Source organism: Malus sylvestris, chromosome 10 (assembly GCF_916048215.2).
Source record: "Malus sylvestris chromosome 10, drMalSylv7.2, whole genome shotgun sequence".
In the NCBI taxonomy this organism is placed as follows: domain Eukaryota; kingdom Viridiplantae; phylum Streptophyta; class Magnoliopsida; order Rosales; family Rosaceae; genus Malus; species Malus sylvestris.
The window spans coordinates 33719735-33791823 of record NC_062269.1 but is presented as its reverse complement, the minus strand read 5'-3'; the positions used below and the strand labels follow the sequence as shown (position 1 = coordinate 33791823).

The 72089-nt window shown below is 37.9% G+C and overlaps 1 protein-coding gene, 1 long non-coding RNA gene and 2 pseudogenes across 4 annotated transcripts; 1 reads left to right on the top strand and 3 right to left on the bottom strand.

Annotated features, from left to right (window-relative positions):
* Positions 1 to 10001: 10001 nt before the first annotated feature.
* On the top strand, positions 10002 to 16450 carry LOC126586979 (uncharacterized). Of its 2 annotated transcripts, XM_050251943.1 has the most exons (22): positions 10002 to 10433; positions 10681 to 10880; positions 11568 to 11647; positions 11757 to 11843; positions 11967 to 12017; positions 12106 to 12223; positions 12334 to 12390; positions 12538 to 12602; positions 12783 to 12866; positions 12955 to 13005; positions 13304 to 13366; positions 13478 to 13524; positions 13668 to 13737; positions 13832 to 13894; positions 14004 to 14093; positions 14217 to 14255; positions 14366 to 14593; positions 14685 to 14770; positions 14915 to 14963; positions 15080 to 15160; positions 15262 to 15355; positions 15895 to 16450. In XM_050251943.1, exons 2-22 carry the CDS (start codon positions 10763 to 10765, stop codon positions 16083 to 16085), a joined length of 1812 nt encoding a protein of 603 aa, XP_050107900.1. In that variant the 5' UTR covers positions 10002 to 10433; positions 10681 to 10762; the 3' UTR covers positions 16086 to 16450. The 2 variants fall into 2 exon arrangements, with proteins under 2 accessions (XP_050107900.1, XP_050107901.1); XM_050251944.1 differs by lacking the exon at positions 10681 to 10880.
* A 3769-nt stretch (positions 16451 to 20219) lies between these two features.
* On the bottom strand, positions 20220 to 25847 carry LOC126586553 (ABC transporter D family member 2, chloroplastic-like; annotated as a pseudogene).
* Positions 25848 to 43902: 18055 nt separating this feature from the next.
* On the bottom strand, positions 43903 to 54517 carry LOC126584492 (ABC transporter D family member 2, chloroplastic-like; annotated as a pseudogene).
* A 1992-nt stretch (positions 54518 to 56509) lies between these two features.
* LOC126586554 (uncharacterized) lies at positions 56510 to 61776 on the bottom strand. Of its 2 annotated transcripts, XR_007610840.1 has the most exons (4): positions 61688 to 61776; positions 61478 to 61586; positions 56664 to 56772; positions 56510 to 56540 (listed from the first exon to the last, which is right to left on the bottom strand). It is a non-coding gene; the product is annotated as an uncharacterized LOC126586554 (long non-coding RNA). The 2 variants fall into 2 exon arrangements; XR_007610841.1 differs by lacking the exon at positions 56510 to 56540 and having other exon boundaries at positions 56629 to 56772.
* Positions 61777 to 72089: the final 10313 nt, after the last annotated feature.

Genomic DNA, 72089 nt, shown 5'->3' with positions numbered 1-72089 from the left:
AGGTGAATATGTTGCACCCTTTTCTGAATTTTGTACTCAGCATGTGATTATTCACCAAACTACTGCTCCTTATTCACCTCAACAAAATGGAGTTGCTGAACGCAAAAATCGTACATTGAAAGAAATGATGAACACTATGTTGATAAGTTCTGGGGCAGCTCAGAATTTGTGGGGAGAAGCATTGCTTTCTGCAAACCACAAGCTCAACAAATTACTTCATAAGAAGTTAGATAAAACACCTTATGAATTATGGAAAGGCAAAAAGCTTTCTTATAAATTTCTCAAAGTTTGGGGGTGTTTAGCTAAGGCAATGGTCCCTGATCCTAAGAAGATTAAAATAGGACCTAAAACCATTGATTGTGTTTTCATTGGTTATGCCATAAATAGTGGTGCATATCGATTTCTTGTACATAAATCGGATAATCCCGAAGTACATGTTAATACAATATTTGAATCAAGGAATGCTACATTCTTTGAAAACGTATTTCCATGGCAAATTGCACAAGAACAAAGTTCTTTGAAAAGAATTTATGATGACTTTAGTAGCAGTCATAAAGAAAGTAATGATAATTCTGTAGAACGAGAACATGTACAAGATATTGAACCAAGACGTAGTAAGAGGGCTAAGACATCAACGTCTTTTGGACCTAATTTTCTTACTTACTTATTAGAAAATGAGCCTCAAACGTATAAGGAAGCTGTATCCTCTCCAGAAGCTCCATTTTGGAAAGAGGCTATTAATGCTGAAATTGAATCCATCATGCAAAATCATACATGGGAATTGGTGGATCTTCCTCCTGGAAACAAACCTTTAGGTTATAAATGGATTTTCAAAAAGAAGATGAAAGCAGATGGATCTATTGACAAGTACAAGGCAAGACTTGTCGCCAAAGGTTATAAGCAAAAAGAAGGCTTAGACTATTTTGATACATATTCGCCAATCACGAGGATAACATCCATCTGCATGTTGATTGCTATTGCAGCAATTCATAATCTTGAGATTCATCAAATGGATGTCAAGACTGCTTTTCTAAATGGTGATTTGGACGAGGAAATTTATATGGAACAACCTGAAGGTTTCATAGTGCATGGCCAAGTGAGAAAGGTATGTAGACTTGTTAAATCACTTTATGGTTTAAAACAAGCACCTAAGCAATGGCACCATAAGTTTGACACTACAATGTTGTCAAATGGATTTAAAATAAATGAGTGTGACAAATGTGTTTACACTAAAAGCACACAAGAGGGATATGTCATTGTGTGTCTATATGTCGATGATATGCTAATTATTGGTAGTAATCATGAGATTATTAAATCTACCAAAAGAATGTTGGCTAATAAGTTTGATATGAAAGATATGGGAGTTGCAGATGTTATACTAGGAATCAAGATTTCTAGAACGTCTGAAGGACTAACTTTATCTCAATCACATTATATTGAGAAAATACTTACAAAATTTAATAATTATGTAAATAGTCCTACAAAAACACCATATGATGTTAATTTGCATTTATCAAAGAATATTGGTCAATGTATATCTCAAAGCGAATATGCACAAATAATTGGTAGTCTAATGTACATTACAAATTGTACACGTCCAGACATTGCATATTCAGTTAACAGATTGAGTAGATACACGAGTAATCCTGGAAAGGATCATTGGAAGGCAATTGCAAGGGTTCTTGGTTATTTGAAAATTACGCAGAACTATGGATTGCACTTCACAAGATATCCAGCAGTACTTGAAGGCTATTGTGATGCTAACTAGATATCCGATACACAAGACTCGAAGTCCACGAGTGGATATGTGTTTACTCTGGGAGGCGGAGCCATCTCATGGAAATCCTTTAAACAAACGTGTATAGCTAGATCCACTATGGAATCTGAGTTCATTGCATTAGACAAAGCAGGAGAAGAAGCTGAATGGCTTTGTAATTTCTTAGAGGATATTCCCAATTGGCTGAAACCGGTGCCCGCCATATGTATACATTGTGATAGCCAATCAGCGATTGGAAAGGCACAAAATCACATGTATAACGGTAAGTCTCCACACATACGTCGTAGACATAATACCGTTAGGCAACTTCTCTCAAGTGGTATAATTATCATTGATTACATAAGGTCAAAAGAAAATATAGCGGATCCGTTTACTAAAGGTTTGACTAGAGAGCAAGTTTATAAATCATCGAGGGGAATGAGTTTAAAGCCTATGTCTTAAGAATCGCCATAATGGCAACCCAACCTAGCTGACTGGAGATCCCAAGATCTAGGTTCAAAGGGACAACCGAATTGTGGATGATTCAATGGGAGCACTGCAGAGATAATCTCCTACCCATGTCCTATGATGAAACAGTGCTATCTGCATCGTGTTTAGGATAAGCTTTGCTTTTAATGATTCCTATACTTGGATATAACAAGTGGGGTATTGTGCAGGATACTCTTAATGGGCTATCACCTACATGAGTGTGAAAAGTGGCCGTTTCTATGAGAATTACGAGGCTGAATTCTCTAAAGCACTCAGGATTACCGGGAATTGTTCAAGGCCAAAAATGAACACAACCGTAGAACTATATGTGTTCGGAGGAATACCGTGTGAATATTATTGTCTTGATTTACATCAATGGCTGAGCAGTTCAAGACATCGCGTTCACTGATTAGCTAGTAAATCCGATAATATTTCACTAAGGAAGGTTCAAAGCCAAAAGCTACCTCTCCCCATACGATATTTGTCCAATTAAACTCTCTCAAGTGTCTGCATCTTCATTTGCATTATTTTTTAGTAATTTTCATTCATGTGGGGATTGTTAGAAATTTAATAATATAAATATTAGTATTATTAATATTTAAAATATTAAATATTAAAGTGAATGAAAATTAAAATTGTCATGGATGGGTTTGACCGGCAGTTTTCAAGGGTTTTGTATGTTTGAAAAGTCACAACAATTGTCCTTTTTTTTTTTGAAACAGATGCAACTTTGAAAAAGGTTGCATCTTTGTCAGACACAGCCTTTGTGTTGCAAATGCAGTGTTGAACAAAGGGATGCATCCTTTGTGCCTTGGAAGCAGACGGAACCGTTGGTTTTGGAAAAGCAGAAACGTCCTTTGCCTTTTGGAAGCAGACACAACCTTTGAAAATGGGGCATTTCGAAGCCTATAAATAGACCACCAAGTCAAGCATTTTAGACATACTTTTGCATTCAGAAATCATATAAAAATTAGAGTAGTTTAGTTTTCAACAAAGAGAGAGTTTTAAACACTTTTGGTTCGCTGTTCTTTGTGGATTGGAGTGCTATTTCCGCAAAGAGAAAGATCGTTGTATCCTGGGAGACATTTGCCAACGCAAACCTTGAGGCACCACTGAGGGGCAATCTTGTCTTAAGGCTATAGAATCAAATTCTAGCCTCGATCTCTTAAGGTTCTTCTATTCCTTGTTCTTCTTGCATTTGTAGAGATTTTATTGTGTATTATTTAATAATTTATAATAAAATATATAGCAAATTTTCTATAACTTTTACCAACAATAAATGGTTATGACAAATCAAATTACAACTTCATCCTTCTTCTTCTAATATTACTTTCTTCTATCGTCCATGTTTTCTACCCTCCACAGATCTACAAATCATAATAATTATTGACATACGTCGGCATAAGCTTCGGAAAATGTCTATAATAGAATCAGCAGTGCCCATTAGGTGTTCAAAGAACTGTCCCAGTGAAGGTTTTTTTAGTCGATCATTTATTCCATTATTTAAAATTCTCTGCAATTATGGGTCAAAATTTCCCAGAGACAATAATTGAACCTCCTAGTGTTCCTTCCCTTTGAACAGAAGGGAACTCTCATATGTTCGACTAATTATATAAGTTGCTGAAATATAGCTAGGGCTAACAAGATAGGCTAAATAGTAATATCATTTCTAGACAAAACGTATGTTATATCATGTATTTAATAAGGTTATTTGGGATTGTTTTTTTCTAGAAAGTAATTCTGTTAGAAGTGTTTTAATTATAAATACATTTGAAATTCTTATTAAAAATTCAAGTGCTTCCAGCTAGAAATGCAGCCAAAATCACTTCTAAGTATTTATGTCATCAAACACAGTCAGAAGCTTTTTTTGGTTGTCATAAAGCGTTTTTAGCCTTTTTAGAAGCAAAATGTAGTTTTAATTTTTGTTGTTTTGATACTTTGTATATGTATATCGCCTACAAATCTTATATTTATGGAACAAGAACCACATGTATTACATACATATACGTCCCTTAATCTTGCCTACCTGTGGACAAGGTAAGAAAATCTTTGTTTCGGTTCTGTTGAATCCAAGCACGCATGCCATCCCTCATTGACATCGATATAGAAGGCTTCTTGGTTTCAACTTTATATTCAACCCTTTTACTTCAATTAAAAAATAGATTTCCTTATATTACGATTAAACTCGCTTTCGTTGATTAGTGATTGTGTTGATTCTCCACACGTTATATATATATATATATATATATATGCAAGTGTATCTTAAATCGTGGCTGGCATATATTTATCCATATGACTCTTGGACACGCCATGGGGTTAAGGACATAACCCTTTAGAAATTTAAGATTATTATCCAATGCATGCATCATGCAGCATACATCTCTATCTATGTTAAGTCTTCGCACAGATTTTGAAGCTAAAACCCATCTATATGAGTCTTGAACACCCCTTATGGTGGGTCTGTAGGATGAACTTGATGCGTGGTTAGTATGCCTTAGAACGGGTTGATTGTTTGTTTTTTCATACTTCGTTAGAGTTCGAATATTTTTAAGTTAAACCACAAGTTTAGGTGCGATTGGCAAATTGCCATATTCAGTTAGCAGATTCCCTGATGCCTTTTTGGCGGAGGTTCGAAACCAGCTGAGAGCAGGTTGTGGCCATAACCATTGTTCCCAATTAGGAGCCTAAATTTTAGGCTAAAGAGTTGGGAGAAAAAAGTCTAAAAGTTTGAGCTACTAATTAACAAATTTCAACATTGAGTTGGATAAGAGTGAAGAATTTAATACATTAATTCAAAGACATAGACAAAAGGGTTGTCACTTAAGACAGAAACTCAGGTAAGAAACAATTTTCAAAGCATGTGATCTTCCTTTGCTTCTCTTTTGAAAATAATCTTCGCGGTTGTTATCTTTCCATTTCTAGAATGGTTTTACTTTTTGAAATTGTAATTTTTCTTCTGGTATATTAACTAAACCCTTTGATTAGGAGAGATTTTTCAGTGTGACATTGTGACCGTTACACGAGGTGGTACACCATGTGTTCGTATATAAATAGTGGGTTATGTGTGTTAAAAGTTTAATAACTTAAAAATTAAAATTTTTCACCACTTGCATAAAAATACGTGGTGTACTATCCGTATTCCTGTCGCAACTAAAGATTTCTCCTTGATTAGGTGGAGCCCTCTTGATAGTGCTGTGAAGAAAGCTCAATTTTGATGGGTCGGTTATTGTTGCTAATGAAGCTGCTTGTGCTTATGTCATCGTGATGATGTGGGGATTCCTTTAGTAGTTGTTGCTAGGAGAATTGAGAAATCTAACATTCTTGTGGCTGAGGGACAAGCTCTGGTGGATGGTCTTAAGATTGCGTTAGACAAGGGATTTTTGCGATAGGAGGTGGAGGGGGATTCGAAGATCCTTATCATTAATGGTGGATCTTCTCTCTGACATCCCTTTCCAATCTATAATGTCCAAAAGTTGGCTTGTCGATTTCGAAGTGTATCGTTCTCTCATATGTTATGTGCGGCTAATTTTTGTTGCGGATGCTTTAACTTAAATGGGGCATCATCTTCTAATTCGGTGGTGTGGCATCGCTCGTCTAAAAAAAACTAACCCCTCAAATTACATAGTTTCTTCAAGTGGATTTACAAACTTTAAGAAAGCAAAAACGCACAAACTAGTGAATATATACATAACTATGCAAAATTGTTTGCCACAATTTCTTTTAAAATCAAACTTTCCAATTAAAAGCAATGCCAAAAGGAAAAATTTCCAGCCTTCTAACTTATTATAAGCTTTGATCAAACTGAGTGCTTGCCTTTGTCACACAAATATGGAAACCTTAATTAGACGAGTAATGATATTCATATTATGTTTTTATACTACATTTCTATACTACATTAGGTGGCATATAATGTGGACAGCCACATTATTTGAAAAATTTGCAAAACTCAAGAAAATGAAGAAGAAAGATTCCTCGTATACCACAATCATTATTTAATTAACTAATTTTTCTTAATTATTAATTTATTAAATAATGAACTAAATTTAAAAATCTGATTAATTCAAATGATGTGGCTGTTCACATCAAATGCCACCTAAAGTAGTATGAAAATATGGTATAAAAACATGATATGAATAATATTATTCTAATTAGACTTCAATATGGGCTTCCTAGGGCCCCCACAATTCATATCAAATCCGTTTTCATATATGTATTATAAAAAACCCAATTTACGTCACAATGAGTGCTAATTTTTTTTATAAACAAACGATATTATTTATACTAATGGAGTGGAGAGTAGGCTAAGCCTTACAACGGACTAGCAATAATGTTGTTTAAATTCACTTTTGACAAGAATTGAATTAAAGATCTCCTACTTATAAAGAAAGAGAAATACCAATAAACTATAACACTGAATGACGAGTGCTACTTCTTAGTATTAAAGGTATTTGACAAGATACGTCAAAGAAAGTCGGATAAAATTTGACTAGATAACACTCGAGCATCATTCGTCGCAACCTCCAACCTAACATAACTACCAAGGGTCTAAATTTTTCTAACGAAAAAGTTAAAAATTAGGGACCGTCTGAAAGCATGCTTTGGATTAATAGGAAAAGCCAAATCTCAAAGGAATATTAAAAATAAAAAGTGATTAGGAGGATTAAGATAAAGACCTAAGATGTAACCTAAGTAAGGGATAACGTAGATTAATTAAGCAAAAGAGCATATTCAACAAGGAGTAGGGACTCGTTCTGCACACGGGGATGGCCTATACGGCGATAAAATTTTTAGTGTGTTGAGAACATGTTTGTATATAAGTGTTATAAAACAACTGGTTAAAGTTTTTTTTTTTTTTAACTTCCAACTAATTGTAATATTGCATTTGATGTATCGTACCGTGTTTCTGGAACATTGAAAAATCTCTCATATTCATTGCTAATTGATATAGGGGCATATCAGCATGTAGTATGATTATCTCTCCTCATATTCTCATCCACTTCTCACCCCTCCTCTCACACATTATTTTTTGTCTTATTGTTTTTATAAAAAAATTAATATAAGATATTAACATAATTTAACCGTAACCGTTCAAATAGAAAAGAAAGAAATGAGAGAGAATCCTCCTCCTATCAGCATATGCAACTGTCAGTGACTCAGTGAACCCTAGATACATGGTCAGTGCCACGTGTATGGTTTTGTGTTAATTAGTATTAAAATCCCTAATTTGTCTGGTGTGAATGAATGGCCAAAATGGTAAAAAGAAAGAAACAAAATAAAAAGATGTGGTACTCTTTGGCTCTTTTTATCTTATCTTTAATCTCTTGATTTGATTCCCCTCAAAGCCCTAAATCTTTATAGTGACCACCAATTATAGTGTACCTCCTGAAACCCTAAAAAGTTTAATTGCTAGATATTTGTAATTTTATTTAAAAATGATAAAGTGAAAATTTAAAATCTTAATTTTCTTGTTACCAACCATATGATAATGAATTTTTCAAGTAGATGATGATTTACAACAGTGACATAAAATAATCATATTTATATACCTTAGAGCGAATTTAACCCCGACTGTTTTTTCTTCCCTTATTAACTATTTCACCTACTAGCACTATTGCTATACTAAAAAAAACATATGACAATGCAACTATAACTAATAAAAATAAATAAAATTTGGGGCCACAAAATTTCAAGAGTTCAACTCTTCATTTTGAGCATGATTACTTAAATTGGCGAGCTATTGTGGGAGTATTGCAAATTGATAATGTGTTGTCATGTGTTATGAATTTCCCACGTAACAATGCGTTATTAACTTGAAATATTACTATAATGACATATCAAGTGCAGGTAAGGCAATCTCCAACCGAATGGTTTAGAGGGTCAGATGGCAGAAAATAGCCTGAAAATCGTCTTTAACTGAGGACCAGGGCAAAGGGCTCGTGGGCCCCACTGGACAAAAAAGGGCCAAATGGCCAATCGGCTGGCCCAAACTAGCCAGCCAGCCGACCCCTGGCGGGGCCAAAATTTGAATTCCAATGGTAACTAGCTGATGTCAGTTAGCCGTTATTTTTTGATTTGATTTTATTTTATTTTTTACAATTTTTTAAAAATAATAAATTATGTTTGACCCTCAGTTGGAGATGTTTTTTTTGTGACAGGGCTAAAACGAGCCCTATGGCTCTCGGTTGGAGATTGTAAGAAATATGACAATGCATTGTTCATTAAAATATTAATTTCTTGGAGGACCATAGGGCTAAAACGAGCCATCTGGCCCTCCTTCGGTTGTTGGAGATGGCCTAAGTTGCTCCACCAAAATGTTCTAATTCATGGATAACCCATCAATAATTCACTTGTTTTAAACATCATGCTTTCACAATATGTTCGAAATTTCAAGCTTTCTCATAACTATTACTCCAAAAATTATTTAGGAAAATAATATTTTAGTCATCAAATTGGTCTGATTGGCATTGAACTGATTTCAATTTTTTATTTTAGTGATTAATAAATATAATTATTATTATTTCGTTCCATTTTTTAATATTTTATGTCTTAATAAATGTGGAAGAATTAAAAATGAGAATAATTCAATTCCCCTACATGGTTACAAAATATTTATTTTTTATACGACAATATATTTTTATTAATGTGAATATAAGATTTAGGCTAAATCACAACAATGAACTAGTAAAATAATTTAATATCAAATTTGTCATTCACATAAAGTTGAACGTTATACCTCCTACTTGCAAATAGAGATTAGAGACAATTACCACAAGGGTCCTCTTAGGGTTGGAGCTGGTTTGGGATTGCGGTGCTTTAAAAAAAAAACAACTTATTAAAAAATCTGAAACATCAAATGTGTTTAGTAAAACAAAAAAAAAAGTGATTTTTTCAAAAAAGGCTGTCAATGACAGTAGAAAAGCAGAAGTAGGGTCTATGATGCTTCTGAAAAAATTAATTTTCGTGCCCATTTAAAGAAAATTTCAAACGACAAGTATGCTCCCACATATTTTACAAAATTACAATATTTGCTCTTATATTATTCTCTTTGACAATTATTACATTACATTAAATATCATATATTTTTTGTTAAAAGCATTTTTACAAAAAAACAATGTTTACCAAATACGCATCAACTCTATTTTACAACTATTTATTTTCACGGCATAGTAGAATAAGTTTTTTTTAAAATTTTTTTAAAGCACAATAATACCAAATTGACCTTTGGTTTGGAATTGTGATGCTTTAAAAAAATAGCTTATTAAAAAATCTGAAACATTAAATGTTTAGTAAAACAAAACAAGAAACTGTTGTCAATAACAGTAGAAAATCATATAAAAACAGAAGGAGGGTCTACCATGTTTTTTTTTTTCTTTTCAAAGTATAGTAATCAGCGCCATTTAATAAATGTTCAAATGGTAATTATACCTTCACAAATTTTACAAAATTACAATCGTTGCCTCTACATTATTCTCGTGGTCTATTATTATTCATATTAATTGCCATATCTTTTTTGGTTATTTAATATGTTCACAATAATTTATATAAAAGTTTATTAAACATTCATAAACTATTTTTCTTTTGTAAAATATAAAAAAAAGAGTTTACCAAACAGTTAACAACTTTATTTTATAATTATTTATTCTCACAATAAAACATAAATAGTTTTCTTAGAAGCACAAGAATACCAAATTAGCACTTTGAAAACCCTAAAATGTTTAACTGCTAGGTTTATTTTATTTTATTTAGAAGAGAGAAAATGAAAAATCTAAGAAACGGGGTGAGTTGGGTTTTTGCCCAAGTCAGAAGCCAAGGTCTTTTTGCTTCTTAAGCGCTTGGTTTCCGCCACCCGCCGCCTGGTGAAACAAGAACAAAGGAGAGGCCTTGGGGGTCTATCTTGTATTCCAAAGTCCTCCCTTTCTCGTTTATACTAACGATAACCATACCAATCTCTCCTCTGTTTCCATTTTTTTCCACGGAAAAAAAGTGCACAAAAGAAGAATTAGAAAAGAAAAAGTTGCATTGCTTTTGCGGTTTTCTCTGGTTTTGGCTTTGGTTTCATACGCGGCGTAGATTTTTGGCGATACCCAGTTGAGTATTTATCTGATAGTTTGTGAACCCACATCAAATCCCAGAGAGCAAAGCGTAGGAGAGGACAGAGCCCTTTGTAAACACCGCCATTGTTAACAAGGTTTGATTTCTCTCTCTCTTTTTTCATCCCTCCTTATCTATCTAGCCTGTACCCTTAATAGCTATGCAGATTAGCCTCTCATTGGTTGAAAATTTTAATTATTATTCTTTGGTTTTATCAGACAACTGGGTCTTGCTGGCTATAACCGATAAGCCTATAAGTAGTGCCAGTCTTACTTGTTCTTGCTACTACATTTATTCTGCGTTTTATGGGTTTGTCTTAGCCTTAGAGAGTTGGGTTTTCTCAGATTTTGATAGCAGCAGTGAGCAGAGAGTGGTTCCTTTTTTGTGTGTGGAAAAAGATACAATTTTTTGACAGAAATAGACAAAATGAAGTACGTATTGGTGACGGGTGGTGTTGTTAGTGGACTCGGAAAAGGGGTCACAGCCAGTAGTATCGGATTGATCCTCCAAGCCTGCGGCCTTCGTGTTACATCCATCAAAATTGGTACTTTTCTCTTTATAGTGTTTTCTCAGCTGGTTTTGGTTTAAATAAGCAGCCTTTCGTGTTGTTTTATCCTTTGGATGTGTGTATAAAACAATTTTGCAAGGTTCTTTTTTATTGTACTAGGACAAATGTCGTTTCGATCGATTCCGACATTGTTACAGTACAAGTTTCTTCCACTAGCATAAGGGCATGTTTGGGATTGCTTCTGGAAGGGATAAAAAAGCTTTCTGTCAGCCAGAAGGCATACATTTTTTGAAGATGCTTAATATATCATAGAACTGCTTTCTGCAAAAGCACCTGCCAGATGCTTTTTAGGAGGCACTTCCTAGTGATTTTCCAGGCAGCACTTCTGATCTTTAATAAAATTTCAACGTGTTTATATGCTAGAAGTGCTTTCTGAAGAAGCAATCCCGAACAGACCCTAATTTCTTGAATATAGTTATGTGATGCTATTTTGGAGGTCAATTTCTCTGACAGAGAAATTATATTAGTCAATCACGATATACTTCACCTCAGTCTCAGCCCTATATCGAAGTGTTCGTGCTTATGATGTATCAAACTTACGGGATATTCTACCACATATCCTTATACAATTTACTTGTATTTTTATTTTACATGGAAATATAAGTTTTAGTGTTTCTTCATACATCAGTATTTGCTTATGTTGAGTTTTATCTATGTATACAGATCCTTACTTAAACACGGATGCAGGGACAATGTCTCCTTTTGAGCATGGGGAGGTGTTTGTCTTAGATGATGGTGGCGAGGTAGATTAGATTTAATATTTCATGCTTTTGTTTAACTTTTGTGGGTTTTGGTGGTTTCTGTTGTTAAGGTAGAATCTTTGGTCATGACCTGTTTGTTTTGTTTTTGAAGGTGGACCTTGACCTCGGAAACTATGAGCGGTTTCTTGATCTGACTTTGACCCGCGATAACAACATCACGACTGGAAAAATTTATCAGGTTATTTTACTTGCTGCTTTCTTTTTGTGGAGCCATGTTTGATGTTTTGATATAACTAAAGAATCATATAAAGCCATGCCAAACCACTTTCTTCATTTATTATTTTCTTGGTTGTTTTCACAGTCTGTTATTGACAGAGAGCGAAAGGGAGATTATCTTGGAAAAACTGTCCAGGTAATATGAACACTCTTTGTTTTTTACCTTTCCAGTATTTGAATTTATTTTCCTGTTGTACCTGACTTTAGTTCTCCCTTCACACTAGGTTGTTCCACACATTACAGATGCCATCCAAGAGTGGATTGAGCGTGTGGCAATGGTACCTGTGGATGGGAAAGAAAGTCCAGCTGATGTTTGTGTCATTGAATTGGGTGGAACTATAGGTACTTTAAAATCTGTTAGTTGTTTAGGTTGATGTATCTTCTTATTGCTAAATGGTTAAAATACACTCTGATTGAAATAGATTAATTAACATTTCGCTCCCATATTGCAGGGGATATTGAATCAATGCCTTTTATTGAGGCCCTTGGCCAGTTTTCATATCGTGTAGGTAAGACCACGAACTTGATGAGCATAGTTTTTTGTATTACACACACACACACACACACACACACACACACGGATACAGATATGTAACCTAAAATTGTTATCTCTTTGATTTAACTGGTTTTCTTTCTGCAAATGTTTCTTGTATTAGGACTTGAAAATTTCTGCTTGATTCATGTCAGTCTTGTGCCAGTTCTCAATGTTGTTGGTGAACAGGTAATCGAAACAGTGTCTATTGTGCTGTATTATAAACATTGTGCAGGTCAATAGTAGTTGTCAGTTCCACTAATATGGAACCTGCCAAAGCATAGTCTATGACTCATGCATATTTTTGACAAAATTTTGCAGTCAAATACCTGCTCTAGTTAACTTTTTGTTTAAATATTGAATTTGTAGAAAACAAAGCCTACACAGCACAGCGTTCGGGTACTCCGAGGACAGGGTTTGACACCTAATATTCTAGCTTGTAGGAGTACAAAGGTCTTGTCTTCTGCTTTCCACCGCTGATCTCTTTCTCTAGTAGTTTGTGGTTGCAGAATCTCAAGTTTGTTTTCTTTGTCTTTGACAGCCACTTGAGGATAACGTTAAAGCAAAACTCGCTCAATTTTGCCACGTGCCGGTACCATAATGATATAATATGAATGCGAATGTTCTTCCTTTGACTTTAACTGTTATTTACTGCCACTTGGTACTACGGTCTAGTGGTATTCCTGGTCACTTGTAAGTGAGAGGTCTTAGGTTCGATTCTCGCCAAAGGAGAATTTGAACCACATTATTGCTAGCCCATTGTGAGGCTTTAGCCTACCCCCTCGTCCCCCTTAGTGTAGATAATATCGTTTGTTCAATCAAAATTGTTATATACTAATTAGTCTTCTCAAAAAATTGTTATATACTAATTAGGAAACAACCTTATGCAGGCTGAAAATATTGTCACTCTTTATGATGTTCCAAACATTTGGCACATCCCTTTGCTTTTAAGAGTAAGTGTAATGCTCTTGAAACCAAATTTGGCTATACTTATTTACAGCAAGAATTTTTTTGTTTTTGTTTTTCTGTGTTCTTATTTTCTGTTCTTCTGTTGTCACAAATAGGATCAGAATGCACACGAAGCAATCTTGAAAGGATTCAACCTTCTTGGGTTTGTCTTGCAAACTAATTATTTGTTTTTAATATAATATCTTGCTCTCTTATTTTGCTGCATGGATGCTCCCCATTCCATGGTCTTCCAGTAACAATTTTGTGCTACTTCAAACTACCTTTTAACCTTCCCTTAATTAACAGTGTTGCTAGAGAGCCAAATTTGAGGGAATGGACAGCCAGGACAGAAATTTCTGCCAATTTACATGATCCTGTGAGTTTTCAAGACTTCCTCAATTTTGGATTTTGATTTCTTTTATGTATGTAATTACCAGTATCTTGATCTTAACTGTTTATGTGCATTACAGGTCAGAATTGCTATGGTTGGAAAATACACAGGTCTTTCAGATGCTTACCTCTCTGTTTTAAAGGTAAATCATTTTGTAATCTCATTTTTATTTTATTTCAGACCTCTTAGAATATTAATTGCATAGTATAAAATTATGAGATCAGATTCTAATATTTAGCTTCTTGTTCCAGGCTCTTTTACATGCTTCTGTTGCTTGCCGCCGCAAACTTGTTGTAGATTGGGTTGCAGCAGGTGACCTTGAAGATGTTACTGCTGCAGAGGTTAGCACTAATTTTAACTTACCATATTGCCATAAATTTAGTATAGTGAAACATTTCCCAACGAATAGCATTTTTGTCCGCTCCCTTCTTAATATTATTAATTTACTAATTTAATGCTTGCAGGCCCCTGCTGCTTATAAGGCTGCGTGGGATCTATTGAAGGTGATCCTTCTATAATTTTTTGCGTTGGGTGGTCCTTTTTCATAATGTTATAAGGCTGTATATTCAGGCAGTAGTTCCTTCATTGATCCTCTAAATGCTCTTTGTTACAGGGTGCTGATGGTGTTCTAGTTCCAGGAGGGTTTGGAGATAGAGGAGTGCAAGGGAAAATTCTTGCGGCCAAGTATGCTCGCGAAAACAAAGTGCCATACCTTGGCATATGCCTGGGAATGCAAATTGCTGTCATTGAGTTTGCACGATCTGTTCTTGGCATCGCTGATGCTAACAGCACAGAATTTGATTCTGAAACTACAAGCCCTTGTGTCATATTTATGCCAGAGGTATGTGATTTTATACCAGTTCAGAAGGTGATATAACTTTTATACTTGAATTGGCTTTAGGTTTTCTAAAACTGTCTTTTTCAACTGGAAGGGTTCAAAAACTCATATGGGAGGAACTATGCGTCTGGGGTCTAGGAGGACTTACTTCAAGGTTACTGACTGCAAATCTGCAAAACTGTGAGCACTTCGAATTGATTTAAGCTAACATCTCATATATACAGTACATATGTGTAATGTATGTGTTTCTATAAACTTCATGGATCCCCATTATGCATTCTCAAGTCATGCTAACATAGCAATATGGTTTGGGTTCATGTTTAGGTATGGTAATGTGGCGTTTGTTGATGAACGACATCGACATAGATATGAGGTAAGTTTAGTTCATAGTCAGCACATGTAATTTACATGCATTCTACAGACCCCACGTACAATGATAAAGAAAAGGAATTGTCTTCTTTTTCATGAAACAGACTCTGTTATGTGTAGGTCAATCCTGATATGATATCGCAACTTGAAAATGCTGGTTTATCGTTTGTTGGCAGAGATGAAACTGGTCGGCGCATGGAGGTAAGCATATGTTGATAGCTGTATATGAATCCAAGTGGCTGAACAATTTAGTTTATTCCATTTCTTGTAATTATGAACATATAATTATTTAATACCTGCAGATTGTTGAGCTGCCTACCCATCCATACTTTGTTGGTGTTCAGTTTCATCCTGAATATAAGTCAAGGCCTGGGAAACCTTCTGCTCTGTTCTTAGGTATTGTTTTGTTCTTTGTTCCCCTCCCCCTGCTTTTCTCTGAACTATTTTTTGGTCAGGCCGCATTACGTTCATGAAACAAGTAATCTATCGATAAAAGTTGCAAGAATGAGAAATTTCGTCTGTCAAGTGTTGGGTACTCTGTTATGTAATTAACTATTCTGGATGATTTAGTAAGACATGCATAGGTCATTTTGAGAGGCTAGGTGGCATTTTGATTACATCTTTGTGGAAGTCTCTGGATGCTTAATTTAGGGTACGTTGGTCCTGGTGACCGCTCTGTTGCTAAGCTGGCCATCAGTGACGGCAATGCCTCAAGAAGGCAAGACAGTTGTGCTTTACATCAACCATCAGCACATGGGGGATGCACTGGGGATGAAGATTAGAGTTCACTTTATCTTTTTTTGTACGACAGTGGTTCATTGTCAGAGAGCCACAATGGTTGTAGCATTGACTATTGTCTGTTTTCAGTGACCAGGAAGCTTGATTTTAAGTTGCGTCTAGTTGGCTAACGGGATTAATTTCTTGTTCTGTCACAGGACTAATAGCAGCAGCATGCATGCATCCAAATACAATCCCACAGATCAATGGCCATGTGCCAAAGCCGGTTGCAAATGGGACGAGTAATGGACGTGTGACGGTTAAAGCCCACCAAAATGGACACGCCTTCAAGCCATCCAATGGCTCCCTAAATGGTGTGTATAGCAACGGTAATGGCATCCACTTTTGAGAGAAAAGTCGGTGATGGCCTCGTGGTATTGGTTTCTCCGGAACTGCTTTTGGTAGGTGTCGGTTATGTGTACAGACGCTGAGTATGGCTAGATGGCGTAGCGCTAGAGGGCTTGTCTTCGGGATGAAGCTGGATTTTGAGTTTTTGAATGACACAGCTGGTAACTCCAAAGAAGATTTGGCTTGAAGTTTGATGTTGCTCCATTGAACTGTTTTTTTTTTTTTTTTCTTTTCTTTCAATATATGTGAGGACTATTGACAGTGTTGGCCTTGGCAAAAGAGTTTACAGGCAACATTTTCAGTTTTCAATATATGTTTTTAAAGAATTAACATGTTTTGTTTAATCTGAATAATTATTAAGACCAAGGAGCTGTGTTCCCCTGTGATAGTTTCTTATGTTCCTTTTTGTTTGAGATCAATTGGATAGTGTGGGGATTTGTGGTTAGAAAAGTAATTTTTAGACTAGTCTATTGACAATCTTGTCACTAGGATTGTGTTACACGTTTTCTCGTCTAATTGTGTCAAAAGTTTGGCTAATGACTTGTTACTTGTTCCATATTTCCAAGCTAGGACCATCTCAAGGTAGGATGGGCACTTGGAACCGAAATCGAAACATAGACCAAACCAGATTGGGTTGAAGATTTTTGTTTTTGTGGTTTTGAAACAGCTTTGGTATTGAACATTTGGAATACAATTGTACCGCAAATAAAAAAATATTTAATTTGAAGGATGATGCACCTTCGATTGACCACAATTTCTATGAAAGTGTTAAATTGGGCAAGTTAATCATTTCAAGTAAAAGAACTTTCTTTGTTTTTTTTTTGGATGCGTTTTGTTGCATTTGCAGGCTTTTTTAAAAGTTTATAACAATTGAAGTAATTTATGCTTTTTTGTTTTGTATTGTGTACAGTTGGCCAATTCAAATTCAAGCATTGCCTCTTTTACTCTTAATCCACAACCACAACAAGAAGCTCCAAGGTAATCTCAAGCTTTTAGTTCACAAGGTTCAATGACTTATCATCCATCGGTTTCATTTTGACAAGGTCTAAGGCCTTCCCAAGTATCGTCTTCTCAAGTCTGTTTACAAACTCAAAGGCCTTATAAACCTTCTAAGAGTAAGTGTTGGAAAAGAAAGGGAAGTGATTGAACGATGCAAAGTAGTAACTTGAAAGTTGAAACAACTGTAATTTACGAAGAGATTGAACTCAAGTGCAAAGGAGGTGAACGCATCGCCCTAGCCTACTGGCCGAACCATACGCAACCCAACCATACTTTTATTACAACGATTTACGATTGAGAAAAAGACAAGAAGCATATTCCCCAAGCTACTTTCATTGTATATCGCGTCTTGCAAAGGTGACCACAATGGATCCAATTGTATCACCTCTCTAACAGAGTTGACGAACTGCTAATATAATTAGGCCCCACCTAGCATTTTATTTGCATAAACAAATGTGTAGTCATGAAGGGACTAGATCTTGACATTTTTTCCACACAAAAAAATTGTGTTATGTTTATGATTTTCAAAGTTTTTCGGTAGACTCAGGATCCAAAACCAACGTTTTTACGTTAACTTCGTTCATCTGGTTTGATTTGAGATTGGTGACTCTTATGGAGTTCAGGCAGTCTATCTATTGCTTGTAAGCTTTGAGGACTCTGATATGCGGATGAGTGGAAAGAGAGAAGAAGAAAGTTAAAGGGGCTTGAGGTTTAAGGAAAATGATAATGAGGATGACACCATACCAGACCCAAATGACGGTGGTCGGTTTCTCACCACATAACAGAGTTATTTTTCTACGATAAGAGAGTATTTCAGATTGAGACTTTTAGACCCTTCTCGACTAAAATCTTGCCTCGCCATGTGCACAAGTATCAAATGGCTCGATAAGTTTTTTTTCTTACTTTTCGCTTTTCAAGGGAAGAAGTGGAAGGGAGATGGAGAGGAAGGGACCGAAAGAATAGATAAGCAACAAAACTAGGAATCAATTTCTCTTCTCTTTTAATTAAAAAAAAAAAGTAATTAAGCTAAAAGTTAATAAAAATTTTACTATTTAGCTATATATCAATGATATAGTTTTGTTTTGGACTTAATCAATGATATATTTTATTAATTACGCATAAATCAATGATGAATGCCATATGAGCTTAAGTCATTAAAAATAGTTTGAACTTGACTAATCTATTATTCTCTCTTTCTCTTTCTCTTTTTATGAATGTCATATAAGCTTTTAATTATTATAAATAGTTAGAACATGAATATTCTATCATTCGCTCTCTCGTGCCCTTCTTTTACATGGAGGAGTGTACTCAACTCAAGGAAACGGACACTACATTGCAGTGTCTGAATCCAGATGTGAAAACATAATCCAAATGTCCGAATATAAAGAAGCACAACAACCACAAATGCAATGGAAGGAGTCAATGAACTGGAATTTGAGGTGAGATGGAAAATACCAGAGTTTAGGACACTTAAGGTGAATTGTGATGCAGTTTGGAATCCACAATCACATAAAGGTGGAGTGGGATGGGTTATAAAGGACTTTGCCTGCCTACTGCACTCTGCAGGAGGGTTGGGAGACTTGTACTTCCATTCCGCTGAAATGGCTGAAGATACTGCATTGAAGGGAGCGCTATAGGAATGTGAAAGGAAGATATCCAATCTATTGAGATTGAAACTGATGCAAAGCCGATCGTGCTGATGATCAATAAGGAAACTGGAACAGATGCACCTTTGTAGGGTGTCATTCACGACCTCTGGAATCTCGCTCAAACATTCCAAAATGCAACGTTCAAGTGTGCCCACGCTGCTCATGTTGTTGCCTCTTATGTCTCTAAGTATGGAGATGTCCATTTATGGGATTGTATTGCCCCAGATTTTATTTTCAATGTAAACATTTCAATTAGAATCTACTAAATTCTATCTTTGAGACAAAAAAAAAAAAAAAAAAAAAAAAAACAGAACAAGGAAACGAACACTATATTAGAGTGTCTAAATCCAAATCTAAAAAACTGAGCCAGGAAACGGACACTGCATTACAGTGTCTGAATCCAAATGGAAAAGTCAAGAGTCGCGTGTGGTGTGAAGGGTAGGAGACTTGTGAGTGATGGAAAAAACAGAACTAGGAAATGGACACTACAACGCAGTGTCTGAATCCAAAAGTAAGAAACAGAATCAAGAAAACAGACATTGCATTGCAGTTTTTGAATCCAAATGTAAAAAAGAACATGTAGGAGGTGTGTGAGCGATGAAAAAAAAAAAACGAAATTAGGAAACGAACACTGCAACGCACTTTCTAAATCCGAATGTAAAAAATAGAATTTGGAAACAGATACTACAACGCAGTGTCTGATTCGTATTGACTTATTCCTAAATAAAAAATAATAATGAGAAATGGGGTGTCAATTGGAGTGGGTGCCAACTGTTGTAGCAGATTTTGTAAGTTTTGTTTATTTTAAAGGCATTTAAGTATCATAATATATGATTGATCTATTTTAAAGGCATATATGTACATACATACATACATACTAGCCTTTATGCATGTGCTCACATACATGCAGAAGACATTTTTTAAATTACAGTGTGCTACGTGCGACTTACACGTTTTAAATAAATAATATTAGACAATACTAGAAGAAACCCCTCATAAATCAATCAAAGCAGCTGATTCCACATAATAAAATTGGTCTTTCAATTTCGATCTACATTCTAGTGAATTTATATTAAGAATAGAGAAAATAATATTTAATAAACAACTGATTGAATCGCATTATTATTAGTCCATTGTGAGGTACAAATGAAAAAAAATAAAAAAAACACTGCACAAGAAAAAGTTAAATATTAAAAACATTGTTATCACTGTACAGTAAATAGTTAAATATTAAAAACAATGTTTATATGACGAAAATACCCCTGCCATATTTGATGCATTATTTTGGGTTGTTTTAAAGTTTTTTGTTTGAAGGGCATTTTTGTCCACTTATTTTTGGTGAAGCCTGTGACTCCAAAAACCACTGTTCAGTAGGTTACGCCTCACAGTGGGCTGGTTCAAATTTGCTTGTAGCGAGAATCGAACCTAAAACCTTTGACTTACAAGTGAAGAGAAATGCATTAGATCGTAGTACTAAGTAGCTGATATATTGTTAATATTGTAACTTTTTATTGATTTTATACAAAATCACCCTGAAGGAAATTCAAAAGAGCATAAAATTTAGTACATTACCATCAAAATAACTTCATACATCTTCTGCAGTTTCTGAAAGCAAAAAGCTTCCAGATTTGACAGCAAACAAGTGACATAATGTAAGAAAAGGCAACTAAAATTATAGGTTTCATAAGTTGCATGATGCTTCTCGATCGATGGAATCAATGCTCCAATTGTGTTCGGCGCTGCTGGGATCCACGGTGGATATCAGTAAGTTCTTCTTGTGGAAGTCGTACAGAGTTCGCCGGTGGCCAACGCTTATATATGTTATGCCCGCCTTTTCAACCTGCTGATATAAATGAGCCTGCCAACAGAAAGCATAACCGGGAGATTGTCATTAGAACTTGGAATTATATTCTGTTATCTCGTAGTGATTCAACAACTACACTTCTAGGCCTCATGGGAAAGAAATGAAGCAGGTGGACAATGTATGCATATGATATCGAATGAGTGGTACAACACCAATACTTGAAAAAGACTTGGAACAAGTTCATTAGCCTATGCGTATCAACTTTTACAGACTAGATTATTCGTTTGAGGTGTTCGTGTGCATAGTGCGAAATTTGACTAAATGTTGCATGCATGCATCCATTCCATGACAGTAAACGGGTAATAACGTTTTACTATAAAGGACTTGGAGATAAACAAATGAATCTTGAAAGTCTTAGGAAAGAGCGTGGTAATACCTCGTTGGCTTCATCTAAAGCACTGGTAGATTCATCCAGTAGAACCAATTTTGGTTTGGAGAGCAGTAAGCGTGCAAAAGCAAGGCGTTGCTGCTCTCCAAGGGAGAGAACACTAGACCAATCATTTGAAGTATCCAAACTGCTGAATCGGGATAATAAATTGCCAAGTCGGACATCCTCCAAAACCTGTATCAGGTCCTCCGTTGTGGGCTTTCTAGGCTTTTCACTCGTATGTTCTGATTTTGGTGCCTGCTTCAAGAAAGGAAGTGACCCTGCAAGAATTACAAAACAATTGTCACTGCTGATTATAGCTTCCTCAGCAGTCAGCGCAATACCATGTGGCAAAAGGAGTTGAAGTACATACCAGTTGGTTTAGTACCGTCCGCTGTGGAAATCGCATCCTCAGCCCATGTAGGATAAAGCAACTGTTGGCGAAGTGTTCCCAATACCATATATGGTTTTTGAGGAAGGAGAAATATGCCTTCATAATTCCTATTTGAGGGCCTTCCAAGTTCCCCATATTTATCACTACCAGTATCTACGTCAAGAATTACTACACCAGAAGAGATGGACGGTTGATTATCTTCTCCGTCCTTCACATGGAATATGATTTTTCCTTTTCCAGTACTCCAAAGACCACACATAGCTCTTAACAAAGATGTTTTACCGCTCCCACTTGGTCCTGTTACCTGTTCAAATGATCATATACGGGAAAAGTTCTTCAGCTCCCAGTCACAGTCAAGATATACTTAGTAAACTAATGATAAATTCAATATAACAATGGAGTTACTAACCAATAAATGCTCATTCTTGTTGATTACCAACGATAGATTCCTAACCAATGCAGTACCACTTGGAGTCTCCACAGTCAAATGTTCTATATCCACTAACTTTTCTTGCCTTTCTATGGGAATGGATCCATTTGACTCCGGTTCCGGTAAACTTTTGACGTTACTATATATCAGACTTATCCCTTCTGAGAGGTCAGAATGGCGTTCCGACTTGCTCCTATCCAATAGATCGTCAAATTCACCTGTATATTTCAGATATCACTAGGCAAATAAGTATTCAAAGTTAACACACATCTACGCCATTAAAGATCTCCTTGAACGGAGCCATAAGAGAAAGCATTGCCATATTGAACATCATAGATGGGTCAGAAAAAATGACAAGGACACATTATTATGAATCTGTAGACGATAGAATAAATCTAATTAACTTGAAGAGTTAACCTCATAACTTCAAGTATAAAAGATTTGTTTTTAAAAGAAGAAATTAGGTTCTCATCCTTTTTTTTGTTACTCCATTGATTAAAATCCTATTCATTTTCAATTTTTGATCAAGGTGCTTGGGTATTAATGACATCATTAATGATTTTAATAATAAAATATTTTTTTATTTCTAAATATATTCATTTAATGTTAAAAATGTTACAATTAGTATATTTATATTTATGACTAAATTTTTTATCATATATTTTTAGTTTTAGTTTGTACCCATTTTTAATTTGTAATTTTTTTTTTAATTTGTACCAATTTTCTTTTCAATTTTAATTTGTACCCATATATTAATTTCTTTTTGTGCCCATATTTTTTAAAGTTTATTTGTATTTGTACCCATATATTTTTTTATTTGTACTTTTTAGTTTGCTAAATATACCCATGCTAATTATATGTACCCATTCATGTACAACTTTTTAATCTTATAATGTACTCATTCTTAAATATACCAATTTGTTATATGTAAAATGTACCTTTTTTTTTTATATAAAATCTATTCAATTTTTTTCTAATCCATTTTTAAACTTATATGGGTACATTCTTTTTTCTTTGATTTTAAAATGTATCCATGTCAAGTTTAATTGAAGATATTTACTAATGTTATTAAGCCTAATATCTTTTATATTTTAATATTTTTAATCCCACAAATTATGGATTTTTATTTAAAATCTCATTTATATAAACAACTAAAATTTCTAATTTTTAATTTAAAAAATATAGTAACGTACATAAAAATAAATTATCACATTAATTTCAGAGACCTCGATCAAAAATTAAAAATCAACGAAGTTTCAATAAAAGAATATTCATAGTAAAAGACCGCATCCAAAGTCTCCCTTTTTAAAAAGTGGTAAGTGCAACTTAAAGCTATGGTGAAGAATAGAAAAGTTGAGTTGAAATTTTGTTCGCATTCTAGTAGTTTTTGCATCCCTAGTCATAACAAATATTATTGAAGATGGCTTCAAACGACCTCAACAAGTACAAAAAGTTATACGATGTGGGCAAATGATGTCGGTAACTATCTGACTGAATCTAGGAAGGCAATAACCATGAATAGAAATTAAAATATCGATAAGAAAACGTGCCATTATTTTGTCGATCCATGTCTTTCTAGTGAGACTCTAATCCATATTCATTCAATCTTAAGACCCCGTTATATCACGCAACAGATCCTCGTTATAGCAAATATATAAATAAAGATACAGAGACAATACCAAGTCGATTAATTACAGCTGCAAATGCACTGATAGCCTGAATTTCGTAGACAATAAGGGAGAAGTCATCAAGAATATGATTGAAAGCAGATGTGGACTGATTAATGACACCAAACCCAATTTTGCCTGAGAAATACATAGGGGCAACAACAGCAGCGGGAAGAATCTGAACAAGATAGATGTACCAACTGGTGAAAAAGTCGACATTTCTTGAACATATCAACAATTTCTGCAAGGTTGGAATATGAGTAAAACACAATCAGTTGGATGTGCATGGCATAACAATCTACATACAGTAATTCTGAATCAGTAAAAATATTAAATGCAAACAGAACATCATGCTCTAGATCAAACCTCGAGGGCATCTGCGTACCAAAGGTAACTTTAAAAAAAAACAGCAAGTCATAACTGCATGCAGAGAAGTGAAAACAGAAGAAGATAAAATTATTCATACACTCATATTTTTGAAAGCACTTGTGAAGCGTTGTAGCAAAAGTTGCATTTCATTTGCTTCACCACTATAGAAAGCAATGGATTCAGCATTTTCTCTGACGCGCACAAGTCCATAACGAAAATCAGCTTCCTTTTTCTCTTGCATGAAGTTTAAAGAAACCAAATTCTGAAAACACGGGTACAACGTGTTCGTTAAACTGAGTTTCAATCGCATACAACATGGGAAATACTTATTGGTCAAACATAGGTAGAGTTACCTTTCCAAGATAGATACTTATGGCTGTTCCACCAATTGAATATACAAATAGAACAGCAAACAGTGGAGGATAGATACTGAATAAGATGTTACTGAACGAGATGAGATCTATCACAGCATCGAAAATTGTTACAGTAAAGGATAGGGCAGTCCCAGTGAACGAATTTAGATCATCAACAATGCGCTGATCTGGATTATCAATCATTGATTGGGATTGAATTTTATAAAAGGCTTGGTTGCTTAGGTAACGGTCCATGTAATGTTTTGTCATCCAAGCTCTCCACCTCAACGAAAGAGTTTGTCTTGCATAATATCGCAACACAAAAATCTGCACAAAAAGTCGTTAACACATGAAAAAAATATATCAGTAAGACCAGGTCATTGTTCCCATGTCCAACTGCGTAGGCAAACGAATCAACAACAATCATACGAATATGAACCCATTGGCGATGATCAAAATGCAAAGAAGTTGACAGTTCACTGGCATAAACCTCTGGCAATAGTTTCACCATTCATTGTTCTTTTGTAGTCTTCTTTTGGACAAAATCTTAGCAACTGCCTTTTTATATTTTCCTTTCTTGTGATTACAGGAGGATGAAGGCGAGGACCCGAAAAAAGGGGGAAAAAAATAAGCAGAGGGAAGTACTCACCGGAATTCCACCAGCAAATGCAGCTAAGTAGTAAAGCAGCTGCTTCGTGAATTGTTTTTGGTTCTTGTCTTCAAATTATCATCAAAATCCAATTACGGAAGCAAAGAGGAAACAAATTTCAGTAAAAGAATTAACTTAATTAATTACCAATAAGATTAACAAATTAGAGAGAGACCGGAAAGGGCGTTATAGAAGTCGCGGCCGAGGAAATTGAAGCCGACGCTGATGCCGGTGGTGGCGAGAGTGAGAGCGAAGACTACGGCGAGCCGGATCCTCGCTTGCACCTTGTCTTCGGAGGACCAATAGGGAGCCGCCACCTTCCATAATCTTCGGAGAAGCGGCCGCAGTTTAGGCACCTCCCTTTGCTGCAATAATGCGACCAGCTCATTAGGAAGAAGAAGAAGAAAGAGAATCAAATCAAAGAGAAAAAAGTAAAGAGAGAGAGCGGACCTTTTCTGTAGCTGGGGGAACTGGCGGCGGCAGTGCAGCGCCCGAGGCCGGTACACAGCGCCCAGGTGATGATTCGACGTCTTTGGTTCTCTCTCTCCTCCTCGTCATCCAATTGCAGCCGCTTCTAGTAGTGGTGGACATGGTGGACAATGACGGAGATCTGGAGAAGACGAGCCAATGAGCATTTGAGGTCTTGCTCCTCTTTCGACTCCGACGATTACTCTCACTCCAATGTGGCGGCAATGGCGGTAGTTGGGGGAGTTATAGGCGGAGGAGGAGGAGAATGAGACAGAGTGTGCCTGCATTGTCATTTTTTCCATTTGTCTTCTCTTTTTGTTCAATTCTCCGGTGATTGAACTGGTTTTCCCTGGGATTTTCCTTCCATCCAAACAAGTCCTTATGTGACAGTTTGGTTAGCATTGCAAATGCCAAATGAGTGTTTGCTTTTCTGAAAATATGAATGATTCTTTTCGGCAGTTTTCGTCGTAACAATGAACCAATTATTCAGCGCCACCGCTAACGGCAGACTGCAGTGCAGATTCTCTGAAAATGTGAATTATTCTTTTCGGCAGTTTTCGCCGTATCCCCTCCGTAAAATAAATTGTCCGATCAATTGATGTTAAAAAATTATTCTTTTAAATTAACAAAAACAGATAAAATATGATATAAAATAATATTAAATTGTCCGAGCAATTGATATTAAAAAATTATTATTTTATGTTAACAAAAATAGATAAAATATAATATAAAATAATATTATCTTATATTTTCTCTGTCGGTATCTAATGACCTTTTATGGACCTCACCGTATCCTCCTCCTTTTCTCCGTCAATCTCTGTTGCCCTTGTCCACTCCTCCCTCTATTTCTCTGCTCTCTATCTTGGAAGGATGTATTCAATTAATATTTTGAAAGGTTTTAGAGGTGTAGTTAAATTAGAATTTGGTAAGATTTTAGTAGACTTTAAATTTCGAATTTAGTCCATTAGTATTTTAAAAAGAGAATTTTAAAGGAGTTTGAAATCATAGGTAGTTAAGGGGTGTAGTCAATTTGGATTTCAGATGATTTTAATAGATTTTTTTTAAATGACAGATTTCAAAAGATTTTAATGTCGTTACAATTCTATATAGATTTTGACTGATTTATATAGATTTTTATTATAGATTTTTATGAATTTGTATAGATTTTATTTGTGGGTTTTGATGGATTTGCATAGTTTTTTCTTTTCATTTATCTTTAGATTGTTTTTATTTTTATTTTTAGATAACAAAAGAAAAAAACAATTTCTCCCTTCGAGCCCTCTAAAACATGGTTCTGCATCTGCTTGCTTTTCAAGCTGCCCTGTCAACCCAATTCGTACTTTTTTATTTTTTATCCATTTCTTGTCTCCCTGAAGAATGGTTGGTTTTGATTCAAATTCAATTCGGGGGCATGTACGAGTGATTCAATTGGATTTCAGGTGCAAATCAAATTCTTCTTCTTTGGTTTTGATTTTTTTTACCAATGGGTCAATATGTTCTTACATTATAGATTATGGGTTTTGAATTTTGATCTTACTTTGCCGATTGAATTGGTTACCAAACTTCTGGGTTTGATTTGAAATGGAATATTTTCATAGTTCAAGTCAATATGTAATGTAAGAACGAAATCGCGCTAAAACTAGGGCGTCACCCGTAAGTGGCGCGCTGTGTGGCCCGAGCACAGTGATAAGTGAGCAAGGGTCGCTGTATCTCCATCGGCACCCGGATGCAGTGTTAAATGAGCAAGGGGGCCATAGAAACTTCTTTTCGAACGACTCCACTCAAAGTTGTTTGGGAGCGTATGCTCCTATCAACTTTACCCGGGACACACAAAAGAAGTACTTTGATCCTATTAGACGGGGGATGGTGAAGAAGCTAGGACAGAAGGGTAGAGTTCATGAGAGCAAAATGCGTTTAGGAACGTGGAATATAGGAACCTTAACGGGAAAATCTATGGAAGTAGTGGAAGTTATGGTGAGGAGAAGGATAAATATTATTTGCCTACAAGAAACTAAGTGGGTTGGTAGTAAGGCAAAGGATCTAGAAAACTCAGGGTTTAAACTTTGGTATTCGGGCACAAATAGAATGAGAAACGGTGTTGGCATCATCGTGGACAAGACCTTGGTACAAGATGTTGTAGATGTCAAGAGGGAAGGAGATAGAATCATGGCAATCAAGATTGTAATAGGACAAGAACTTATCAATGTGATTAGTGCGTACGCACCTCAAGTAGGGTTGGATACGAGTTCGAAGGAGAAATTTTGGGAAGATCTTGGAGACTTGGTGCAAGGAATTGCTCAGACGGAGAAGTTATTTATAGGAGGAGATTTAAATGGACACGTGGGCAGGGAGACAGGCAACTATGGAGGTTTTCATGGTGGCCATGGTTTTGGGGAGAGAAACGAGGATGGGGAAGCTATCTTGGATTTTGCAATGGCATATGATCTCTTCTTAGCCAACACCTTCTTTAAGAAGAGAGAAGAACATGTGATCACCTACAAGAGTGGGTCGTCAAAAACACAAATAGATTTTCTTCTAATGAGGAAAGGGGATCGTATAACTTGTAAGGATTGCAAAGTTATACCAGGAGAGAGCGTGGCTAATCAACATCGCTTGTTGGTGATGGATGTACATATCAAAAGAGTAAGACAAAAGAACAAGACTTGGAAGTGCCCAAGGACTAGATGGTGGAATCTAAAAGAAGAAAAACAAGCCATTTTCAAAGAGAAGGTAATCACCCAATGTGTGTGGGATAGAGAGGGGGAAGCTAGCCAAATGTGGGATTCCATGGCTAGTTGTATCCGAAAAGTAGCAAAAGAGGTATTAGGAGAGTCCAAGGGCTTTGCCCCACACCAAAAGGAATCTTGGTGGTGGAATGAGGAGGTACAAACAAAGGTGAAGGCTAAGAAGGAATGTTGTAAAGCCTTATACAAGGAGAGGACCGATGAAAATGGTGAAAGGTATAGAAAAGCGAAGCAAGAGGCGAAGAAAGCTGTCAGAGAAGCTAAGTTAGCGGCTTACGACGATATGTATAAACGACTAGATACCAAAGAAGGAGAGTTGGATATCTATAAACTATCTAGAGCAAGGGAAAAGAAGACAAGGGACCTAAACCAAGTGAGGTGCATCAAGGATGAGGATGGAAATGTTCTTGCTACAGAGAACGCGGTTAAAGACAGATGGAGAGGTTATTTTCATAATCTTTTCAATGAAGGACATGAAATGAGTGCTTCTTTAGGGGAGTTGAGTAACTCAGAAGAGTGTAGAAACTACTCTTTTTATCGTCGAATCCGGAAGGAAGAAGTGGTTGTAGCTTTGAAGAAGATGAAGCATAAAAAAACAATAGGCCCAGACGATATACCAATCAAAGTGTGGAAACTTTTGGGAGAGACAGGTATAACATGGCTCACTGACCTTTTCAATAGGATTTTGAAAACGAAGAAGATGCCAAATGAGTGGCGAACGAGCACTTTGGTGCCTATCTACAAGAATAAGGGCGACGTACAAAATTGCATGAACTATAGGGGTATTAAGCTAATGAGTCATACAATGAAGCTCTGGGAGAGAGTCATTGAGCATAGATTGAGGCAAGAGACACGGGTTTCGGACAACCAATTCGGGTTCATGCCAGGGCGCTCAACCATGGAGGCAATCTATCTCTTACGAAGATTGATGGAAAGATATAGAGATGGGAAAAAAGATTTACACATGGTCTTTATAGATTTGGAAAAAGCGTATGATAGGGTCCCAAGAGACATTCTTTGGAGGATTTTAGAGAAGAAAGGAGTACGAGTAGCATATATCCAAGCTATAAAGGATATGTATGAAGGAGCAAAGACTGCCGTAAGAACTCATGAAGGACAAACCGAAAGCTTTCCCATAACTGTAGGATTACATCAAGGCTCATCCTTAAGTCCTTACCTTTTTGCGTTGGTAATGGATGAGTTAACATGACATATTCAAGATGATATTCCTTGGTGTATGCTTTTCGCAGACGATATAGTGTTGATAGATGAAACTCAGGAAGGGGTAAATGCAAAGCTTAACCTTCGGAGAGAAGTGTTGGAATCTAAAGGTCTTCGCCTAAGCCGATCAAAGACAGAATATATGGAGTGCAAGTTCAGTGCAAATGGAGGCCAAAACGAGTTAGGGGTGAGGATCGGAGATCAAGAAATACCAAAGAGCGACCGTTTTCGTTACCTAGGATCTATCTTGCAAAAGAACGGAGAATTAGATGGAGATCTCAACCATAGAATACAAGCTGGATGGATGAAGTGGAAGAGTGCATCCGGCGTGTTGTGTGACCGCCGTATGCCACTGAAGCTCAAGGGAAAATTTTATAAGACGGCAATAAGGCCGGCGATGCTGTATGGCACAGAATGTTGGGCGGTGAAACATCAACACGTACACAAAATAGGTGTAGCAGAGATGAGGATGCTTCGTTGGATGTGTGGGCACACGAGAAAGGATAAGATTAGGAATGAGGATATCCGGGGTAAAGTAGGAGTAGCCGAAATTGAAGGAAAGATGAGAGAAAATCGGTTACGGTGGTTTGGACATGTGCAAAGAAGGCCTACTGACGCTCCGATTAGAAGATGCGACTATGGGACAGAGGTTCAGTGCCGAAGGGGTAGAGGAAGACCTAGGAAAACTTTGGAAGAGACTCTAAGAAAAGACTTAGAGTACTTGGATCTAACGAAGGACATGACACAGGATCGAGCACAATGGCGTTCTAAGATTCATATAGCCGATCCCACTCAGTGACTTGGATTTTCCAAGTCTCCAACCGAGAAGTTTTCCTCACTCGGGAAATTAAGGGAACACTACCCCAACCTACATGCTCCACTCAGAAAGCTTCAACATACAAGCTTCAACAAAAGAAAATTCAAAGAACTTAGCGAAGAAGGCTTTGGTGTATTTAACACAATACGTTGAAATGAAGGAAAGCTTATTTATTGATATCCCCGATAAGCTACAAATATGTACATATACATGAGTCAAAATAAACACACAAGAGGGAGTCTTCACAAAGGTTGCTTAGGAGAAGTCTCAGCAGTCGGTAGAGCCCCAGAAAGAGAAGGCACCGGAGGGGGATCATTTGGAGCCTCAGTACTGGACAGAACCCTAGAAGGAGGAGGCATCAGAGGTTGATCATTTGGAGCTTCATTACGCGGTACAGCCCCAGAAGACGAAGGCAATAAATGCCTTTGGAACAAACCCACAAATCTCTGATGATCAAGTAAAACCTGACCATCAGTTTCCTTCATCTGGTCAAGCTTCCTCTTCATGTTTGTAGCATAGTCATGTACGAGCCGGTGTAACTGTTTATTCTCATGCTTGAGCCCTCTAATCTCCTGTTTGAGACTCATCACTTCAGCCGCCAATGATTCAACTTGGCGGGTTCGAGAAAATAGGCGTTGGGCCATATTAGACACAGAACCTGCACACTGAACACTGAGAACCAGCGAATCCTTAACAGCTAACTCATCAGACCGTTTGGAAAGTAGTCTGTTATCTTTGGGAGTGAGAAGGTTCCTGGCCACCACCGCAGCGGTCATATCATTCTTCATCACGGAATCCCCAACGGTAAGAGGACCAGTAGGGGAGACGAAGGATGGGCACCATATGTTGTCTGGAGAAGGCGGGGCTGCCTCTTCAACAAGGTTCAAGTTAAAACGACGGTCGGAGGGGCCAGACATTTTCAAAGGTGTTGAAGAGAGAAGAGGTCGGACAAATCAAGATCTTAGAAGTGCAAGAATGAAGCTTCTACTGGTGGAGATTCAAGTGTGCTTTGGAACTTAATGCCAGCCCCTATAAAAATCTGCACTCGACGGAGCTTCAGAAATCGAAGAGGCGCCTGCTCAGAAATCGAAGAGGCGTTTGCTTTCTCAAAAGCTGGGCTGCTTAGAGATCACGAGGGTTGATCTCAGAAATCGAAGAGGCGTTTGCTTTCTCAAAAGTTGGGCTGCTCAAAGACCACGAAGGCCGATCTCAGAAATCGAAGAGGCGCTCGCTTTCTCAAAAGCTGGGCTTCCCAGAGACCACGAGGGCCGATCTCAGAAATCGAAGAGGCACCTACTTTTCCAGCCTTGTCAGCACCTGTCACAAGCACATTCAGCTTTGCGGAAATTATGGGCATTCTGTCGAAGACTTCTGGGGAAGTAGAAAACACATGAATCTTACTGTTCAATCACCCACTTCCCACACGCAACAATAGCTCATGGGTACCACAGATAACTTTGCCAAAGTTCTCTGCCAAAGTTGAGCACGTGAAGCTTGCAGCTCCCACTACATCGCTCTGACCAAGAAGGGTAAAAGAATAGCAAAGAAACAGCACTAACAAAGTTTAGACACATAAATTTTGAAGGTCTAGCTACCATATTATTACCCACAAGGGTAAAGGAACAGTACCACTGCTGGATAATTGGAAAGTCCCTGTGTGTCAACCTCTGTGCTTCGTGGCAAGGTAGACTAGCAAACATGCCCAACCTTTACTCACATTCGAGAAAGCACTCCCAATAAGATTGCTTGCTCCAAAATCGAAGAGGCACCGTCCTCCGAATCTCGAGAGCCAGACTCCCAACATGTTTACTTTCTTAAAAATCGAAGAGAGGGTAAATGAACAGTACCATTGCTGGATAATTGGAAAGTCCCTGTGTGTCAACCTCTGTGCTTCGTGGCAAGGTAGACTAGCAAACATGCCCAACCTTTACTCACATTCGAGAAAACACTCCCAACAAGATTGCTTGCTCCAAAATCGAAGAGGCACCGCCTTCCGAATCTCGAGAGCCAGACTCCCAACATGATTACTTTCTCAAAAATCGAAGAGACTGCTCCCCGAATCTCGAGAGCCAGACCCCCAGCATGATTGCTTTCTCAAAAATCGATGAGGCATCGTTCTCCGAATCAATCGAAGAGGCGCTCGCTTTCTCAAAAGCTGGGCTGCTCAGAGACCACGAGGGCCGATCTCAGAAATCGAAGAGGCACCTACTTTTCTAGCCTTGTCAGCACCTGTCACACGCACACTCAGCTTTGCAGAAATTATGGGCATTCTGTCGAAGACTTCTGATGAAGTAGAAAGCACATGAATCTTACTGTTCAATCACCCACTTCCCACACGCAACAATAGCTCATGGGTACCACAGATAACTTTGCCAAAGTTCTCTGCCAAAGTTGAGCACGTGAAGCTTGTAGCTCCCACTACATCGCTCTGACCAAGAAAGGTAAAAGAATAGCAAAGAAACAGCACTAACAAAGTTTAGACACATAAATTTTGAAGGTCTAGCTACCATATTATTACCCACAAGGGTAAAGGAACAGTACCACTGCTGGATAATTGGAAAGTCCCTGTGTGTCAACCTCTGTGCTTCGTGGCAAGGTAGACTAGCAAACATGCCCAACCTTTACTCACATTCAAGAAAACACTCCCAACAAGATTGCTTGCTCCAAAATCGAAGAGGCACCGTCCTCCGAATCTCGAGAGCCAGACTCCCAACATGACTACTTTCTCAAAATCGAAGAGAGGGTAAAGGAACAGTACCATTGCTGGATAATTGGAAAGTCCCTGTGTGTCAACCTTTGTGCTTCGTGGCAAGGTAGACTAGCAAACATGCCCAACCTTTACTCACATTCGAGACAACACTCCCAACAAGATTGCTTGCTCCAAAATCGAAGAGGCACCGCCCTCCGATTCTCGAGAGCCAGACTCCCAACATGATTACTTCCTCAAAAATCGAAGAGACACTGCTCTCCGAATCTCGAGAGCCAGACCCCCAGCATGATTGCTTTCTCAAAAATCGAAGAGGCATCGTTCTCCGAATCTCGAGAGCCAGATACCACAGACCACTTTTTCAAAGTGCTCTGACAGAGTTAAAACATGTGAAACTGGCAGCTCCCACTACCGTGCTATGACCAAGCAGGGTAAAGGAATAGCATTACTACTTGTTGTTAGGGAGACTCCTATATATGTCGACCTCTATCCCCAACGGACAGGCAGACCTGCAAAAATGCTCAACCCTTCATCATATCTGAGAAGGCACTCCCAACGAAGCCTTTCGAAATATTCAGTTTTCTTTCCCCCCGATAATACCTCTGCAAACAAGCTATACTAGAGCAAGAATATCTCATATCATCAGGGTTAAAAGCAAGAGTATCCCATATCATGCTTTTTCCCTGTCTTTTCCTTTGGCCTTGTTTTTACATGCAAGACAAGGAGAAAGAGAGCAATCAGTCAGCACTTGGAATCAAGCTTCCAGCCAGGAACTGACTGCCTGGAACCCCTTACCTGATTACTTACCTGGCATTGCTCTCGAGTACTCATCTTCAACATCTTATGTTTTCAGGGAAGATTCCGCATATGCTTGAGGAACAGATAGGGCAAGTGCGAAGGATACAAGGAAGCATGTGGAGACAAGCGTAACAGCACACGTGCCGATACATCCATTACTCTGTCAAAAGCAAAAGTATCCCATATCAGCAGGGTGGAACCTACTCTAGATTTGATGGACTTGTTTTGACACTCAAATTCTTCAGTCGGCCTTATACTCTGGAGGAAACCAGAAAACCCTCCAGCTCAGTTCAAGAATAAGCCTGTGGAAAGTTACTTCTTCAAAAGCAAAAGTATCTCATATCATCTCTTCTCATTTTTCTTCTCTTTATCCTTCATGCTGCTGCAAGATGGGGAGAAGGTGAACAATCAGTCGGAGCTCTGATTGCTTACCTTGTCTGTCACCTCTTTCAGCAGACCCCCTAGCGCGGCGACTTGGGGGACTCCTACTACATGGTTTGTATCGCGCTTGACCAAGCCTGAAACTACAAGTAAGCTTCAAGTGAAACTGATACATTTCCTTGTGCATCTCCACCAGTTAAAGATACCACCCCTGGATGGAGGAAGAGTACTTCCAGAGAAGATGCCACATCTACCTATGAGACAGATAAGGCAAGTCAAGACGACACCACACTCCGATACTTAGAAGTTTCGTGATTACGAGATCATTCTCCCACAATATTTCCTAATGTCATTTGTACTAAATCATTCACTTGTACTCACTAAAGGAGAGCTTGAACCTATGTACTGTGTAAACCCTTCACAATTAATGAGAACTCTTCTATTCCGTGGACGTAACCAATCTGGGTGAACCACGTACATCTTGTGTTTGCTTTCCTATCTCTATCCATTTATATACTTATTCACACTAATGACCGGAGCAATCTAGCGAAGATTACAAAAAGCGACCGTTTTCGCTACCTAGGATCTATCTTGCAAGAGAACGGAGAATTAGATGGAGATCTCAACCATAGAATACGAACTGGATGGATGAAGTGTAAGAGTGCATCCGGCGTGTTGTGTGACCGTCGTAGGCCACTGAAGCTCAAGGGAAAATTTTATAGGATGGCAATAAGGCCAGCGATGTTGTATGGCACAGAATGTTGGGCGGTGAAGCATCAACACGTACACAAAATGGGTGTAGCGGAGATGAGGATGCTTCGTGGGATGTGTGGGCACACGAGAAAGGATAAGATTGGGAATGAGGATATCTGAGGTAAAGTAGGAGTAGCCGAAATTGTAGGAAAGATGAGAGAAAATCGGCTCCGGTGATTTGGACATGTGCAAAGAAGGCCGACTGACGCTCCGGTTCGAAGATGTGACTACGGGACAGAGGTTCAGGGCCGAAGGGGTAGAGGAAGACCTAGGAAAACTTTGGAAGAGACTCTAAGAAAAGACTTAGAGTACTTGGATCTAACGGAGGACATGACACAAAACCGAGCCCAATGGCGTTATAGGATTCATATAGCCGACCCCACTTAGTGGGAAAAGGCTTTGTTGTTGTTGTTGTTGTTTGTTCAAGTCAATCTGCAACTTTGTTGACAAACCAACCACTTCCATGGCAGATTCAATGAGTTTAACTGACCCTTTACCAAATTGAGGCATAAAAATATAAAGAAAAATAGTGGAAAGGGCAAAAGGTGTGTGAGTGAGTGTTGATTCACTGGTATACGGACTAGAGAAGTAGTTCTCCTGCTGCATACGGCTGAGGAGTGAGAGCCGAAGAGAGAGACTGGAACATAAGCTTGAAAGAAATCCTATATTCTAAATATGTCTTTTAAATCTCACTTGACTACCTATGGATTTGGATGAATTTTTAAAATTATCTTAAATCCTAATTTGACTACACCATGATTTAAAGTCTTATAAAATTATTTTCTAAAATCCTAATTTTAATTTGACTAAATTAGAATTTAAGAGGATTTTAAAGAATACATCCAAATCTATGGGTAGTTAATTACGTTTTTTAAAAAATCCACCCAATTCTAGATGTAGTGAAAATACCAAACATTTATTAGGATTTTAATGAATGATCAATTTTGATGGATTTGAGGGTGTTTGGTATAAATACTAAATGCCATCAAGAATCCAACTCTACCTCCTTTGATTTCTTTTCACGTTCATCATATAGAAGAGGAACAGTCTTCCTCTCTCAAACAAAAGAAGAACAGTCTTCCTCCATTCCTCAAGGTATTGCTTTTCTCTTCCGAATTTGTATAAGGACTCTTTATTATTTTCATGGTGCTTCAATATATAGTCGTCCCTATTAGCATGTAGACACAGTACATATTTGTACTCAGTCTTGTGGCTAATCTCCAAAAAAACCCCCACCTTTCCGTTTCATGTGTTTTGTTTTGTTCTTATAATTTAATTGATTTGTAGAGATTTCAAGTAAAATTTTGATTCAATTCCATCGATATTTTAAGGGAAGAGATAAGATTTGTGAATGCTAAAAATACACTATAAAATATCATATTTTCTCTCAAATTCCTCAATTTTTTAAAATGCTTTGAAAAATTCCTACTCAAAACACCTAGGATTTTATAAACTTCTTTAAAATCCTAATTGAATACACTTGAATTTTTAAGAATTTTAGGTTGAATAAAGCTCAAGATTCATTTCATTGTGTAATAAAAGGGTAAATCGCCAAAATGGTTTCTGAGATTTGCATAACTTATCACTTTGGTCTCTGAGATTCCAATTCGATAAAAGTTGTCACTGAGATTGTCCACCATCCATCATTTTGGTCATTCCGGTAAAAACTCCGTTAAGTGTCCCGGAGCTCTTGGCCGGGAGTTTGGGCAATTTTCAAAGCTTCGTAACTCAATCGTTTCTTAACCAAATTCGACCCATAATATATCAAAATGAATATAGGAAAGTGTAGAATAAGATTATACCTATTTTGAAGTCCAATGGTTGCTGGAGATTGCTGGAAAATAGCCTCAAAGTTGACTTGTCCGAGTGAAAACTTGAAAACTTGTCGGAAACTAGGTAAACTTTAAACGTTCATAACTTCTTCAATACTCAATGAAATCAAGTGATTCAAAATGAAAATCATACTTCTAGATGAGAAAAAGATAATGTTACCTTTTTTTTATGGCTAACTTGCCATGGTTTTGCCAAAAAACGGCTCGAAAGTGGCTGTCTTGGTCTCAAGTTAGCCACTTTCGAGCTGTTTTTCGGCCAAACCACAGTGAGTTAGCCGTCAAAAAAGGTACCATTCTCTTCGTCTCATCGAGAAGTATGATTTTTGTTTTTGAATCACTTAATTTTGTTGAGTATTGAAGAAATTATGAATGTTTAAAATTTACCCAGTTTAATGCGAGTTTTCAAGTTTTCACTCGGACCAGTCAACTTTGAGGCTATTTTCTGGCCATCTCCGGCAACCATTGGGCTTTAAAATAGGTATAATATTATTCTACACTTTTCTATCTTCATTTTGATATATTATGGGTCGAATTTTGTTAAGAAACGATTGAGTTACGAAGCTTTGAAAATTGTCCAAACTTCTTGCTAAGTTGTCCAAACTTCTTGCCAAGAGCTTCGGGACACTTAACGGAGTTTTTAATGGAATGACCAAAATGATGGATGGTGGACAATCTCATGGACAACTTTTATCGATTTGGAATCTCAGGGACCAAAGTGATGAGTTATGCAAATCTTAGGAACCATTTTGGCGATTTACCCATAATAAAATTACATTGAAGGTAGGTGTATATACACAATACACTTTGCTTATTAACAAATCTTATATTATCTAACTCATTCAACTGTACTAACCAAAGTATAACAAACTTAAACCATTCTTATTTGGTGTAGTTACATACCACCCTTAATATGAATTAAAAGAACAAAAATGTTCAAAATCTCAATTGAAAACACTCATTTTACTGTCCCTCGAATTCTCAGTTTCTACCTCCAATAATTCATCAACCCACCGGAAAGTTTCTCTCTCATCACTCTCTCTCTCTCTCTCTCTCTCTCTCTCTCTCTCTCTCTTTGTCTCCTCTCTATTTCCACAAAAAGATTAGTTCATGAAGCTTGAGTATCTTCCTGTGGAGTTGAATGCATTGCCCATGATGTAATTTTGGGCTAGCAAATATGTTACTTTTGTAGTGAGATGTTGAGAGAATGAGTGGGTAATTGGTTGATGTTGGGTTCTGGGTAGCCGTAGTTTAGCTCCATTGATATGTTGGGTTGCTGAGAAGCAGCAGCACAGACGAGCCTGAGAAGAAGAAGCTGCAATGTCTGGGTTTTGGACGTGGCATGACATCAGACCACTCGGGTGCAAGGTCGGGCAAGTCTTGCCCGATTGAGTAATCCGGCACAATTGGGCCCACGTGTAACCCAGGCCCAAACCTCAAGTAATACGTTAAAAATGAAGAAAATTAACTCGAGATTTAGGTGGTGGCTCTAGCACTTAGTGTGCTTGACTTATTGTCGAATGAACTAAAATACAGAGTCTTGTGCATTCGTAAGAGGTGTCATTTTTTGTGTTTCATAGATTAGCTTACAAAGTCTTGAACTTTATCTTTCCCTCCTTCACATATTGGATGAGTTCAATTGAAATTGTCGACAGAGGCTGAGAGTTCTCACCAGAGCAACTGTTCACGGATCAATTCGATGATGAAGCCAAACCTGATCGTAGGAGGGTACGTACGAGACTCTCACAAAAAATGGATTAGAAAACAAAAGGTGTAGCTTCAAAGGACAACGACGAGAATTTTGCAAGCCTTAGAAACAAAATTTCATTCATTGATCAATAATTACGTCACTAGAGAGCTCATAATTCATGCTATTACAATTTCTTCACGAACTTATTGGCCGAATTCACCCTCAAACCATGGATTATGACAAGCAAATCAAATTCCGATCTAACATTGGAGATTTCATTGCTTCAAGTTCAAATCTTTCCTTCATTGTAGTCTCATTTCGTATAGAATTGTTATTGCTTGCAAAATAAATTTCTCAAACCCTAACTTCAACACCTTAATCATAGAGTTGTTTGCACGTATTGTATTGAAACCGGTTTGTATGGATGGGTTGTATGTATGAGTTGTCATCCTCACTTTAGCTAAGTCATAGGCTAAAGTCACTTTCCATAGCTTGTCATTCACCTTACATCAACCTTTCCATAGCTTGTCATTCACCTTACATCAACCTTTCTTAGTTGCTTGTAAAAGCTTCTTTACTTGTAATTTGGTTTTTGCTTTTCCACTTGTTATGGCAGATTTTAGGGATTGTGTTTGTGTAGTTATCCTACAATCTATTGTAGCTTTCTTTTGGCTCTCTATAAGAGTTGCCTTCACTCTCTTGTAACATTCATAATGAAATATACAACAAATATTGAAACCAAAACTCAACATGGTATCAGAGCAGGAACCAAGGGTCTTGACTCTGTTCCTTTTTTTTTCTTCATTTGCTCATCATCGATAGAGATGGCAGAAGAAAATATGTCTAGTGCCGACAGTGCCTTATCCTCATCCCCAAACTTAACCTAAGGGGTTGAGAACAATCCAAATCAATGACTCTGCTCGGTGTTACTGAACGAGTTCAACTACCTTCTTTGGTTAAGAGCTGTGTCACTTGCTCTAGGAGGAAGATCGAAGCTAGGGTTTATCAATGGAAGCTCTGAGCCCTCAGAATCCATTTCACCAACCTACGATGCATGGCATACTACTGATCAGCTGGTCATGTCCTGGTTACTTAACTCTATGGAGCCAAAACTGAGTGAGCTTTTCAGCTACTCAGAGTCTTCCCTTCTCCTATAAGAGTCTATCAAAGACATGTATGGCAGCCAAAACAACTCAGTTCACATCGTTTAACTGAAGAAGAGTGTGGCTAGTTTAAAGCAAGGTGATCACTCATTTGTTCAACACCTTGGAAGTATGAAATCCATGTGGAATGAACTCGATATGTATCGTCCACACACAACTGATTCTGCTGTGCTACTGAAGAAGGCTAATGAAGACAAGGTTTTTCAACTCTTAGCAAGCTTGGGAGCGGAGTATGAAGACCTGCATAGTCACTTGTTAATGACTCAAAAGCTACCCTCCTTTACCACTGTGTGTCATGCAGTCCAGAGATAAGAAACTCGACGAAAAGTGATGAACGTTGAGCCCAAATCCAACTCTTAAGCTAGGGTTTTCATGACAAATCACAAAGTAACTAGTGATAGGGTGCTTGGTAAGAAAGCAGACTGGAAATGTTCTTATTGCAACATGAAGGGACATTTGAGAGAAAAATGTTGGATTCTTCATCTGGAGTTAAAGCCTAAGTTTGATAGGGAAGGCAGGATGATCAAAGATGAGAAGGGTGGAGTCATTCCAAAAGTATTTCATTCAGCTTGTTCCTCAACTGATGGGATGGCTAATTTCTAAACAAATCATGTGTCCTTGATCAACGAGTTTGCTAATTTTCTTCAAAAGAAGTAAGGAAACACTGAACCTGATGAAATGACACCTGAAAACCCTACTGCAATGATAGGGAAATTTGCTAGATTCTTGGCTGACTCGGAGAACACATCGAAAGGCAATATTCCAGGTATTATCAGTGCCATTTCCACTGCTCTTAATGCAAATGTTACACATGATTTTTGGATTATTGACTCTGGTGCCACTGATCATATAACTAATAAACCCTATAGTCTCCACGATTTTCAAAGAACTATTGATCCAATTCATGTATCTGTTGCAAATGGGAAATGAGAACCTATTCTAGGGAAAGGAAAGATTAGATTGCTAAGGGAGCATACTGATTCCACTGCTTTCTATGTACCTTCTTTTCCTTTTCAGCTCTTGTCAATAGGAAAAATCACAAAAACCTTAGACTGTCTTACCATATTTTCCCCTCACAATGTTGTGTTTCAAGACCGAGTTACTCAGAAGAAGATTGGTGAAGGATTCTTCTTGAATGAACTCTACTATCTCTCAAAGAAGTCCAATTTTGTCAAAAAGCTCAGTGTCAACTTAAGTCAAGTTCAAGAACACCAACTCTGGCATCAACGCCTTGCCCATCCCTCAGAACATGTGATGACCAAGTTGTTTCCCTTTTTTTGTAAAAACACACTGGAGTGTGAAACTTGTCAAATGTCCAAAGCCACTAGACTTCCTTTTGTTTCCTCTAATTCTAGAACTAGTAAACTTTTTGAGCTTGTTCACTCTGATATTTGGGGTCTTTCTCGTGTAGAATCCTTTTATAGGTATAGATATTATGTTACATTTATTGATGACTATTCTAGAGTAACCTGGTTGTATCTTTTAAAACTTAAAAGTGATTTGTTTGATGTTTTTAAGAACTTTCACAACCTAATCACCAATCAATTTTCATCTAAGTTATATATGTTAAGATCAGATAATGGTACCGAGTACACTTCCAATAACATGAGTAATTACTTAAGCAATCATGGCATTTTGCATCAAACTAGCTGTGTTGGTACACCATAACAAAATGGTGTGGCAGAGAGAAAGAATCAAGACTTATTGGAGAAGACTCGATCACTTATGATCTAAATGAATGTTCCTAAGAAATTTTGGTCTCAAGCTCTACTCACTACCACGTACATCATTAATAAACTGCCAACTCGAGTGTTAATTACTAAATCTCCTTTTGAAGTCATGAAGGGCAGGCCTATAAGCTTGTCTCACCTCAGAACCTTTGGTTGTACTTGTTATGTGCACATTCAAGCTCTCCATCGTGACAAACTTGACCCTCGAGCTGTCAAATGTGTGTTTATAGGATACGCCAGTTCTAAAAAGGGTTATAAAGTGTACAACCCTAACACGGGGAAACTGGTAGTCTCAAGAGATGTGCGATTTGATGTATATTCACCTTATTTCCACAAAGGGTTGGAGACTAATGCTAATATGGAAGATCTTATGGACCTATTTCCACTACCTATTCCAGCAGAAATTCATGAAGTCACTCTTGCTCATATCAGCACTGATAATTCTCAACTCATTGAGAGTGTAGCTGATGCAGTGCCAAGCTCATCTGAACCATCAGAAGCTCAACAAATCAGCAAGCTATAAGTGTACCAAGAAGAAATCCTACATGAGATAGACATCCACCAGTGAGGTTACAAGAGTATGTTACTTACACTGCAAGGCATCCTATCTCTGCAGCCATTTCTTATCACAGATTCTCATATTCTCATACTTCTTTCCTTAACAAAGTGTCCCATACTTTCGAACCAAGGAATTTTCATGAAGCCACATGCATGCCTGAGTGGCAAGATGCTATGACTAAAGAGCTTCAAGCTCTGAATGACAACCAGACATGGAGTGTAGTGGATCTTCCAAATGGCAAGAAAGTTGTGGGAAGTAAGTGGATATATAAGACCAAATTCAACTCCAATGGAAGCATTGAAGACACAAGGCATGGTTAGTAGCTCAAGGCTTTACTCAAACCTATGGCATTGACTATAAGGAGACCTTTGCTCCTATTGCCAAAATGAACACAGTGAGGGTATTGTTGTATGTGGTAGTCAATAATGCATGGCCTTTATTCCAAATGGATGTGAAGAATGCAATTCTTCATGTGGATCTTGAAGAAGAAGTGTACATGAAGTTGCCTCCTGGTCATCTAAGAGAAAATGAATCCAACAAGGGCTGCAGACTTCACAAAGCCATATATGGTCTCAAACAATCCCCTCGAGCTTGGTATTCGAAGCTTAGTTCAGTCCTTAAAGCTGCAGGGTTCAAAAGGAGTCATGCTGGCTTTTCTTTGTTTGTTCGAAGCAGTATTGCTGGCAAATTGGTTGTGCTTATATATGTTGACGACCTAATTATTACAGGTGACAATATAAGTGAAATCAAGACGCTTAAGCAGTCACTTCACCAAAAATTTGCCATTACAGACTTGGGGCCCTTGACATACTTTCTTGGAATTGAGATGGCTACCTCTTCAAAGAGATTGTTCTTGAATAAAAAAAAGTATGTTCTTGATCTTCTAGATGAAGCTAACATGATGGAATGTAAACCAGCTTGGTCACCCCTAGCTAGCAAACTTCAGTGGCATGAAAAAGGTGAACCTCTCTCGAACCCTAGTGTTTATCAGCGAATGGTTGGGAAACTTATTTATCTCACCATTAATAGGCCTGATATCTCATATTCAGTTAGCCTAGCCAGTCAGTTCATGCACTCTCCTACTCTAGTTCACTGGGAAATCGTCAAGAGAATACTTCGATATCTCAAGGGCTCAGTAGGAAGAGGGATAATTATGAAGAACAATGGATCAAATCACATTTTGGCCTACACAGATGCTGACTGGGCTGGAAATGCCCTTGATCGAAAATCCACAATAGGTATTTGCACATTTGTTGGAGGGAACCTTGTCACTTGGAAGAGCAAGAAACAAACTGTTATTGCTCGATCTAGTGCCGAAGTTGAGTATAGGACTATGGCAGCAACAGCCTGTGAACTCATATGGTTGAAAAGTCTTCTTTCCGAGCTCGGATTCACAAGCATGGCACCTATATCCTTGTATTGTGATAACCAAGCTGCCATGCACATTGCCTCCAATCCAGTATTCCATGAAAGGACCAAACATATTGAAGTTGACTGCCATTATATTCGTGCTCAAGTTCAATCCAGGGTGATAGACACCGTGTTCACACGCAGCCACGATCAACTTGCTGATTTATTCACAAAAGCACTAGACTCTGCTCAGTTTCGGCGTTTGTTGTGCAAGCTTGGATCAATCAATCCCCTTGATCCAGCTTGAGGGGGTGTATTGAAACCGATTTGTATGGATGGGTTGTATGTATGAGTTGTCATCCTCACTTTAGCTAAGTCATAGGCTAAAGTCACTTTCCATAGCTTGTCATTCAACTTACATCAACCTTTCCATAACTTGTCATTCACCTTACATCAACCTTTCTTAGTTTCTTGCAAAAGCTTCTTTACTTGTAATTTGGTTTTTGCTTTTTCACTTGTTAGGGCAGATTTTAGGGATTGTGTTTGTGTAGTATACTACAATTTATTGTAGCTTTCTTTTGGCTTTCTATAAGAGTTGCTTTCACTTTCTTGTAACATTCATAATGAAATATACAACAAATATTGAAACCAAAACTCAACATATTGATTCTTGGGTGCAAGCATCTATTGAAAATCATTTTGCAAGGGAAAATAATTTCCGCACACTTAATTCAATTCAAACACCAAAAATAAACATAGTGAAGAAAAGGGATGCACGGAAGTCACTTCACTTTTGCAAAGTGTACAACGTGCCTGACTGGAAGAGCTATAAACTGCTGCACAAACTAAAAGGCAAACGGCTTGCATGTCATGTTTGAATAGTTTATAAGTGACATAAAGTGGAAAGTTTTGTATAGCATCCGATTATATATAAACCCTAGAAAGTTTTGCAGAAACTACATATGCTACAGAGGACCGGAAAACACTTGCACCACACCACAGAAACAGAACAAACAAGTGACCTAATGTAAGAAAAGGCAGCTACAATTATAGGTTTCATGAGTTTTATACTGTTTCTCGATTGATGGATTCAATGCTCCAATTGGGTTTGGCGCTGCTGGGTTCCTCGGTGGAGATCCGTAAGTTCTTCTTGTGGAAGTCGTATAGAGTCTGCCGGTGGCCAACGCTTATATATGTTATGCCTGCCTTTTCAATCTGCTGATATAAATGAACCTGCCAACAGAAGCACAACCGGGAGATCATCATTACGACTTATATCATGTTATCTTCATAGTGATTCAACAACTATGCTTCTAGGCCTCATGGGAAAAAATTGAAGCAGGTGGACATCGAATGAGTGGTACAAAACCAACACTTCCAAAAGACTTGGAACAAGTTCATTAGCTTATGTTTATCAACGGATTATAGACTAGATTATTCGTTTCAGGTGTTTGTGTACATAGCGCGAAGTTTGACTAAATGCGTTAGGGACAATTCCCGAAGATGCTCTGGACTGAAAAGTCCAATACATGTGGGAAGGACTAGGAAGATAAACAAATGAACCTTGAAATTCTTAGGAAAGAGCGTGGTAATACCTCGTTGGCTTCATCTAAAGCACTGGTAGATTCATCCAGCAGAACTAATTGTGGTTTCGAAAGCAGTAAACGTGCAAATGCAAGGCGTTGCTGCTCTCCAAGGGAGAGAACACTAGACCAGTCATTTGAAGTATCCAAACTGCTGAATCGGGATAATAAATTGCCAAGTCGGACATCCTCCAAAACCTGTATCAGGTCCTCCGTTGTGGGCTTACTAGGCTTTTCACTCGTATGTTCTGATTTTGGTGCCTGCTTCAAGAAAGGAAGTGACCCTGCAAGAATTACAAAACAATTGTCACAGGTGATTATTGATGAAATTGGGTTTTACCATAAAACCAATTGGCAATATGGGGGTAACCCAAGACCATATAATCACATAGCAAACCTTGTCTCTAACCGATGTGAGACAACTCTCAACACGCCTCAGCACGTGTGGCTGATTTTCAAGCCTACACGTGGACAACAACTGAGTGAGACAACTCTCAACACGCCCCAGCACGTGTGGCCGCAAACCTTGCCTCTAACCGATGTGAGACAACTCTCAACACGCCCCAGCACGTGTGGTTGATTTTCAAGCCTACACGTGGACAACAATTGGGTGAGACAACTCTCAACACGCCCCAGCACGTGTGACCGATTTTCAAGCCTACACGTGGACAACAACTGGGTGACGTGGAACGCGTGTGGCCGTTTGGCTTCATACGAGAAAGACCTGCTTTAATACCATGATGAAATTGGGGTTCCACCATAAAACCAATTGGCAATATGGGGGAATAACCCAAGACCATATAAGCACATAGCAAACATTGTCCCTCATCGATGTGGGACAACTCTCAACAATTATTGCTTCCTCAGCAGTCAGCACACATACCATGTGGCAAAAGGAGTTGAAGTCCATACCAGTTGGTTTAGTACCGTCGGTTGTGGAAATCGCATCCTCAGCCCATGTAGGATAAAGCAACTGTTGGCGAAGTGTTCCCAATACCATATATGGTTTTTGAGGAAGGAAAAATATGCCTTCATAATTCCTATTTGAGGGCCTTCCAAGTTCCCCATATTTATCACCACCAGTATCTATCTCAAGAACTACCACACCAGAAGAAATGGACGGTTGATTATCTTCAACGTCCTTCACATAGAATATGATTTTTCCTTTTCCAGTACTCCAAAGACCACACATAGCTCTTAACAAAGATGTTTTACCGCTCCCACTTGGTCCTGTTACCTGTTCAAATGATCATGTACGGGAAAAGTTCTTCAGCTCCGTGTCAAGATATACTTAGTAAACTAATGATAAATTCAATAGAACAATGGAGTTACTAACCAATAAATGCTCATTCTTGTTGATTACCAACGATAAATTCCTAACCAATGCAGTACCACTTGGAGTCTCCACCGTCAAGTGTTCTATATCCACTAACTTTTGTTGCTTTTCTATGGGAATGGATCCATTTGACTCTGGTTCCGGTAAACTTTTGACGTTACTATATATCAGACTTATCCCTTCTGAGGGGTCAGAATGGCGTTCTGGGTTGCTGCTATCCAACAAATCGTCAAATTCACCTGTATGTTTTAGATATCACTAGGCAAATAAGTATTTACAGTTAAAACACACCTACGCCACTAAAGATCTCCTTACGTGGAGTCAGAAGAGAAAGCATTGCCATATTGGACATCATAAGTCAATTTATTAACAGTCAGACAGTATGACAAGGTACATATTATTATGAATCTGTAAACGATTGAATAAATCTAATCAACTTCAAGAGTTAACCTCAGAACTTCGAGTATTATGGTGAAGAGTAGAAAAGTTGAGTGGAAATTTTGGTAACATCCTAGTAGTTTTTGCATCCCTAGTCATAACAAATATTATTGAAGATGGCTTCAGATGACCTGAACAAGTACAAAAAGTTATACGATGTGGGCAAATGATGTCTGTAAGAAAACGTGTCAGTATTTTGTCAATGTCTTTCTAGTGGGAGTCTCATGCATATTCATTTAATTTTAAGACCCCGTTATATCACGCAAATTAGACAGCTTCCTTATGAAGTTCTATCTGGTCAAGTCAAAGTTATGCAACAGATCCTCGTTATAGCAGATATATAGATAAAGATACAGAGACAATACCAAGTCGATCAATTACAGCTGCAAATGCACTGATAGTCTGAAATTGGTAGACAATAAGGGATAAGTCTGCAAGAATATGACTGAAAGCAGATACTGACTGATTAATGACACCAAACGCAATTTTGCCTGAGAAATACATAGGAGCAACAACAGCAGCGGGAATAATCTGAATGAGATAGCTGTATCCACTAGTGAAAAACTCGAGATTTCTTGAACATATCAACAATTTCTGCAAGGTTGGAATATGAGTTAAAACACAATCACTTGGATGTGCATGGCATAACAATCAACACGCATAGTAATTTTAAATCAGTAAATATATTAAATGTAAACAGAACATGCTCTAGATCAATCCTCGCAGGCATCTGTGTACCAAAAGTAACTTAAAAAAAACCAGCAAGTCCTAAGCATAACTGTATAGTTCTTAGGCATAATGATGCAGCTCAGTCTCTTGAATGAGCCACCGATATCACAGTGACATCAACAGAGATTCAACAGAGATCAAGACCCAGGCACTGAAGTCTAAATATCAGAAACAACGTGATCAATTTTGAAAACTGGAACATGATGCTTATCAGATGAGATACATGTATATAACGTACTTAAGAAATCAAACGCATGCTTACAAATTAAATTATAGATGCTAAGTAACACATGTTTAGCATCTTCATCTTTCTTGCTTCTTGAATAAGGGTAATGAGAGCCCATACATGGTGATACACTGATAATAAACCTATGTTGTGAAGAAAAATTACATGTAGAAAAACAGATTTTTTTAGTGGATGTTGAAGTTGTTTATAGGGGTTATCAGTAGGCATCATCAATAATCCAATGACACCAGCGCATCTGCCATAAATCGATCCAAGTTTATTTAAAGTAGATCATGTAGTTTAAAGTGAGTACACTAGACACAACAATATTGCGTAAAATTAAATTTGTGAGAGAAAAAGGAGTCTTCATTGTAAATGAAAACAGAAGAAGATAAAATTATTCATACGCTCATATTTATGAAAGCACTTGTGAAGCGTTGTAGCAAAAGTTGCATTTCATTTGCTTCACCACTATAGAAAGCAATGGATTCAGCATTTTCTCTGACGCGCACAAGTCCATAACGAAAATCAGCTTCCTTTTTCTCTTGCATGAAGTTTAAAGAAACCAAATTCTGAAAACACGGATACAACGTTTTCATTAAACCGAGTTCCAATTGCATACAACATAGGAAATACTTTTTGGTTAAACAGAGGTAAAGTTACCTTTCCAAGAAAGATACTTATGACTGTTCCACCAATTGAATATACAAATAGAACAACAAACAGCGGAGGATAGATACTGAATAAGATGTTACTGAACGAGATGAGATCTATCACAGCACTGAAAAGTGTTACGGAGAAGTATAGGGCAATCTCTGTGAACGAATTTAGATCATCAACAATGCGTTGATCTGGATTATCAATGATTGATTGGGATTGAATTTTATAAAAGGTTTGGTTGCTTAGGTAACGATCCAGGTAATATTTTGTCATCCAAGCTCTCCACCTCAAAGAAAGAGTTTGTCTTGCATAATATCGCAACACAAAAATCTGCACAAAAAGTTGTCAACTCATGTAACAAATATATCAACATCAGTAAGACCAGGTCATTGTTCCCATGACCACATAACTGCATAGGCAAACGAATCAACAACAATCGTACGAGTATGAACCCATTGGCGATGATCAAAATGCAAAGAAGTGGAAACTTGTGAACAGAATACCCGAAAAGCTAACCTAGCAACTTTTAGGCTTTTTCCATTGTGGGTTGCAATTTACTGGCATAAACCTCTGGCATTCATTGTTCTTTTGTGGTCTTCTTTTTTGACAAAATCTTAGCAACTGCCTTTTTGTATCTTCCTTTCTTGTGATTACAGGAGGATGAAGGCGAAGACCCCAAAAAAGGGGAAAAAAACTAAGCAGAGGAAGTACTCACCGGAATTCCACCGGCAAATGCAGCTAAGTAGTAAAGCAGCTGCTTCGTGAATTGTTTTTGGTTCTTGTCTTCAAATTATCATCAAAATCCAATTACGGAAGCAAAGAGGAAACAAAATTCAGTAATATAAATTAACTTAATTGATTACCAATAAGATTAACAAATTAGAGAGTGACCGGCAATGGCGTTATAGAAGTCACGGCCGAGGAAATTGAAGCAGACGCTGATACCGGTGGTGGCGAGAGTGAGAGCGAAGACTACGGCGAGCCTTATCCTCGCTTGCACCTTGTCATCGGAGGACCAATAGGGAGCCGCCACCTTCCAGAATCTTCGGAGAAGCGGTCGCAGTTTAGGCACCTCCCTTTGCTGCAATAATGCGACCAGCTCATGAGGAAGAAGAAGAATAGTATCAAATCAAAGAGAAAAAGTAAAGAGAGAGCGGACCTTTTCTGTAGCTGGCGGAACTGTAGAGCCCGAGGCGGCTGCACAGCGCCCAGGTGATGATTCGACGTCTTTGCTCCTCTCTTTCCTCCTCATCATCCAATTGCAGCCGCTTCTACTAGTGGTGGACATGGTGGACAATGATGGAAATCTGGAGAAGAGGAGCCAATGAGCATGCGAGGCCGTTGCTCCTCTTTCGACTCCGACGCTCACTCTCACTCCAATGTGGCGGCAATGGCGGTAGTTGGGGGAGTTATAGGCGGAGGAGGATCAAAGTGAGACAGTGCCTGCATTATCATTTTTTCCATTTGTCTTCTTTCTTTTTGTTTAATTCTCCAGTGATTGAACTGATTTTCCTTGGGATTTTCCTTCCATCCAAACAAATCCAGGTGTGATAGTGTGATTAGCATTGCAAATGTCAAATGAAATGAGTATCTACCTGCAGACTGCAGTGCAGATTCTCTGAAAATAAAAATCAACCATTTCAGCAGTTTTCATCGTATGAATGAGACCAATTATACAACGCCACCGCTAACGGTAATCCGTCCTGCTGCATATCGGCATATCCGCTACGTAAAATAAATTGTCCAAGCAAGGCAACTGATATTAAAATTTTATTTTTTAAAATTACAAAAATAATTTGTTGGCTCCTTTTCTCCGCCAATCTCCTGGCTCGTTTTCTCCGTCAATCTCTGTTGACCTCTTCCACTCCTCCCTCTTTTTCTTCGTCTATCTTTCTCTCTTGAATTCTCAGTTTCTAGCTCCCATCAATTCACCAACCTGATGGCAAGTTTCTCTCTCTCCCCTCTTTCTATCCACAAAAAATTAGTTCTTGAAATTCTTGAAGCTCGAGTTTCTTTCCGTGGAGTTGAAAGCATTGCCCAGGATGTAATTATGGGCTTGCAAATATGGTATTCGTACCGTGACGTTGAGAGAATAAGTGGGTAATGTTGTGCCTTGGCCCGTTTGTCAGTGCGGAAACGAGATTCATATTATAACTTCACCAAATCACATTCAGTTGAACAGAATAAAATACAAGAAATAAAGACACCGAGAAATTTACGAGGTTCGGCAAAAATCCTGCCTACGTCCCCGCAGAGATATTGCTTTTCACTATGAGAATAACAATACAAGTAAACATGAGTTAAATCCCAATCCCAAATCCCTTGTACACCCACTCATAGAATTTTACTAAGAGCCTCACTCTCCCCAAGAGTTTCTCACTCTCACTCTATATTTTCTCTCCTTTGTATTCTCCTTCGGATGCTCTCTCAATGCATTTCTAAATGCACAAATATTGCATCTAGTTATAGACATACATTAACAACTATGCCAACAAACAAGACCAAAAAGTCTTAAGTTCACATGACATAATTATCACCTAGCCTACCTAGCATGCATCAAAGTCTATACCTAGTCTATAAAGTACAACTTTTCTCCATTTGTCATTTAATGCATATAAAATAAAACATGCACAATTGTGTGCAAGCAACCACAAAGTCTGGTCTTGCTTCCAACTTTGCTTGTGGTAGTCACCATGTCTTCTCTTGAAACAAGACATCCATGCCACAACCGAAAGCCTAACACAAAGTGGCTATTGCCATTTCCCTGTAGCACTCAGAAAGTTACACTATCAAAATTGTTGCCAACTCATAAGTATATGAGCCAAACACAACAGGTAATTGGTGGATTTTGGGTTCTGGGCAGCTGTAGTTTGGCTCCATTGATATGCTGAGTTGCTGAGAAGAAGAAGCACAGACGAGCAAGAGAAGAAGTAGCTGCAGTGTTTGGGAATTTAGAAAAATATTAAAATTTTTGATCATGAATTGAATTTGAGTTTTATCACAAATGATCTTTAAAATTAACTTATCCGAATTAAAAATCGATCAATGTAGTGTTTGAATATGATTGTTTAAAATCAATATCGTCATTTCGTTAGAATCCTATCAAAATTTCTGTTAGTATCTGATGTGAGACATATATAGATCCACAAGTCTAATTAAATACTACCACATTTAGACCCGTCACATTTATGCTTATGTGTTGCCACACTTGTACCATGTAGACAAAAAAAATTTAATTATTACTTTGAAAAAATAATTTTTTAATTAAAAAAATGTTCACCTTCTTCTTCCCCTCCACCAGAACATCTACCTCCATCTCCTCCTTTCTCCATCGCCACCACCCATTCAAACTTTAAGCAACAACCTCCACTCCTTTCCCTTAGAATCCTCAACCCAAATTATTTCCTCAAAATTGGAGTCGAGCTCGAGTGGGACAAACCTATATTCTGAGCTGGAGCTGGAGTGGGACGAACCCATGTTCTGGAGCTGGAGCTGGAGTAGAATAACCCAATTGATTTCCTTATTCGACGCCAAACTCCATTGATCACCCTAAAATCCCTAATTCTTATACCACAAACCCATATTCTCAAGACCCCAAATTTACACGTCCCGATCCCAACATACGTCGCAAATCAACACGTGGCAAAGGAAAAATAACATTCGTTGAATATGACATACCATACGGAATGAAATATTTTAACTGCAACCCAAACTAAAAAGAAGGTGGCTAAGTTCTTCACAAGATATTTACAAATATGTACAACCCAAAAAGAAGTATTATCTTTGATTTACTAAGAACAAGTTTGAAGTGCTCAAAAGAAAGTCCCAAAAGATAAGGCACAAGAGTGAATCAAGGGTAATCTAACGCTCCACGTGTTTGATAACTTCACTGCTACCCCCACTTACGGACTTCTCGGAGTCTAATCAAACCTATCACCTGTATGATCAATGCCTACACCATCGAAATGGTGCATCGGGCAAACATCAACTCGGTTAAGCTGCGAAGCTCGTGTGAGTGACAATAGTACAAAGTATGTGATACAATAATAAAACCAGCCATCAATCACAATTTATAAACCTTGAATATAAATCATGCATGAGAAATCAATACCAAACTTTTGAAAACTTCGAAGGGGTCACCCAGACATTCAACAATTCATCTGAAACAATCACAACATCTCACAACCATATTCTCATACAACACAATGAAAGGTAGGGTTAGGGCGACATAGTTTGGCCGAAACATACACCTTTGAAGCTATCTCAATCCAAACTCAATAAAACCCAAGGTGGATACGATCCCGGACCATCACTCAACGGAATCGCGAAAGACCAACAACCATAATGTATAACGGCTCAAACAAATGAGACAAGCACAAGTTACTTAATTTACAAAAGCTCAACCAAGGGAAATAAGGCACAAATACTAAATTTAGAACGAATCAATGAAGCGGGAAATAAAAAAATATCGAAGCAACAAATCCCCATCACAATGGGTTAACGGCCAACCACTAGCCTTCACATTTCGTCACATCATGCCAATCAAACAAATCAAACCATATTTCAATATACACACATCAAATCTCATTTCATAACTTGAATCAATGGCTAAGCATTAAAAATAACAATTCAATAGAAAACATATATATATAACCAAGTCATATCCACACAGGATAACAATTACGAAAACAAGGTAATCACCAATATCACATATGTTAAAGTCACTCACCTGGAGTCCGCGCTAATGCACCCTAGCACGAGAGTCAAGGCATCACGTTTTATCACTGCCTAAACAAGGTACAAGTCAACATTTAGATTTCCTTCGATAATTCACATACTTAAAAACTCTCATATGTCTCCCACAACAACATTTAATGAGGAATCGAACCGTCATTCTAAGGTAGGGTCCATGATCTTACATCACTTATTCTGTAAGATCCAATCACTAGGTTTTCACTTGCAAGTTCCTAAGGTCCTTAAACAATATCTACCATAGCATACTAAAATTGGGTATCAATTCAATGGTAAGATTGTCAATTGTTAGAATAATCAAGTGGTGGACTTTATCAATAATATACTCTACCAACAATATTTTCATAAATCAAATGTCACACATCGGGAAATTCGATTTTTTCCAAAAATTCTCAAATTTTACAAGAATGAAGATCTCAACAAGTAGAGTAAACTTTATATCTGTGGTCGAGTCCAATTTGGCCGGAAAGGCCCTCAAATTGGCTCGCACCTGTCGAAACCCTAAGGTGGGTGTTCTTCAATTCGGCTTCATTGGTATTCCAACGCCCCACCCACCATTTGGGTCTTGTTCCTAGGTCTAAGGGAAGTTGATTAAGGGTGATGGTGAATGATGATACTCTCCTGAACGACAATTTGTCAAGAAGAACCCTCGGGTTCTCCTGTGGAGTTCTACCCGAATTAGGCCTTAAAAAATCCTTGATTTTTGGTGGAGATGGAAAGAAGAAGATAGTTGAGCAAGTTGCAGGTGAAGGAGATAGGAAAATTAAATGAGAAAAGGAGGAATTGGCCTGAAATTGGCCGGTTTGAAAGTGTGCTGGTGGAGCACACGGGTTCACAAATAGGAGAGGACGATTTTTGCTTTTCTCCCTTTAATTGGTCATTTCTACCCTCCAAAAATCTGATTGTCCCCTTTTTATTATTAGACTAACTTAATCTTCAGCCCACATGTGTAAATTAAACAATTCCCACAATCTATAATTCACAACTTCAAACGTCAGCAACTATACCGTTATAATTCAGACTCGCAAACGGCTTTCACCTATGCGTTCGTGTGTTCGAGATCTATTTAAAAACACTAGTTGTAACTTCGAAATATCAACGAAAGATAAAGATTGATTAAGAAACTTCCAACTCGATAACTAATCAATTACTAAACTTAAAATTAACGGAATTAAATTAACTAATAAAGATAACGTAATCGTGAAATACGAATTTAAAATACGAGATACGTAATAAATGGTGAAATTCTGGGGATGAGATTTTACAATCGACAACTTACAAAAATTATCCGTGGGTTTCCATTTCCGAGCAACATCTCCAAGTTCATGATTCCCCTCGGTTTCTCCTCACGCAATTGATCTGGGTCTCGATTCGACGGTCCAACCCTTATGAACAATTGTCAATGAGCTACCAGATTCAAATGAATTTTGATTTTAATTAAAAGGAAGATTGACGTGCAATCCCATTTGGTGTCATATAATCATATTTGCTACTGTGGTTGTTGCAATTGATGTTTGCAATTTGCTGTTGGGAATGCATCACATGACTATGTAGTAGCCATGGAATTCCAGGAGGATGACCCGCAGCACTTACCGTCCTCTCGTCCAATTCGTCATCGTAATTCCTCTGGGATTTCTTTCTGGATTCATGGGATCGTAATCCCTCGTCGTCCCTCTCGTAATTTACCCTTCTGGGATTTTTGAGTCGCAAATTCACTCTTAATTTTCTTTTATTTTTTAATCCATGTGGGACCCACATGTGTGCTACATTAGCACATTAACATAAATTTTGACGGATATGGATGCTATTGATTTGTAGCATCCATATTTAAGGACTACATTGATTGATTTTCAACTTCAAAAATTATCTTGATTGGATGGTCAATTTCAGATACAATTTGTGATAAAAATGCATATAATTTTAACCAACAAAGAATTTTAGCCACAAGTATAAATTTTCATAACTTACCAAAACTTAACATAAAAATATTACAATGCTCTTTACTAGAGTTTATGGTTCTATCCCTTTTCCAAGTAAAAACCCTTCTCCCATTTTTCTCAATCCCTATTTCAAATTTCAATTCCTAATTTTCCTTGCTTTAAAATTGGCTAAGGAATTAAGTACATTGTTTTGTTGTGCGTTGTGGGTTTGATTCGGATGTTTTTGTTGTTAATTCTTTGATTACTTACTACTCAGAGGTGTGATGAGGGGTTTGGCGAGAGTTTTGTTTGACAGGATGCCGGAAAGAGAGATTGTGTAGTGGAATTCGATGATTGCAATTGCTTTGGAAAATTATGAACGCAAAAGTGAGTCAAACCCAATTACAAAGAGGGAAAATGGCTATCACTTGTGCTCTTTAACCTCTTCTTTTTTCTACAACTCCCAAACTCCCTCCCGCTCTCTCCCTTCTTCTTCCCGGACTAATTTCCCAATAAGAAGCTCTGCAGTTAACACCCAGAGACTCAAGTTTCCTTCACTGCAATTTCAGTCATAATCCTCTCTGCAAATACATAGTGTTTCTTTGCAAGAACCTGTTGTAGGATAAGCCCAAAACTCTAAAGCTCCAGAAATTGAAAATATTCAGAGCTCAGTTCGAAATTCCTGGTCTTTGTCGAAATGCTACATTTGGGTCAGGAGATATAGTTTAGTGTACCGGAATATAAATGATACACCATGTGTCATTATACAAGTTGTGAGATATTTATGTTAAAAAATTAACAAATCACGAAATAAACTTTTCATGGCTTATATAATAATACGTAGTGTATCACGCGTATGACTAGACATAATGAAAAATTTCTCGTGTTAGAAGCTTTACAACTGTGTGCCTGACAAATGGTGTGAACGTAGTAGAGCAAAGTAAATGGGTGTAAACTCCAGTACAAGGCATTATAGTATTTTCATGTCAAGTTTTAGTTAAAATTATAGAAAGTTATAATTGTTGGTTATAATTTTATTCATAATCTAAATTTTAGCTATTTTTCCAAATTTTCCAATGTTTGAGATTTGGACGTGGCAGATGCCATCTTGACTTCAGACCACTCAAGTTGAATTTCAGTCAATTCTTGCCCTATTGAGTAGTCTGGTACAAATGGGCCCACATGTAAACCGATTAATGGGGTTGGGGTGAGAGGATTGTTGGGGTCTTGGGCTCGACTATGACATTTCGCGAGATTTACATAGGGGTAGAGCTGAAAATTACACCAGGAAGCACCTCAAATACAAAGAGTCGTTGTTTTGTAAGAGGTGCCATTTTTCTCTGTTTTAAATATTAGCCTACGCTATTTAGTATTACAGTTTAATGGTATTTCTCTTCACTTATAAGTAAGAAGTTTTAGATTTGATTATTGTTAAAAACAAATTTGAACCACATTATTTTAGTCTATTGGGAGACATAGCCCACCCTCATATCGTTTGTTAAAAAAAAAAAGAACAAAAAAAGATTACCGTACAAGGTCTTGAAGTTTCTCTTTCCCTCCTCCACAGATTGGATGAGCTCAAATGAAAATGTCACAAACTGAAACGTACCTGGCCGAGAGTTCTCATTGGAGTAACTGATCATTCACGGATCAATTCGATGATGAAGCCAAACCTAATCTTAGGAGGGCAGTACCAGACTGTCACAAAAATGGATTAGAAAACGAAAGGTGCAGTCTTCAAAGGACAATGACGAGAGTTTTGCAAGCCTCGGAAAAATAAATTTCTTTCATTGATCGATAGTTACGTTACTGTTGAGCATTAAGTTGCATACTAAGCTTAAATCAACTTGCAGATGACAATCCTGCAGGTTGAAAGTGAAGAGAATGAAGAATTCGAAAAGATGAAGAACTGCTATTTTTAGAAATAGCCATTAGTTTTTTAAACTTGTAACGGCTAGTTTTAATTCTTGTTTTAGAAACCTTACAGCTGTTATTCTTATCTGTCTTGGGATGTACTGTGTTACCCGATCCTTCTCCAAGTGGAAGGATCGTGGCCTCCGATGGTATGTATGGCTGGAGATGAGTCCTTGCTACCTGAAAAATAGGATCTTAGCATTTGACTGATTAGAGGAATATAAGATTGTATTCTCTGTTTTTTCACATATATAGAAAAATATACAGAAACATTCTCTTACTCTCTGTGCTCTTCCTTCTTAGATTTTCTGGTTTTAAAGCTTCAATCTTTGTGTATTAATCAACCTAAAGTATAAAGCCTGATACCATTTCAACATGGTATCAGAGCACTAGGTCTGATTCCAGAGAGGGGCGTGAAACTGTGAGAGAGGTTCTTCCTGAAAAATTCCCAAAAGGGGATAAAGGTGGTTCCTTTATTGTTGGTTCACTTGTATTCACCAAGAAAATGGTGGGATCAGGTTCTTCAGGTGGAGATTTACGAACTCCACAGTTTGATGGTGCAAACTATGATTTTTGGGCAGTCAAAATGGAGACTATCCTCATAGCGCATGACCTATGGGATGTAGTAGATATTGGAGTACAACCACAGCCGATTCTCGAGGAGGAAGAAGATTCTGGAGATGAAGGTAGTGAGGCTGAGCAAGTTCCAGTGGAAGCACCTACCATCTCCAGAGAAGACAGAATAAAGAATGCCAAGGCGCTGAGTCTCATACAAGGAGCCATAACCGATGAGCTTTTCCCTCGCATCAGAAATGAGAAGACTGCAAAAGGGGCATGGGACATTCTGAGAAGAGAGTTCAGAGGAGATAAAAAGGTAAGAGCTGTAAAACTTCAAGCAGTTAGGGCTGATTTTGAGTATATGAGAATGATAGATAGTGAAAACCTAGATGACTATTTGGGTAGGTTTTTTGGAATTGTGAACAATCTGAAATCCCTTGGTGAAGATGTGACTGAACAAAGAATTGTGCAGAAATTGTTAATGAGTCTAAGTAGGCGGTATAAATCCATTGTGTCCATTATCGAGGAAACTCGAGACCTAGATGCTATTAGAGTTGAAGAAGTCATTGCATCTGTCAAAGTCTATGATAAAAGGGAAGATCTGCATGATGAAAGGGATAAATTGATAGGAACTGAGAGAGCCTTTAGTAGCCTAAGAGTTGGAAATAACCAAGCTTCGGGTACCTACAAGGGGTCACAGAGTAGACCAAATCAAAAGTGGCAGGGACAATACAAAAAGGGATCAAATTGGTCTCAAAGTGGAAACTTGAGCAACAACAATGGCTCAAACTGGAACAACAATTCTGGAGGAAATTGGAACAATAGATTCAACTCTCAGAACAAGCAAGGAAGTAGTAGTCAAAGTTGTGTGAAACCACAGTGTCAAGTTTGTCAGAAATACCATTTCGGTGTGTGCAGATACAAAGGAAAAGCCAAGTGTGGAAAATGCAACCGATTTGGACATATTGCAAAAGACTGTGATAGTCACAAGCAAGTAGCTAACTGTGCAAAAGAAGAAGAGGTAACCATAGGAACCATGTTCTATGCTTGTCACTCTTCAATTATGCAAGATAGAAGTGTATGGTTTGTGGACAGTGCCTGCAGTAATCACATGACATCTCAAGAGTCTGTGTTAATCAACATTGACAGATCTGTATCTTGTAAAGTCAAAATGGGCACTGGAGACCTTGTACAAGCAACTGGAAAAGGCACTCTGGTGGTTGAAACACAGCATGGGAAAAGATACATAAATGAAGTATTGCTGGTTCCAGGTTTGGATGAGAATTTACTAAGTGTAGGCCAGATGATGGAGCATGGATACTATGTTCTATTTGGAGGTAATATGGCAGTTATCTTTGATGATAGGAGCCTCAACAATGTTGTAGCAAAGGTGATCATGACAGGAAATCGATGTTTCCCTCTGTCACTAGAATCTATGACACCTGCAGCAAGAAAAGCATCAGTAATTGAAGACTCTTGGACCTGGCACAGAAGGTTTGGACACTTGAACTTTGCTAGCATGAAGAAGATGCAACAGAAGGAAATGGTACTTGGATTACCTGCTTTGACAGAAATGGAAGATGTGTGTGAAGGATGTGTTTCAGGGAAACATCACAGAGAGTCATTTGACAAAGGAAAAGTGTGGAGAGCAAGCTATCCACTTGAGTTGGTACACACAGATTTGTGTGGACCAATGCAAAATGAGTCCATTTGAGGGAATAGGTATTTCATCACATTCATTGATGATTTCTCAAGAATGTGTTGGGTTTACTTTCTCAGAAATAAATCTGATACCTTCAATGTGTTCAAAAAATTCAAAGCTTTTGTTGAACTGCAAAGTGGCTTTAGTTTGAAGAAATTAAGGAGTGATAGAGGTGGTGAATACACCTCACATGAGTTCCTGGATTACTGTACAAGCATGGGAATGGAGAGACAACTAACCATTGCCTATTCTCCTCAGCAAAATGGAGTTGCTGAGAGAAGGAACAGAACAATTTGTGAGATGGCAAGATCTATGATGACTGAGAAAGGAGTCCCTGTGATTTTCTGGGCAGAAGCTGTGAGTACAGCTGTATATCTCCAAAATAGATGCTTCACAACATCTGTGATAGATAAAACACATTTCGAAGCTTTCACAGGTAGGAAGCCTGGAATTAAGCATCTGAAAGTATTTGGTTGTATCTGTTATACTCATGTCCCATCACCCTTGAGGCAGAAATTTGATGACAAAACCAGAAAGGGGATCTTCATGGGATATGGAAGCTGTGAAAAGGGATATAGAGTGTATGATCTGCAATCTAAGAAAATTGTACTCTCAAGGAGTGTGATTTTCAGTGAAGACAAATCATGGAAGTGGGAAAGTAACCAAGGGGAGTCTATCTCAATACCTTTCAATCTTGAAGGGAATGGAGCAGAAAATGAAGTTAGTGAAGAACAAACTGATGTAAATCAGTTTAATAATGCTGGAGATACTCATTCAAACACCACTGTTAATGAATCAGTTGAGGAGATGAGTGGAAGTCACAGCCAAGGCTCAACACCTAGCTCCACTCCAGTAAAGATCAGAACTCTGGAAGATATATATGCAAGATGTCACATGTGTATTATAGAACCAGAGAACTACCAAGAAGCAGTAGGTGATAAAGCCTGGCAAGAAGCTATGAATGCAGAGTTGGAGATGATTGAAAAGAACAATACTTGGGAACTTGTTGAGAGACCAGTTGATAAACCAGTTATAGGTGTGAAATGGGTGTTTAAAACTAAGCTTAACTTGGATGGAACGGTTCAAAAACACAAGGCTAGGCTTGTAGCAAAAGGGTATGCACAGAAACCTGGGATTGACTACAATGAAACCTTTGCACCAGTGGCAAGGTTAGACACAATTCGAACTCTCATTGCTCTTGCAGCACAAAAAGGTTGGAAGCTATTTCAGTTGGATGTTAAGTCAGCATTTTTAAATGGTGTACTTGAGGAAGAAGTGTATGTTGAGCAGCCTGAGGGCTTTGAGTTGGCAAATGCAGGTCACAAGGTCTATAAGTTAAGGAAGGCCTTATATGGACTTAAACAGGCACCTAGAGCCTGGTACAGTGAGATTGATGCATATCTCTCACTGTGCAAGTTCAAAAGGAGCACAAGTGAAGCCACACTATATACAAGATCTGATGATGAAGGAGGATTGATAATTGTGTCAATCTATGTTGATGACATTATATATACTGGAAGTAGTGACAAGATGCTCAGTGAATTCAAAAAGGAAATGATGGAAAGATATGAAATGTCTGATCTCGGCCTTCTACATCACTTCTTGGGCATGGGAATATTGCAAACTGATCAAGGTGTGTTCATACACCAAAGTAAGTATGCTAAGTCCTTACTTGTGAAATTTGGGCTCGAAGATTGCAAACCAGTGTCTATTCCTTTGCCTACTGGTGAAAAGCTAAAGAAAGTGGATGGGAGTGAATTAGCTGATGAAGGACTTTACAGGAAAATAGTGGGAAGTCTATTGTATTTAACAGCAACTAGACCTGACCTGATGTATGCTGCAAGTTTGTTATCAAGGTTCATGAATAGTCCCACCAAGAAGCATTTGGGAATTGCACGAAGAGTACTAAGATACGTGCAAGGAACCCTTAACTATGGCATTGAGTATGTGAATGACAAATCTGCAATTCTCATTGGATTTTGTGATGCAGATTGGGCAGGAAGTGAAGATGATAACAGAAGCACCTCTGGTTATGCATTTAGTTTTGGCAGTGGAGTGTTTTCTTGGGCATCTGTAAAACAAAACACAGTTGCTCTATCAACTGCTGAAGCTGAGTATGTCTCAGCATCTGAGGCAACAACACAGTCCATTTGGTTAAGGTTTGTTCTTGATGATTTTGGAGAGATGCAAACTGAGGCAACACCTTTGTTCTGTGATAATATGTCGGCTATATCTATGGCAAAGAACCCTGTTTTTCATCAGAGGACTAGACATATCAACAGAAGGTATCACTTCATAAGAGAAACCCTGCAAGAAGGTGTGATTGATTTGAAATTCTGCAGAAGTGAAGAACAACTTGCAGACATTTTTACAAAGGCTTTGCCAAAAGACAGGTTTAATCATTTGAGATTGAGGCTTGGAGTTAAGCCATTAAGCAGCTTAGGAGAGGCTGTTGAGAATTAAGCTGCATACTAAGCTTAAATCAACTTGCAGATGACAATCCTGCAGGTTGAAAGTGAAGAGAATGAAGAATTCGAAAAGTTGAAGAACTGCTATTTTTAGAAATAGCCATTAGTTTTTTAAACTTGTAACGGCTAGTTTTAATTCTTGTTTTAGAAACCTTACAGCTGTTATTCTTATCTGTCTTGGGATGTACTGTGTTACCCGATCCTTCTCCAAGTGGAAGGATCGTGGCCTCCGATGGTATGTATGGCTGGAGATGAGTCCTTGCTACCTGAAAAATAGGATCTTAGCATTTGACTGATTAGAGGAATATAAGATTGTATTCTCTGTTTTTTCACATATATAGAAAAATATACAGAAACATTCTCTTACTCTCTGTGCTCTTCCTTCTTAGATTTTCTGGTTTTAAAGCTTCAATCTTTGTGTATTAATCAACCTAAAGTATAAAGCCTGATACCATTTCAACAGTTACTGGAGAGCTCATAATTCGTGCTACTACAATTTCTTCACGAACTCATTGGCCAATTTCACCCTAAAACCATGGATTATGACAAGCAAATCATATTCGATCTAACATCAGAGGTTTCATTGTTTCAAGTTCATCTTTCCCTCTTTGTAGTCTCCTTGCGTATAGGGTAGTTATTGCTTGCAAAATAAATGTCCCAAACCCTAACTTCAATACCTTAATCATGGAGTCGTTTGCACGCATTGATTCTTAGGTTCAAGCATATATTGAAAATCATTTTGCAAAAGAAATGATTTCCGCACACTTATTCAATTCAAACGCCAAAAATAAACGTAGTGAAGAAAAAGGATGCACGGAAGTCACTTCACTTTTGCAAAGTGTACAACGTGCCTGACTGGAAGAGCTATAAACTGCTGCACAAACTAAAGGCAAATGGCTCGTGTGTCATGTTTGAATAGTTTATAAGTGACATAAAGTGGAAAGTTTTGTATAGAATCTGATCATATATATGTTAGACCAAGTCAGACTTATCAAGCATCTAACTCTAGTTCAAACTCTTCAGTTGGATATTCTAAAGTTCAACTGTTATCCCAGGACAAGTTTTTTAGGTCTAGGTTTCATTTGAATGTTTCTTAGCTAAGTCTGATAGCTTTGTATCATTTGAAATTCAAATTGTGTGTGTAAATGGGGTTTTTCAAAACCCTTTTGTAATATGTAAACTGATATAAATACAAGCAATCCATCATTATATGGATAGGCAAATTCAGCTGAAAACCTTAAGTGTTCTGAGTTTTACATGGTATTGAGCCTTTCCGTTTAATGACCACAAAAAGATCCAATTTTTTTTAAGCCCATCACCTTCCCAATGGCTGAAAACAACATCGTAAACACCACTACCCCTGTTGCAATCTCCTCGACCAACCCTTTTTCATCAACCATGACCACCGTAGTTCATATCAAGCTTGACCGCACCAACTATCCATTATGGTTGACTCGGATTTTGCCAATCCTAAAGAGTCGAGATTTGATGGGATATGTCGACGACTCTCACGTCTGCCCTGCAAAGCATTTAGCGGGCAGTAGCGTTGTCAATCTTGCTTACACTTCTTGGACACAACATGATCAAATGATCCTCAGTTGGATTAACGGCTTGCTGACTGCATCTGTTCTTTCAATGGTAGCCAGCAAGCGCACTGCTTGTGCGACATGAGAGGCTTTTGAGCAAAGTTATGCCTCTACTTCTCAGAATAGAACCCTCTTTCTACGGAATGAACTACTCCAGACAAAAAAAGGTGACCTCATTGTGGCTGACTATTTAGATCGTATGAACGCGATCTCTTATAACCTTGCTCTTGCCGGACAACCAGTAAGTGATGATGAACTGGTTCAAATTATTCTTAATAATCTTGGTCCTGCATTCGAGATGCTTGTGAGTGCAGCTCAGGCACGTGATACTCCTATCATGTACCCAACCCTTAAAGCCCTTCTTCTGACAATAGAGAGGCGAATGATGGAGTTGTACCTGCTGTTGAAGCTGCTCCAATTAATGCTTTTGTTGCTGCCCGTGGACATGGTGGACGTTTCCGTGGCAATGGACGTGGTGGTTTTCAAGTGGAGAAAGAATCACTTGCCAGATTTGTGGCAAGCTTGAACATCCTGCTCTAGACAGTTATCAACGAATGAATGCTGCACATGAGGGATGTGTTCCAACAAAACGTCTCACTGCCATGGCCTCTTCACCAATCACTTTGAATCGACAACAAAATGGAACTTGGTTGCTTGACACAGGTGCCAACGATTATGTGACTCCTGACATTCAAAATCTGGTAAACCCTAAGGAGTACAATGGTAACGAAAATATTGGTGGTGTAGGTAATGATACTTGCCTTTCCATTTCACATTCTGGTTCTAATCACATTCACACTAAAGATTGCTCATTTGAACTAAACCAAATTCTCCATTGCCCATCTGCCTCCACAAACATTATATTCGCGCATAGGTTTACCCTTGATAACCATTGTTATTTACTAATCTTCCCTTATTTTTTTCTTGTTAAGGACCTCAAGACCCGGAATACGCTTTTCTGAGGGAGATGTGAGACTAGGTTATACCCATTTCCAGGTGGCGGTGGATTGTCCAAGTATCATATTTCAGCGTTCTTATGAGTTAGAGTCTCGACCCAAAAATGGCATTCCCGTCTTGGTCACCCTGCGTCCTCAATTATTAAGTTTTTAATTTCCAATAATCAAGTACCAAGTCTTGGTACTGCAGATGTAACGTTTTGTGATTCTTGTCCGTTGGGCAAGAGTACAAAACTTCCTTTTCACAAGTTAGAGTCTGTGTCTAAATTTCCTTTGGAACTGTTACATTCCAATGTGTGGTGTTCACCAGTTATGTCAATTGAAGGTTTTCATTATTATTTATTATTTGTGGATGATTTTTCTTGCTATTCGTGGATCTTTCCCATGAAAAACAAATATGAAGTGTTTGGGATTTTTGTTACATTCAAGGCACATGTTGAAAAAATGTTTAATGCATCAATCGTCTTCAATGTGATGAGGGCGGTGAGTATATGAGTCATGTTTTTAAACAGTTTCTTGCAATTGAGGGAATATCCTAACTTTTTTCATGCCCCAAACATCTTGAGCAAAATGGAATTGCGGAAAGAAAACATCGTCATATAGTCGAAACTAGTGTTGTATTGCTTTCTCATGCTCACATGCCTGATAAATATTTGTTTGATTCTTTTTTGACAACCACTTATATAATAAATAGATTTCCAACTAGAGTTTTGTCAAATGTCTCCCCGTATGAAAAGTTGTTTCAAAGAAAACCGAGTTATGAATCTTTTAAAGTTTTTGGCTCTAAATGTTTTCCTTGGTTGACACCATACTCACGGAATAAACTTCAACCCAAGTCTTGTTAGGATACTCGCTGAATCATCAAGGATACAAGTGTTTGGATTTATCCACGAGACGAATTTATTTGTCTCGCCATGTTTTATTCGATGAGGACTCTTTTTCATTCAAGGAGCTTACATCTCTCAAGGAAAACGTCCACAATACAGGTAACTCACATATACCTGACCTTATCGTAACCTTTCCAAACTCAAACACTCATCCACCACCGACTCCTCAAACCTTAGCCTCACCCATAGTCAATCATGAGCCTTCCACTAGATTACATGTGTCCTTCACCACAAATAGTCACACCACACCTATAATACAACCTGATCCTATTCCCAGCTTTCGTGCACCGCTTTCTCTCTCAAATGAGCAAGAATTAGTGCCTTCAGTTAATGTGAACCAATCTCAGTCAATACCGTCTACAACGGTTGATGCTTTAAATCATCTTTCACCTCCAGTACACTCAATGATGACTCGGTCCAAAGCTGGGGTCAAAAAAGTCAAATCCTAAATATGCTTTGCATGTTATTATTGATAAGAAAGTTTTTGAACCAACGTGTATTAGCCAGGCAATAAAACACAAGGAATGGAGGACTGCAATGGCCCAAGAATTCAGTGCCTTGCAGCGGTGTGGCACTTGGAACCTTATCCCTTATCATAGTGGCATGAATCCATTGCCAAATAAGTGGGTGTTTAAGATCAAACGACGTGCAGATGGCTCGATTGAGAGACATAAGGTGAGGCTTGTGGCAAATGGTTTTCATCAGAAACTAGGGATCGATTACAAGGAGACCTTTAGTCCTGTTGTCAAGCATATTATATGGATTAAAACAGGCACCGAGGGCCTGGTTTCAGAGGTTTTCTGATTTTTTACTTCAATTGGGGTTCCAAGAGTCCATGTGTGATTACTCTCTATTTGTTTTTAATCAAAGATGAGTTTATTTGATCTTGTTAATATATGTTGATGACATATTGCTCACAGGGAACAACAACACTCAAATGTCATGGTTAATCAAGAAGATCAGCACGTTATTTTCCATGAAAGACTTGGGTCCATTAAGTTATTTCTTGGGTGTTAAAGTCACATATTTTGATGATCACATGCATCTGATGCAATCAAAGTATGCTCTTGATTTGTTGGAACGCACAAAGTTTACAAATGCCAAGCCTATTGCGACTTCAGCTCCTGTAGGAAATTAACTCAGTGTCTATGATGGTGAACCCTACAAATAGTGGTGGATCCAAGATTTTAAACTTGAAGGATCCCAATAATAAAGGTCAAAAAATTAATAGATAAAAATAACATTGAAAAGTTTAATTATAACATTGAAGTTTTATTTTCAGGTCTCTTTTAAGATTATTCAAATTAGTGTAACACTCATTTTGTCTTGAACTTGAATTATCTGAACAAATAGAGGATGCTATTGGCTTTGGTGAAAAATCTTTCCATGTTTCTTATTTCTACATTACACAATTGATAAAAAAATAAAAAACACAAAAACATATACCAATTAACCAATAAACAAAAATTCCATCTAAAATCCAATAATCACATGAGAATACAAACATAAAACATATAAATAATCATATCAAATAATTGACTATAAACCTCCATCAATATCTAATATAATTTAATTGAGATTAGATTAGAATACCCAAAAACTAGCATGAATTTTAAACCAAATGGTGGTGGTGTGGAGATTTGAAACAAATTGAGGTATGATATTGGAGTAAAGTTTAAATATGGGATTAGGTAGGATTTAGAATTTTAGGGTTTTGAAAATTAGAGAATTGGGGATTGGGTGAATATGTGAAAATCAGGGCAATGGGATGGGGAAGAGTGGGACTTGGGAGACGTGCTAGCTAGGAATTTAAAACAAAATATACACTAACGACTGCGTTTTGTATATTGTTTTAATTAAAAAAAATTAAAATAGTTGGCCAATACTAGTGTTTTGGGCCAAGCCTTAAAAAGAAAACTTCTTCACGCGATCGTCTTCTCCAAAGACGCCGTCGATCAGCCGCTGCAGCTTACACACACATGCTTTCCTCCTCGAGTGCGAGGGGTCTCTGGAAAATTTCAAGCAACGATTCAGGGTTGCCGAGGGGTCCTTGGACCTCCCAGGTCCCTTTATGGGTCTACCATTGCCTACAAGGATGAAGAACAGTATCAAAGCGTCTTCGTTGCTTTACAATATTTAACTATCACAAGGCCTGATCTTTCTTACGCTATTAACCAAGTATGCCAGTTTATGCATTCACCCAAGGATACCCATTGGATGGCAGTTAAACGTATATTACGTTACTTGAAGGCCACGTATGATCATGGTCTTGTATACAAACCTGGTGGTGTAGAACTACATGCTTTTTTAGATGCAGAGATTATGTCACACCTCGATCCCGACATACGTCCAGAATCGACACATGATGTCACCAAATACCCATATCTCAACCTACCCCGCCTCCGAGATATGTACATAGCATAATTCAAGATCCAAATCTCATAGAAATTTTTCGTATAGTTTATGGCTGCATCTAACCTCCTCGTTAGACTGCCTACGTACCCTCAATAGAGATCAAGCTATTCGTAGTTCATTAATTCACTACAATTGAATATCCATCACATAAAACGTTTTGTCCCAACAATATACCACAATGCATATTATGCGATATATCAAAGAACAACAACGAAACACAACATATTTTCTAACCATATTTATCAACAAGTCTAATCATAACAAATACAATGATATGCAACATAACAATCCCACATGACGATTAACATTTCCACTTCATCCAACACATAAATCATCATGTTTCACATATCACCGCAAATCATTGTATGCAACATCTCAAAGAACGGTCAATAAAGCACAATGTTATTATCTAGCCACATTGGTCAACAAGTCTAATCATAATGGCAACAATCACAACCAACATCATTCACAATCACAACAATCAATATCACATATCATAGACCGAAATGCAAGGCTAGAGCGACACAGTTTGGCCAAACACTACATTTCAAGAAAGGGGATTTTAGACCATCCAACATAATCAAAACACCAAAGGGGACTCCGGACCATCATTCAACGAAATCCAAGCAGAATTTAGTTCCAGACCACTCAACAGAACCGAACAGAAGTCCAAGAAGCATAACTACGGCTCGAAGGAACAAGACATGATTCAAGTTAGTCAATTCACGAAGACTAAACGAAACGAAACAATATTGAGCAACAAATCCCCATCACAATTGGTTATCGGTCTATTACCATACCTCACATCACCCAAGCAATTCAATAAGCATTTCAATCACATGTCATAACCATTTCCAATACACAAGTCAAATCACATTTCACTACATCATACCAATCACTATGTTTCCAACATTATATCTCCATCCATAGCTTGTAACATATCAAGGAATCACGAAGCACAATATTAATATTTAATTACGTTAATTAATCAGTGAGATAGCATATCATTTCACGAATTTAATTAAAGAACTCTACATAATTCCCTACTTGGGTTATGAATAATAACATGGTAATTCTAATTTGTATTCACAAGATCCATTGTGGGTAATTCCCATTCACTCGAATCTAGGGTTCTAGACTAATCTTATGGGAATTAGCAAAAATAAGGATTCCGGAACCAAAATATCAAGGGGTTTCTCACAATCTACTCAAACCTGTTATAGGTAAAATCAATGCCCACATCATGGAAATGGTGCACTGGCCGAACGAAACTCAGATAAGCTGCGGAGCTCGGGTGAGTGACAATAATTCAAGTATGAGATATTCAATAAAGACAGACTATCGATTACAATCTATAAACATCAAGTATAGAATCATGCTTTATGGAATCATAATCAAGTAATTGAAAACTCCGTAGGAATCACCCAACATCCAACGGCTTTTCCCATTCAACCAACCAAGATTCCCAAAAACCATCGTTCATAAGTGCATTAAAAAACTAGGCTAGAGGGACGTGGTTCGGCTGAAGCCTACATAAGTAACCAAATAGGAAGTGGCCCCCCCAATGCGAATTAACCAAGCAGAGTCACTCCTACAATTGTTAGAAAGTGATCACCCAACGTGGATTAACCAAGCATGATCACTCTTAAGCATACATGGCCATAAGGATCGTCCAACACGGATTAACCAAGCGCGATCCATATATAGTATGGTCCTCCAATGCGGATTAACCAAGCAGGACCACTAGTGACCCCCTCCAATGCGGATTAATCAAACAGGGTCAAGATAATCAGGTAGGTAGTGATCACCTAATGCGGATATATCAAGCATGATCACTCCTAGAATGCATATGGTCCCCCAATGCGGATATACCAAGCAGGACCATCAAAGTACAACTACTACATGGAGTAGTAAATTCAACACCTCAACTTTTCCACATCTCAACCCCTATGAGTTACAACGTAGTCACCTACACCATCAACTTCTCAAGGTCACCAACAAACATACCATGGAAGCATATAAATTCTGCAGAATACTTCTAATAGGATTCTAGGATCAAATGGTCATAACCTTTATCATTCATATTATCAAGAAAATAACTAAACACATACACACACACACAGAGGGATTGTTAATTGGAACTATCGATATTATCCCGATATTTCCACCGATATTTCCATCGAGAGGGAGAGAGAGGGAGAGAGATAGAGAGTCGATGTAGTGTAGCTTGGGGGAAAGTGTCAGCCAAGAAAGAGACTCCCCCCCCCAGAAAACAGAGATCGAAGAGAGTCTTTCCCCCCTTCCTTTTCCTTTCTTACCTTTTCGAATGGATTTCACTGCTGCAATATCGAGCCATGTTCTATTCATGTAGAAAACCTTCATCAGTAAGCCAAGATGAAATGCATAAAAACCAACTTGATAAAATAACTTCCGGCCTTTTTATCACCAATTGTCCCTGTACTAGGATTTGGATCCTCTCTTGAGCTAATGGAGAGGATCCTCCTGACCGGTTATCATGGGCCGTTGGATTTTTATCCAACGGCTATAATTATTATAACTTTAAAGGGACCCCCTGTTTGTAGCCGTTGGATAAAAATCCAACGACCCATGATAACCGGTCAGGAGGATCCTCTCCATTAGCTCAAGAGAGGATCCATAGGATTTGGATCCTCTCCTGTGCTAATGGAGAGGATCCTCCTGACCGGCTGTACTATTCCAAACTCCTGATTTTAGTCCCTATTCTTTCAATTCAATCGATATCTTCCCCATTCTTATATGGCATGTATCAATGTTATCCTCAAGGTATTAAATATCGATAATATCGGAAATATCGGTAGTCCGAAAACACAGAAATATCGATGGAAATATCGGGATAATATCGATATCGATAAAAATAATATGGAAACCACGGAAATTGTAAGAAAAACTTGGAAATTTTTATTGAAACTTTGCAGGATGTTTATTTAGTCAATTATCTATTAGTTTATCACAAAAAATTGGAAGGAAATGCATTGCATGATGGATTTAACATTATCAAGTTGATTATATAGCGAGCTGGCAAACATTGTGAGTGTAGAAAATATGTAGTAATTAATGAAAGAAGTTTAAACACACCATAATCATTTATATATAATGAATTAGTACAATATTTTACACTTTATACATTGCATGGTAAGATACATGAGTGACTTAGTACCACATAGAGTTCCTATGAGGTTCAAAAATTTTCACTATCTTCATCATCTCTATGTGTAGAGTGAGTGTATTGTGAAGAGTAGTCATCAAATGATAAATCCCCAAAATAGTTTTGCATGTATTGGGAATATTATAAATATGTGATATAGTTCAATCCCGCTCACATACGCCCTATAGATTAGTCACTTTTAGGTTTTAATTTATTTACATTTTTCACATCACTACATTTTATGGCTTCGTCACCTTCCAAGTGTCGGCCAACACATCACGATTCAGGTGTCTAGGTGAACATTCTGGGTCGGGGTGTGTCTTAGGTTATGACATCCTATCCCGCGATTTGTCGTATTTTATTCTTAGTAGTAGTGAAATTACCAAAATACGATGCCATGTAGGCTTTTCACGTGGACCTCAATTTTCCCTTCATTTTTCCACTCTTATTTTACTATTCTTGAGTAATTCTCATTTTTACGAGCACGTGGCTGTAAACGGAACTCAATTTGGAGTTATAACGAACAAGTTATGCTCGAAAATGTGTAAAAATATCTGAGGCGAATTCAAACTCGAAATTCTTGTGTAGTGTGCCACTGCTTTGGTCTGATTTTTTGAATAGCCTTGTGGGTTGTGTACGTTGGAAACCAAGAAAGTTGGTTTAAGTGTGCAGCAAGTGGACAATTTAATATTGTTTTATTAGGTTTTGAAAATCCACATTTTTGTGCCATCATCCATCAGACATCATTTCTTTTCCATTTTTTAAAATATATTTTCTTTCTCTCCCACAATCTCACATCTCTCTCTCTCTCTCCCTCTCTCTTTTACACACTCACACACGCCATATCCCATCACTTTTCCCTCACACATCTCTCTCCCTCACGGTTCCATTTTCCCCCATTTTCCCTCATTTATGCTGATTCTCACCCTCTCTTCCCACTTACTTCCATTCATTTCTCTTTCTTTCATTTCCTTTCATCTGCAACTCTCCTTCCCAGAGTAGACAGACAGACATGCACACAAACATCACACACGCAGACACACAGAGACCTTTGTCTCTCTCTCTCGATCCTTCTCTATTCTCTCCATTCTCCACTCCCCCACACACACACACACAGATCTCTTGATCTCCCTTCTCCCTTCTCCCACACACACACCACGGCCTTCTGTTCCTCCCTTTCCTTTCTCTCTGCACCGAGACCCACATGCACCTCTCTTTTCTCTCTGCACCGAGACCCACACGCACACCATCGCACCTGCTCCGGCGAGTTCCTTCAATTTCTTCGGTTAGGTAAGCTTCGGGTTTTTCTTTTTCTGTTCTAGATCGAAGCTTAGATGTGAAATTGAAGTTCTATCTCGTGTTTTTGCAAGGTTTTTGGGATGAAATCAGCTCGGGAATAGGCACACCCATCTCCGGCGAGGCCGTGGGTGTCGACGAACTTTCCGAACACCTCCGACCGTTTCACGACAAACGGACGTTATAAAAACGTTCCTCTCGTCTTCTATTTCATTTTCATACCTAGATCGGAGTCTAGGGGGCTGTTTTACAGTCGGCCGGAGCTTCAGCTCCGACGTTCGTCTCTGACTTGCACAGTTCCGAAATTTCGCGATAATATCGCGATATTTTGACGAAAACTCTTTGGATACCTATTAAAATATCGGTCCGGTGAAAAACCGATAATATCGACGATATATCGCCGATATTATCGGCATTTTGTTCCTTGGTTATCCTTACCATTAAT

Bases quoted from the DNA above. Each gene is read 5' to 3' on its own strand.
- LOC126586979 (XM_050251943.1), top strand. From the start codon at position 10,763: ATGAAGTACGTATTGGTGACGGGTGGTGTTGTTAGTGGACTCGGAAAA. The intron at 12,224-12,333 runs GTACTTTAAAAT...CCCATATTGCAG, and splicing joins TGAATTGGGTGGAACTATAG to GGGATATTGAATCAATGCCT. The intron at 13,006-13,303 runs GTACCATAATGA...AACCTTATGCAG, and splicing joins CTCAATTTTGCCACGTGCCG to GCTGAAAATATTGTCACTCT.